General features: G+C 39.3%; 2 protein-coding genes across 4 annotated transcripts; one reads left to right on the top strand and one right to left on the bottom strand.

Annotated features, from left to right (window-relative positions):
* Positions 1 to 13680: 13680 nt before the first annotated feature.
* Positions 13681 to 42095, bottom strand: LOC128695645 (methionine aminopeptidase 1). Of its 3 annotated transcripts, none has more exons than XM_053786390.2 (9): positions 41938 to 42095; positions 40879 to 40930; positions 34497 to 34550; positions 34063 to 34238; positions 29273 to 29495; positions 27913 to 28044; positions 25216 to 25359; positions 18691 to 18756; positions 13681 to 14102 (listed from the first exon to the last, which is right to left on the bottom strand). In XM_053786390.2, the coding sequence occupies exons 1-9, from the start codon at positions 42055 to 42057 to the stop codon at positions 13942 to 13944; spliced, it is 1128 nt and encodes a 375-aa protein (XP_053642365.1). In that variant the 5' UTR covers positions 42058 to 42095; the 3' UTR covers positions 13681 to 13941. The 3 variants fall into 3 exon arrangements, with proteins under 3 accessions (XP_053642365.1, XP_053642364.1, XP_053642366.1); XM_053786389.2 differs by having other exon boundaries at positions 13802 to 14102; positions 34497 to 34649; XM_053786391.2 differs by lacking the exon at positions 25216 to 25359 and having other exon boundaries at positions 13802 to 14102; positions 34497 to 34649.
* Positions 42096 to 48929: 6834 nt separating this feature from the next.
* On the top strand, positions 48930 to 59127 carry LOC128695646 (uncharacterized). Its single transcript, XM_053786393.2, has 2 exons — positions 48930 to 48991; positions 50978 to 59127. The coding sequence occupies exons 1-2, from the start codon at positions 48989 to 48991 to the stop codon at positions 54602 to 54604; spliced, it is 3630 nt and encodes a 1209-aa protein (XP_053642368.2). The 5' UTR covers positions 48930 to 48988; the 3' UTR covers positions 54605 to 59127.
* The last annotated feature ends 12962 nt before the right edge of the window (positions 59128 to 72089 follow it).

The raw sequence follows: 72089 nt of genomic DNA, 5'->3' as shown, positions 1-72089 counted from the left end.
GTTAGGTAAGACACACATGCAACAGTTAGGTATCTTTGCATATGTGTCTTACCTAACAACTTGTCAGTATTTTATACCATTTTAATGTTCAATCTGTCAGACACTGCAACACAAGAGTATCTTGGTACAGACCTGCAATCAACTTCGACAACCTCTACTAGTGAGAACGGCTGGATTTAAGAGGGACCTGACCTCCCAACATCTGCGTTCTTACTTCTACTAGAGTCCTACGTCTCACCTCCTGGCGCTATATAAGGCTCCATCCTGTCACTTCAACTCCATATTGTTTCAGACTATGGAACGATGCTCTTCTCCAGACTGAGGGACTGACCACCTCAAAACTTTAAGGGTGATGGACTGATTACATCGTCTTCAAGTCTCTTCTGCTTCTATCAACTCTTCTGTACTCGACTGAAGAAGCCTACTGTGTAGGCGAAACGTTTCGAAATAAAGATACCTAACTGTTGCATATGTGTCTTACCTAACAACTTGTCGGTATTTTATACCATTTTAATGTTCACTCTTGAAGACTTCCACTCTTGTCCCAGCAGTTTCTTATATCTTCTGGTAAGATGTTGAATAATCTGAGACCACAGATTTTACATTGCCTCGCACACCTTAATCTCCACTTCCCTGAACAATACTCAAAATGAGCCAGCAAGCAATCTGAATAGTGTCATCAGTGGCACTATTTCTCAGTGCAGGTACTGCAGTGTACCAATGCCAGTGACGGATTCTGGATCCAAGGAATTAAACCTATCATGACAGCTCTTGATCCAAGGAATTGAACCTGTTATTTCCCTTGGACTGAACCTGTGTACCATTCCTCCAGGTGCTGTATGATCCCTAAGGGTCTAGCACTCCCCTTCCAGTTAATGCAAGAATAATGAGTTGCAAAAAAAATTGCTAAACCCATGTGGGTTATTCAGCAATGCATGGCAAACTGGCACTAGCATTAGGAGGCAGAAGTGTGGAGAGTGAGCCAAAATGCCAGAGCCATAAGTCATGGTGCAATGAGTCAGTTTCTATTAAGAAGTTATAAAAAACAGCATTAAAGGTGGGACTTTCCAGAAGGAAGGCAGCCAGAGAACACTGAAGAAGAGGTCACAGGAATGAAGTCTATGTGATTTTAGATATAAGGAAAAATGAATCAAAAGACACACAACTGTCAGCGTGATCTAACTATACGCAGGAGTGCTGGAGGTCTTATGAAAAGATGGCAAATTCAATTTAAAATACTTAACAAAATATATTGTACATAATGTATGTATGTATTTAACAGTTATTTGTATTATGTTTCAAACTATTAATCTAAAATGAGTTGACAAAATTTTTTGTATTACTTTTTTTTTTTCCAACGAACCGGCCGTAACTTTTATATGGAAGTTAACAAGTTTGACTAGAAGCAAGAAGCATTAGTCATTCTATTTTTACTATAGTTTTTAACTTGTTAATCAAATAAATCAGGTTAAATGAGGCACTTCTATGATTAATTCACATGAATATTTAAGCAAACTGTAAAACAAACTTTGAAATAACTCGCCCTTGACATGAAGATCATGCGAATATAAATAAAACAATTCAGTAATGGTAACTGACTAAACCTGATTTTAAATGTTCTCAGCGACTGATTTATGAAATAGAAATAATTGAGTTGTTCAAATTCTCTGTAGCTTCGACTCACTTCCATGATAATTCCAATTACTGTACTGTTTTTGCCTCCAAGGATATAATTATAATACAGTTACAGACTGTATTTAGAATTGCATACTGAATGAAAATGCATAAATGACGTGAAAATACGAATACAGTGTATCCTAAAATTATACAAGTTTAACTTCACATGGATTTCTTCCTAGACTGAAAACTGTATGACCCCTTTTGGGTTTACCACTTAATTTGATTATTATCTTCCAGGATTGAGAAGGCAACCTTAAAGCACTTAATGGTGATTACTGTAATTTTTATGTATAGTTCTGAATTGGAAAAATTAAGAAAAAAATTGGATGGCTAACCCTCCTTGTATTATTATTATTATAATCAAAAAGAAGCGCTAAGCCACAAGGACTATACAGCGCTGCAGGGCAGGAAGGAAGCGAGGGCATCAGGTGGCAAAAGGGAGATGGATGAGCAACAGGTTACGGATAACAGCGGGGCAGTGGATGGTGAAAGGGTAAAGGGCAGCAAGAGACTGAACCAGAAAGGGCTGAGGGGAGTGCGAAAAGTATCATCAGAGTTTGTGGAGTAAATCAGTCGTTGTCAAGAAGTCAATGAGAGAGTCAGGATTAAAGGAGGGTCCATCAGCAAGAAGGGAAGGTAAAGAGAGAGTAGGAGAACGAAGACGACGTTGGAGGTAAATTCTGCGTGCTCGTTGATAGAGAGGGCAGTCTAACAGAATGTGGCTAATCGATACTGGAACTTGACACTGCTCACAGAGAGGAACAGGGTGCCTCTCCATGAGATACCCATGAGTAAGACGAGTGTGGCCAATGCGAAGGCGGGAGAGAGTGGTCTCCCAACCTCGGCACTGATGACAAGAAGACGGCCAGTAACCTATGCTCGGTTTAATAGAATGAAGTTTGTTACCGAGCAGAGTTGACCAACGTTGTTGCCAACGGGTGCGAAGGTGGGTAGCTATTGCAGCAAAATAGTCCAGAAATGGAACACCTCGATAGGAAATTGGTAGGTCATATACTGCTGACCGCGCAGCAGTGTCTGCCTGTTCATTGCCCTGTACGTCGACATGACCAGGGACCCAACAAAAAACAATATCTTTATGTTTGGTAGAGATACGGCGTAGCCAAAGTTGGATACGGAGAACTAGGGGATGAGATGTATCAAATTTTCGTATAGCCTGTAGAGCACTAAGGGAGTCTGAGACTACTACAAATGATGACACAGGCATAGATGCGATACGAATAAGTGCTGCAAGAATGGCATACAGTTCAGCAGTAAAAATGCTAGCTGAAGATAGTAAATGCCCTCGTACGACGCTGTCCGGAAACACTGCTGCGAATCCGACGCCGTCTGAAGACTTAGAGCCATCTGTGTACACAGCGGTGGCATGAGAATGAGAGTGGAAGTGATCAAGAAAAAGAGAGCGGGAAGCCACCGTAGGCAGTTGAGCTTTCGAGCAAGGGAGTGAGAAAGAACAGACCCGAACAGCTGGAACTTCCCAGGGGGGTAGGGAAAAGTGAGATGCTACATGAACATATAAAGGTGGTAACTGAAGGGAAGACAAGAGTGAAAGTAGGCGAAGAGAAAAGGGACGGAGCAAACAGGGGCGGCGAACGAATAAAGAATGTCTACTAATATCGGTGACCATTCTATAAATGGAAGGATTGTGTAGATCGTGAGAGCGTACATAGTAACGAAGGCAATGGGCATCACGGCGATCAGACAAGGATGGAACATTTGCTTCTGTATAGAGGCTCTCAACAGGGGAAGAGCGAAAAGCACCAAGGCACAAACGTAAGCCTTGGTGATGGATAGAGTTAAGGCTAGAGAGAGTAGCAGGAGAGGCCGCGGAATAAATCTGGTCACCATAATCGAGTTTCGATAAAACGAGGGCTGAATGTAGGCGAAGCAGAGTTCGACGATCAGCTCCCCAGGAAAGATGAGCAAGGGTTTTAAGAAGGTTTAGCCGGCTGTGACAAGTTGCCTTCAGAGAGGTAATGTGAGGTTTCCAGGTTAACCGACGGTCAAAGAGAAGGCCTAGAAACCTGACTGTATCACGTTCGGGGATACGGGAGCCATAGAGATACAAAGGATGATCGGAGATAACAGAGCGTCTAGTGAAAGTAATTTGGTGAGTTTTGGTACTTGAAAATTTAAACCCATGTGTGGTGGCCCAAGTGGAAACACGGTCGACCGCATGCTGGAGAGAAACTGCAATAAGGTGACAGTCAGCGCCTGCACAAGCAATAGCGAAGTCATCAACATAGAGTGATGACCAAATATTGGGTGGAAGAACAGAGGCCAAATCATTTATAGCAAGGAGAAAAAGTGTTGTGCTTAGAACACATCCCTGAGGGACACCTTCAGCTTGGACGAAGTCCGGGGAAAGAACATTATTGACTCGAACACGGAAATGTCTGTCAGTTAAAAAGTTCTTAAGGAAGGATGGTAGATTGCCTCGGAGGCCTAAGGAATGGGCCTGGGCCAAAATATTATACCTCCAAGTTGTGTCATATGCCTTCTCAAGGTCAAAAAATATGGCAATAACTGAGTGATTATTCGCAAAGGCATTACGAACATACGTATCCAAGCGTAGTAAGGGGTCTATGGTAGAACGACCCTTACGAAAGCCATATTGACTAGCGGAGAGACTGTTGTGAGTCTCTAAATACCACATTAAACGTCGATTTACGAGGCGTTCCATCACTTTGCAAACTGCACTTGTAAGAGCGATGGGGCGATAGTGGGAGGCATCATGTCCTGTAGTACCCGGTTTGCGGAAAGGGAGAACAATGGCAGATTTCCACAGCTGGGGAAGAACTCCTTGTGCCCAAATAAGATTGAAGAGGTGTAAGAGGACTACAAGGGCTGACCGATGTAAATGTTGTAACATACGAATATGAATGTCATCAGGCCCAGCTGCCGATGATCGGCAAGCTGAGAGCGTTGCCTCCAGTTCTTGAAGTGTAAAAGGCACATTATACTGTTCTTCTCCGAGAGAAGAAAAGTCCAAGGGTACTAACTCTCTGGCAGACTTTGAGGAAAGAAACGAGGGGCATAGATGGAGCCCTCGGGAAATACGGACCAGATGTGTGCCAAGTTCAATGGCAACGTCGAGAGGGTTTGCTATATCAACACCAGTGACCCGTAGAACAGGAGCCGGGTCAGGAGAGTATTTACCACTCAATTTCCTCACTTTTTTCCAGACTGCACTCATAGAAGAAGCAGAGGTGATGGTGGAAACATAGTCTCGCCAACAAGTGCGTTTAGCTTCACGGATGACACGGCGAGCGATCGCACGCTTCTGCTTAAAATCAACAAGTCTCTCAGCGGTTCTATTGTACCGGTACCTGCCCCATGCAGCACGTTTCAAACGTACTGCACGAGCACAAGCAGGAGACCACCAAGGCACGCACTTCTGAGAATGCCTGCCTGAGGTTTGGGGTATAGAATGAGAAGCTGCGGTATAAACTGATGTCGAGAAGATGTGTAGGAGCTCATCAATGGAGGATGAAGAAGGAACCTCACTAAAAGCAGTGAGGTGTGAGTAAAGATCCCAATTTGCCCGATCAAATTGCCAGCGAGGGCTACGGGAAGGTGGTGAATAGGAAGGAGAAGTAAGAATGATCGGAAAATGATCGCTGTCATGTAAGTCTGGTAGAACAGACCAGGTGAAGTCTAGTGCAGTGGAGGAAGAGCAGACTGATAGATCGATGCAAGAGAGAGTATGAGTACGAGGATCAAAATGGGTGGGAGTACCCGTATTTAAAACATGGAGGGGGTGAGAGGCAAGAAAAGCCTCCAACTGAATGCCACGTGAGTCACAATGAGACCCCCCCCAGAGGAAATGGTGGGCATTAAAATCACCAAGTAACAGAAGTGGTGGTGGTAAGGATGAAACAAGAAAGGCAAAGTCTGGGATAGAAAATGCTCGAGAAGGAGAGAGATATAAAGAACATATTGTAAACCACTTATTCAAGTGGATACGGGCTGCAGTGTAATGCAGCGAGGTATGGACAAATAGTTGACAGTACGGAATATCATTGCGTAGAAGAAGGGCACTTTCATTAAAGGTCCCATCTGAGAAAGGATCCGAAGAATACAATAAATTATAGCCTGAGATAGGTTGGAAAACAGCCGAGTGTAATTTTGGTTCTTGTAAGCAAGCACCAACAGGGGAAAACCTGGAAAGCAACATCTGAAGCTCACCCCGATTACCCCTGAGGCCGCGGATATTCCACTGTAAATAGGCCATGATTGGCGATGAAGAAAATATCAGGAATCTGTAGGTAAAGGCACCTACGGACTAGAGGGGTTAGAAAAGTCAACGTGTGGTGGCATTGGAAGATGTTCAAGTAGCGAAGGAACGGAGCGTTGCGAAGAATGGGGTTGTGAAGATGGAGGAGAGGGAAGAGAAGGAACAGGAAGTGAATCAGTGTCCATTGAAGGTTTAGTCTCTGCAATATATTCTGAAATGGCTTCAAGTGTTTCTGAATTCAAAGATGTATGGGAAACCATATTGGAGATAGGAGGAGGAGGGTGAGTAAAGATTGGGACAGTAATGGACTGTACCAAAGTAGAGGGGGAGGGAAAAGTGTAAGGGACTGGAGATGAAGTGTGGGGGGGGACAGAAGAGGTAGAAACCTGGGAGGTGACAGAAGAGGGAGAAACTTGGGAGGGGACGGGGGTGGAAGGCATAGTACGAGGAGGAGGGTGAATCTCCACACTTGTAATAGAGCCAGAGAGAGGGGAAGAACTAGGTACAGAGACTGGAAAGGTAACGTGTGGAGGTGGAAGAAGGGAAGGAAGGGGCAAAGAAGATTTGAGCAATGTGGATTTTTTGGACTTCTGAGTAGAGGGGCGATTGGTATTAGGTGTCGTACGAGGTCTTGTCGATACTGGGGCTTGTGAGGAAGGACGCGAAGATGTGAGAACAGACTGAGTTGTAGTCGGGACGTCAGAGCCAAGGACAGCAAAAGGATTAGATGCCGTAATGGCTATGGGAGGGGTAACAACAGAGGAGGCTGCAGAAGATGGGACCCCAGAAGTGGGGGGATGTTTGGAAACACGAGAATAAGAAACACGGGGTAGTCTCCCTTGGAGGCGGAGATGAGTAACTGCCATAGCATAAGGGAGACCTTCTGCCTCTTTGAGGCAACGGATTTCACGTTCATTTAAGTAGACCTGGCAACGGCGGGAGTACGAAGGGTGAGCTTCATTACAATTAAGGCAAGATGGAGGTTGACTGCAAGATGTATTAGAATGGTTGTCGGCACCACAGACTGGGCATTCGGCCATAGATCTGCAATATTTCGCTGGGTGACCAAAACGCCAGCAATTTCTACATTGTTGCGGTGTAGGTATCACCTTTCGAACTTGTAACCGATGTCCCGCGACATATACAGAGGACGGGAGTTCTCGGCTGTCAAAAGTTAAACGAGCCACATTGCAAGGGTAACGTCTCCGCCCCCGGGCAGGAAGGACATAAGTGTCTACTTTGAGGATTGGGAGATCCTGGAGTTCCAGCTGTTCAAAAATGTCATTGCCACATGACTGGAAATTCTGTTGGACTATGGTATGGGGCAGAATGACAGTACCACTACAAGAATTGAGAGAAAGATGTTTTTCAATAGTGATAGGAGTAGTATCGATATTCGAAAGGAGAGAAAGATCATGAGCTTGGGTAGCATTCTGGACAGTGACGATGCGCGTACCGCTCTTGAGAGCGTGAAATGAAATATCTCTGCCAACATGACGCAGGAGCGCTTTGGCAATACTATGGTCAGAAAGGTAGGCAGAAGAAGAAGTTGGTCTTAAAGTAAAGAATTTAGTCCATTGTGTGGTCCGAAACTGAGCGTGGAGAGGGAGTGCTTGACGTGTCGGTCGTTTCCGAGTAGAATGGGAAGGTAACGACGGAGCATCATCAGGAGATTGACGTTGGCGTTTAGGAGTAGGACCGGAGTTGGTCCGGCATGAAATGGGTGGGCGATTCGAAAATTGCCGTACCGTAGAGGGAGAAGCCGGAAGCATAGTCAAAGGAGAGCGGAGTTCAGACAAATCGAAGGAGTCAGTCGAAGCCCCGGTACCTGAAGCGGGTGAGGAAACAGCACCAGCAAGAGGTACAGGGGCATCAGGAGTGTCCGAAGAGTGGTCTAAACACAAGGCAGGGTCAGAATGGGGTGCGGTATCAAGAAGGGGCCCGGGGGTAGTGGTTTCATGGACTAGGGCTGCCATGGTTAGGTTACTCCTTTGCTTTTTGTTTTTAAGAAAAAAAAAGAAAGAAGAAAAGAAAATAAAAACAAAAAAAAGAATAAAAAAAGGGGGGAGCGGGGAGGAATAGTTCCCAGGAGGAATGAAAGGGCCGGAAATCTCCCTCCGCGCCCAAGAGGACTCGACACCGCTAGTAGCGCAGATGCAGCATGGAACCCGTGCCATACCCTACCCTTCATGCCAGTAAACCAGCAATCCGGGATAGCAACCTCACATCTGCCGAGCTACCTCGGTGGACAAAAGAGAGGGCGGCCGGATATCCGCCACAAAGCATACCTCCTTCAGCCACCACCCCCGGAATCCGAAAGGTGGCTTCCAGAGATACACCCGTCGCCCAAAAGACACCCAAAGCTACTCCGGGATACCGGAGAGGGATCGGGACATCCCTAGGCAATCCAGATTCCACGGCAAACTACGCCACCGCCAAGAAACCTCAACGGAATGGGATCGACCCCGGTGTCCTTTCCCCTACCTAGGAACTAGCGCGCCTGTGGGAGAAATCACGAAGGCTAAAAAGAGGAAGGGCAAAAGGGAGGGGTGAGGAGGAGGAGGAGGAATGGAAAAAGGGGAGGATGGGGAGGATGGGATAGGGGAGGGGAGAATGGGGGGTAATTAGGTTCGGTCTGAGGAAGAAGACCGACAGGGCTAATTCCTCAGACCAAGAGCCTCTTCACCACGCCAAGGAGCCCCCCTTGAAGAGGTGCCTTCTTCCATCTCTCTTCCTTCTCCTCTGCAGCAAGATTCTGAGCTGCAATCTGTTGCTCTTCCTGCTAAAGCTCTTGCAGCTCCTCAGTGGTGAGCTCTTCGTTGTGGTCTTCCACCAACTCTTCCACATCCTCCAAACTCACATTCAACCCCATGGAACTCCCCAGTGCCACAATAGATTTAACAACAGACATAGGCTCATCAGGGTCAGCCCCAAACCCTTCAAAATCCCTCTTGTCGACACAATTTTCTCCAAGCAGAGTTCAAAGTCCTGGTAGTCACTCCCTCCCAAGCCGTACCTATAAAGGTTATGCAATGGAGAATGCTGAAGTGTTCTCTCCAAAAATCTCTTAGGGTCAAGCGAGTGGCTGAGGTCACATTCAAGCACCTTTGAAACACTGCTTTGGTGTAGAGTTTTTTAAAGTTTGCAATGGCCTGCTGGTCCATGGGCTGGAGGAGAGGAGTGGCATTCGGGGGCAAGAACTTTACAGTGATGAACCCAAACTCCTCGAAAATTAGGTCATCCAAGTTTGGAGGATGAGCAAGTGCATTGTCCATTACTAGGAGGCACTTGAGATCCAATTTCTTTTCCAAGAGGTAATTCTTCACACTAGGGCCAAACACTTCATTGAACCACTCGATGAAAATGTCCCTCGTGACCCATGCCTTACTATTAGATCTCCAAAACACACACAATTTACTCTTCATAACATTGTTTTTCCTGAACACTCTGGGATTTTCAGAATGGTACACTAGTAACGGCTTCACTTTGAAATCCCCACTAGCATTAGCACAGAACATGAGCGTCAGCCTGTCTTTCATAGGCTTGTGTCCTGGCAGTGCCTTTTCCTCCTGTGTAATGTAGGTCCTCTTTGGCATTTTCTTCCAAAAGAGGCCTGTTTCATCACAACTGAACACTTGTTTCGCCACACAGTGGCTTCATCAGTCCAATACAAAGAGGAAGGCGTAAGGAGAGGAGGAGAATGAGGTAATCAGTCCCTCAACCTGGAGTCGATGTGTTCAGTCCATCAATCTTGTAGAATGTACATTCTACAAGATTGATGGACTGAACACATCGACTCCAGGTTGAGGGACTGATTACCTCATTCTCCTCCTCTCCTTACGCCTTCCTCTTTGTATTGGACTGATGAAGCCACTGTGTGGCGAAACGTTTCCTGAATAAAGATTCCCATATGCTGCATAAGTGTCTCAATCTTCAACTGAACACTTGTTCAGGTTTCAGTCCTTCAGCCTCTATGTACTCCTTGAATTCATGCACATATTTTTCAGCCGCTTTGTGGTCCGAACTGGCAGCTTCACCATGCCTTACCACACTGTGTATGCCACCACGGTTCTTAAATCTCTCAAACCATCCTTTGCTGGCCTTAAATTCACTCACATCACCACTATTTGCAGGCAATTTCTTTACCAGATTGTCGTGCAACTGCCTAGCCTTTTCACAAATAATCAACGTAATAATACTATGTCCTGCTAATTGTTTCTCGTTTATCCACACCAATAATAACTTCTCAACCTCTTCGAGTACTGGTGATCTCATTTTTGTCAGCATATTTACCCCCTTTGCAACAACAGCATCCTTAATTTCCTTTTTCTTGGCCACGATGGAACATATGGTTGTATAGGGTTTGTTACACATCCTGGCCAGTTCGGCCACACTTACGCCACTTTCATATTATTCAATGATGTTTTTCTTAAATTCAATCGTATTTCTTTGGAGCCATGGTAGCTTATTTAGTACTTGCAAGCACTAAAATGAATGGAATATTATGAAATATTTCATAGGAGCAAGTGAGGGGACCTTTGCTCACTGGTAAACAATGCCACACTGGCTGGGTAGGGAGGCCGCCCTGGCTCACAGCGTGCGTACGTGTCCCGGACGAACTACTATCTGCGAATCAATCTACGATTAGCGAGCAAGTGTTTTTACAAAAATATCACTATGATTTCCGAAATTTACGACTCTCGAGCCCTACGATTATCGAGGGAATACTGTAATCCATTGCTTTTGGCACTTGTTTATTGTGTGTAACTGCTAAATAAGCCACCATGGGCCCAAAGAAAGCTTCTAGTGCCAGCCCCTTTGGTAAAGAATGTGAGAAACTTGATAGAATTCAAGAAAAAGTTTGTAGAAAAATAAAAGTGGTGGTAGAGGGTGGTAGTGGTAGTGATGATGGTAGAAGGTGCCTTCTTCAGTGATTCTACTGACTCCTCCTGTTGTTGTAGTTATATAGGGCTACTGAAAACACCGCCGTCTCTGCTGCTACCTTCACCACCACTATGTACGGCTTATGCTCTCAGTGGCCCTTATACACCCAACAACAGAAAACCTCTTGTGACATACCTAATGACTTATTTTATTCATTCTAGAGTATATGTTATGTTTCTACGTTATTACTATTGTTTATTATGTCATATTAGTTGAATTGTGATAGATAAATAAGCCATAGAGTTGATATTAGTGTCATATTTTCCAATAATAAACTCGCCTCCCTCCCCCCTCTGCCATACACCAACAAGAGTCTTCAATAAAGGTAAGTGTGATGTTAAATGTTCATTTATACATTTTATTAGTGTTTTATAATTATCTGTCATTCTTTTCTGCATGTAAATATATATTTAAGCTAGGGAAGTGGGCCTTGATAAGGACTTGGTACCTAGAATCCTTATGGAGGAGGATTCCCCTTCCAAACAATAACCTCTCTTCCCTCTTCCCTCCTCCATGTCTTCCAACCATCAACAACAGCCTTCAATACAGTTAAGTGTCATGTTGAATGTTCATTCTTATGTGCATGTAAATCTATCTTTAAGGTAAAAAAAAAATTTTTTTTTTTTGCTAATACTTCTGGGTGTCTAGGTAGTAGGTTGGTAGACAGCAGCTGCCCAGGGAGGTACTACCGTCCTGCCAAGTGAATATAAAATGAAAGCCTGTAATTGTTTTGCATGATGGTAGGATTGCTGTTGTTTTTTCTGTCTCATAAACATGCAAGGTTTCAGGTACGTCTTGCTACTTCTACTTACACTTAGGTCACACTACACATACATGTTTTTTTTTTTTTTCAACAAGTCGGCTGTCTCCCACCGAGGCAGGGTGACCCAAAAATGAAAGAAAATCCCCAAAAAGAAAATACTTTCATCATCATTCAACACTTCACCACACTCACACATTATCACTGTTTTTGCAGAGGTGCTCAGAATACAAGAGTTTAGAAGCATATACATATAAAGATACACAACATATCCCTCCAAACTGCCAATATCCCAAACCCCTCCTTTAAAGTGCAGGCATTGTACATCCCATTTCCAGGACTCAAGTCCAACTATAAGAAAATAACATACATGTACTAGCATATATATACACACCACTCTGGGTTTTATTCTATTTTCTTACTAGTTCTTGTTCTTGTTCATTTCCTCTTATCTCCATGGGGAAGTGGAACAGAATTCTTCCTCCGTGAGCTATGCGTGTTGTAAGAGGCAACTAAAATGCCATTAGCAACAGGCTAGTAACCCCTTCTCCTGTATATATTACTAAATGTGAAAGGAGAAACTTTTGTTTTTCCTCTTGGGCCACCCCGCCTCGGTGGGATACGGCCGGTGTGTTGAAAGAAAGACTTCTGGGTGTCTGGAACGGATTAATTGGATTTACATTATTTCTTATGGGGAAAATGGTTTCTGTTTTCGTCGATTTCCATTTTTGCTGATCGTTCTGGAACAGATTAAACACGAAAACTGAGGGTCCACTGTATATCTTTATATATGCTTCTAAACTGTTGTCTCTAGGTGCCTCTGCAAGGACAGTGATTATGTATGACTGAGGTGAAAGGGTTAAATGATGATGAAAGTATTTTCTTTCTTTTTGGGTCACCCTGCTTCGGTGGGAGACGGCCGACTTGTTGAATAAAAAAAAAAAAAAAAAAAAACATATACATATGTGCTGTAAAGACTATTGTATGTAAAAAAATTGTATGCACCCAAAACGTATATAAAAAACTTAATAAACTTACTCGAGCTTCCCCCAAGCTTTACTTGTGTTTGATGAAATTACCTTGTACTGTATACCTTCCAGAAAAAATGGACAGGACATTCCTACTCCGAGATTTTCACACTCATTCCTTTTTTTTTTTTTAGCACCTCCAGTATTACAAGTATTCCGTTTTAGTTCTATGGCTAATACTGTATATGGAGACATGACACGGTGATGAAAAGAGAGTGAACAAAAGTGTGTGTATATATGCATGGGTGTGAGATAGTGTGGGACCAAGCAAGTGTGGCAGGCTGCTGACAGCCAGCTGAGTTTCACCAGAAACTGTACACTCAACATGTTCTCCTGGTCACTTTTGATTTTCAGCTACTAAGTATGTGGTTCCTGATCAGTCTCTATCAAATAAGTGTGAACTCTCTATACATAGTCACCATACACAAAATATGATTGCATTCGGTTTAAAACTAAGAGAAAAATATGATGCTAACAATTCAACTTTAATAAACAATGTAAATACTCTATTAAATCTATGGGTCTTGACTAATCTCTACCAAACATACATGAGCGCTTGATACATGCATAAATGAGCATACACAGTATTTGGTTGAAAAACAGAAAAATAATTTTTTAATTCAATGACTGAAAGCAGAATAGATTTACAGTGAAAGCTGAAGATAGACACCTCTCAAGGGAGGTGTGCCTTAATGTCTATGAGGGGCTCTTGATCCAAAGAACTGGATTTACCCTCCCCTTCCTTGAATCAAACCTGAAAGCCTCCCATTCCACAGGCACTATGTGACCCCTGTGGATTTAGTCCTTTTCCCCTGATTATTAAAAAACTGAAGAAAGGGCACAAAACGTGAAAGGCAAAGTGACGAAAACATAGTAGGTGGGTACATGAAAGGTGAGTAATTACTATATTTAAAACAGAAATAGGCCCTTTAAAAATGAAGGAAAAGGAGATAGCACTGTACTTAAATGTGACTGAGATATAACTTAGATAGTCATTCAATGAAGGCAAAATATATCTTCATGAATATATTAGGTATACAGTATATATTTCATATGAGTGATCTCAGTAACAGCAATTCAGCAAATACAAATCATGTCCTAATCTACTGTGCACTTATACAAGCTTAAATGTCATGAAAAATATGAAATATAAAGTTATAAATATGTACACTTTTGGATTCCTCATATACAATGAACATATACAAACACCAATCAATCCAACAAGGTATTTCCTAGGATATATACTGGACAATTTACCTAAAGTTCTCCTTAACTTAATCCATGAAATAAGGTTGACCATTTCTGTCTCTGCGTTGAGTGAGAACTTCAACTCCAGTGTCGGTCACCAACAGTGTTTCTTCAAACTGGGCAGACAGTTTTCCATCTGCGGTTACAGCAGTCCAGTTATCTGGCCATTGCTCGTCTTTCCATGTACCTAGCATAACCAATAATTAAATATTTTACTATTTAATGCACACACCATACATGCAAGTACAGTGGTACCTCAAATTTTGGCCGAAATTTGTTCCAGAAGGCTGTTCAAACGCTGTTACCAAACGAATTTGTTCCCATAAGGAACAATGTAAATTAGATTAGTCTGTTTCAGACCCCCAAAAATACACTTACAAAAGCACTTACAAAAATACACCTACATAACTGTTCAAGATGGGAGCTGTTCAAAATTTAAGGTACCACTGTACTGTATATCACACTGTACCATCCAACAAATTACAAAAGCATTACAAATAATACAACAGGCAATTTTATGCATAGAGAATCATAAAAAAGTTACAGTAAAAGGCAGACTGAGCAAGACAGTATATTTAAATTTAAAATTGGCAGTCTGGAGGGACATCTAAACTGTCATATCTGAGCGCTACTGCAAAGACAGGGATTATGTATGAGTGGTGGTGAAAGTGTTGAATGATGTTGAAACTTTTTTTCTTTCTTTCTGGGTCACCCTGCCTCAGTGGGAAAATGTGTTAAAAAATATATGTATGGGAAGTACAGGGTCTGCACTCTGAAGGAGGGGTGTTAATGTTGCAGTTTTACAACTGTAGTGTAGGCATACCTATGGCAAGACAGTGATGGAGTGAATGATGATGAATTTTTTTTGTTTTTTTTTTTTTTGGGGGGGGGGGGTCACTCTGCCTTGGTGGGAAACAGCCAATGTGTTAATAAAAAATTTTTTATGTATGTATTTATTTGTAGATGAATGGTTCAGAGAACCGACAGGTTGATAAATTAGACACATGTGCAACTCTTGGGTATCTTTATTGAGGAAACGTTTCGCCACACAGTGGCTTCATCAGTCCATACGTAGGAGAAACTTGAAGAACAGGAGGAGAATGAGGTAATCAGTCCCTCAACCTTGAGTCGATGTGTTCAGTCCATCAATCTTGAATAGAATACGGCATATCAGCGGAGAAGCAGCTTATAAACCGTATGGCAGGAGAGGTGCAGCAGACATAGGACGTGTCACATTTGTTCAATGTGGAAGTAGGTCGTGCCAAAGAATTAGGCAAGCGTCTGACAAGCGTCTGACAGAAGTTGCAGTGTCTGACAGACACTGCAACTTCTTGGGATCTTAATACTTAGGAATTCTTCGCTTGCCTAATTCTTTGGCACGACCTACTTCCACATTGAACAAATGTGACACGTCCTATGTCTGCTGCACCTCTCCTGCCGTACGGTTTATAAGCTGCTTCTCCGCTGATATGCCGTATTCTATTCAAGATTGATGGACTGAACACATCGACTCAAGGTTGAGGGACTGATTACCTCATTCTCCTCCTGTTCTTCAAGTTTCTCCTACGTATGGACTGATGAAGCCACTGTGTGGCAAAACGTTTCCTCAATAAAGATACCCAAGAGTTGCACATGTGTCTAATTTATCAACATGTATTTATTTATATACGCGCACACACACACACAGCCTGTTACCGGTTTTAAAACAGGCTGTCAGAATAAGATCAAGTCCAGTTACCCCTTGAATTGATAGAAATATAATAGTGTTTTGGGATCACAGGTGAATGATGATAAACCAACAAAATAAATTTGAGATCTTTAATATAAAACGTGTCTAGGTGGACATCATTAAAGTAAAGAAATTTAATATAGTTCAGGATACAAGCTCCTACACTTCTCATGGATATTACTTCTGTAAACATTAATTGCAATATTAAATTGTACAAATAGTACTAAAGTGCTGAGTGCACATTTCGTACCAGTACAACTCGAGTACCATCTGGTATGTAGCTATGATGAGTTCTACTCAGATGATAAATATAACAATGTACAAGTGTGTGTGTATGTACTCAACAGTGCTCGTTATGTCTCAATAAGACTAGACTCGACTTAAGACTTCAACAATGACTGTCTAAATGTCCTCAAATACATACTCTATCTTCTTGACCAACAAGGCACTCTAAACAGCTTGCTCGAACAATATGACAAACCATTCGTCAAACAACAATAATGTACAAATCAGCAATACAGCTTCAGGAACATGGAGACAAAATAACAACCCTAACTAGGGACCATCAGCAGATCCTCCATAAAAGGCATAAAACTCCCTTAAAACTGAATCTTAGTTCAGCATAACTAAATTCCCGACTACGACAGTGCATAGATGCCACAACAAAGTAAGTCAGAAGCTTTAGCTTTGGACCAGGGATGAATTGAGTGTTTCCGCGACACACAATCTCGGCAAAACGTCAAAAAATCACTAAGTCTGAACAATGCTCTGTGAACAGAGTTAGAGTTACTAGAAGTATGTTTCGACTCGCCAACAAAATCATACTCAACCAAAAACAGAGTCTTAATCACAAACAAACAGCCAGAGAAGTGAGATCTGGTGAGGTGTGCTTCTCAGGCAAGAAACAGATCTAGACACACTCAATGAGGTAGGGAGAGCAGTCCCCAACCTCAGGTGCGATCACGTGATTAGCCAGTGCTACTCCAGTGATGTCGGCAGGTAAACAAGCAGGTAGATAAGCAGTTTGCAAGTGCGGACAGTCAGTCACAACTCTCCAACAGCAAGCACAGAGAAGGTTATATGTAACATCCTACCTACATACATAGCTAATATACAGTGGTACCTCGAGTTTCGAACAGCTCCCAATTATGTAAGTGTGTTTTTGTAAGTGCTTTAGTAAGTGTACTTTTGGGGGTCTGAAATGGACTAATCTAATTTACATTATTCCTTATGGGAACAAATTCTTTTGGTATCAGCACTCGAAGAGCCTCCTGGAACGAATTAAGTTCATAACTCGAGGTACCACTGTTTTTATTAACACATCGGCCGATTTCCACCAAGGCAGGATGGCCCGAAAAAGAAAAACTTTCATCATCGTTTACTCCATCACTGTCTTGCCAGAGGGGTACTTTACACTACAGTTATAAAACTGCAACATTAACACCCCTCAAATAATTAGATAAAGCAAGATATTTTCATTTTAGCTATTAATGACAATACTGGCAATATAAAACTATATGAAAAGGTAATATACAATTAAATATACATTATAGACATTATATACATTGTGTCTCAATCAGGCTATACAACACGCACACACAAACACACACAAGCGCCTTTGACAACTGGTAACAACACACACAAGCCTCAGGGACAATTACGCATTGGTGATTTCGCCGATTTTGAGCCCTATTTTCAGCCAATTCCGTTGTTCAAATCCACCAAACTCATAGCTATTTCTTTAGAACTCCATTTGTTCTATCGACTGAGTACAAGAAACCGCCCATTTACCGACTTAAACTACCCAATAAAGTTAGTCAGAATTTGGCAATTTGGCCAATTTCATGCAAATTAAAAAATATGTCAATTTCAAAATAGGGTCCAGAATGAACAATGCAGACATTCCTGGCACTAAAATAACATTTACTCTGTTCATTAGTCACGTCTTCAGGCCCCTGTTATAAAATTATAATACTCTTGCTTTCTATTTTGAATTTTTTTCACATTTTTAAAAAAAAATAGAAGATTTATTGTTATGCAGACTACTGCAATATTGTAATAATTGTATAAATAACGCTAACCCATTCATGACTGCGTATTAGAGTGGCTAGCTGGACATTTATTGGACAATGACATCATTTGTTTACTCTTGAACATCGGCAAAAACCAAACATTTCTGCCAATTTGAGCTCCATTTCAAGACCCTTTTCATGGTAAAACCAATCAAAATCACTTCTATTTCTATAATATGTTTTCCATTCTATTAAATGAGACCAAGAAAACAAGAATACAACCATAAATACTATACGAAAATACACCTCAAAGAGGGTGTTTTAATCCAAAAACATGGTAGGAGTTTTTTTTTCTCATTATGCACTGCATGCTGCAGAATTTTTTTATACTGTGCACACTGACCACACAGACCCATTCTCTCACATGTGGGCCTACCAGCTTTCTCCTGCTTGATTTGAAGCCGCTAGAATTTTTGAATACATACACGTCAAACACACTGGCTCGTAAGATGTATATATACGACCAAAACTGTCAAAGGGTTAAATGTTTAATTGGCTGTGTGGGCAGTGAACAATTACTGCTACTGTTCCAGCTCTGATCTATCTCCTTCCTTGAATGGAGTCACCAACACCAAACAGTACTGTAAGCAAGAGACATTTGCATTTTTTGTGTTCTCTGAATAGTAGGTTAACTACTCTAATAGGATTCATACAAGCAGGCACATTTCTATACACCATAGGGAGGCTAGCATGGGCTCCACTGTGACCACAAATGCAGGTGTGGGATTCATTTATGACAACATGCATTTGTGACCACAGTGCAGCCCATGTAAATGTCCCTATAGAGTACAGCAACATACCTAGTTGAATGAATCCTATTACAGCCAGCTAGTCAAGGGGTTAACACACTGGCCTGCAAGTTTTAAGACTCACCTGCTAATGGGTTGGAGCCCAACTCATCCTCTGATTTCCTCCATCATAGCTACATTCATGTGTGAAAATTTGGAAAGAAAAAAAAAAAATAAATTGCTTACCTTCCGAGATCATTGGTTCAATTGTGAATGTATGTCCGGGCTTCATAACACCAACTGCCTTGTTTTCTGAAAAAATAGTAATATAATAATAGTAATAATAAATAAATCAGTGCCTACACACAGAAGGAGGGATGGAGATATTTGCAATCTGGACAGGCATCTGAACTATAGTATCAGCGCACCTCTGGCATGACAGCAATTAACATGAGTGATGATGAAAGCATTTCTTCTTTTCCAGGCCATGCTACCTCGGTGAGACATGTTTGGTGTTACAAAATATAGATACATACGTACACTGTGTGTGTGTGTGTTAGTTACCATTTTGTCCTAGGCACATGTCGATTAGACACTAGGCCTGTTGTATATTAGTGCTTGTATGTGTGCATGTGTGTGCATGTGTGTGTGCATGTGTGTGCGTGTGTGTGTGTAATTGTTTTACATGATGGTAGGATTGCTGGTGTCTTTTGTCTGTCTCATAAATATGCAAGATTACAGGGACGTCTTGCTACTTCTACTTACACTTAGGTCACACTACACATACATGTACATGTTTATTTATACACACTCATCTGAGTTTTCTTTGATTTTATCTTAATAGTTCTTGGTCTAATTACTTTTCCTTTTATATCCATGGGGAAATGGAATAAGAATCTTTCCTCCATAAGCCATGCGTGTTGTAAAAGTCAACTAAAATGCCGAGAACAATGGGATAGTAACCCCTTTTCCTGTAATAATTACTAAAAAGAATAAGAAGAAAATTGTCAAAGTGGGAAGTCTGAATGTGTGTGGATGTTGTGCAAATGATAAGAAAGAGATGATTGTGGATGTTATGAATAAGAAGCTGGATGTCCTGGCTTTAAGTGAAACAAAGCTGAAGGGGGTGGGAGAGTTTCAGTGGAAAGGAATAAATGGGATTAAGCCAGGGGTTTCAAACAGAGCTAAAGAAGGAGTAGCAATAATGTTGAAGGATAAGTTATGACAGGAAAAGAGGGACTACAAATGTATTACTTCAAGGATTATGTGGAGTAAAATAAAGGTTGGATGTGAAAAGTGGGTTATAGTAAGCGTATATGCACCTGGAGAAGAGAAAAGTGTAGAGGAGAGAGAGAGAGATTTTGGGAAATGTTGAGTGAATGCGTGGGGAGTTTTGAACCAAGTGTGAGAGTTATGGTGGTTGGGGATTTCAATGCTAAAGTGGGAAAAAATGTTGTGGAGGGAGTAGTAGGTAAATTTGGGGAGCCAGAGGTAAATGAAAATGGGGAGCCTTTAATTGAGCTATGTGCAGAAAGAGGTTTGGTAATAAGTAATACATATTTTATGAAGAGGAGGATAAATAAATATACAAGGTATGATATAGCACGTAACGAAACTAGTTTGTTTGATTATGTATTGGTGGATGTATTGATGTATTGGTTGATGGGTAGGCTCCAGGATGTACATGTTTATAGAGGGGCAACTGATATATCGGATCATTATTTAGTTGTAGCTACAGTTAGAGTAAGAGGTAGATGGGAAAAGAGGAAAATGGCAACAACATGCAAGAGGGAGGCGAAAGTGTATAAACTAAGGGAGGAGGAAGTTCGGGCGAGATATAAGCAACTATTGGCAGAAAGGTGGGCTGGTGCAAGTATGAGCAGTGGGGGGGTTGAAGAGGGTTGGAATAGTTTTAAAAATGCAGTATTAGAATGTGGGGCAGAAGTCTGTGGTTATAGGAGAGTGGGTGCAGGAGGAATGAGGAGAGATTGGTGGAATGATGAAGTAAAGGGTGTAATAAAAGAGAAAAAGTTAGCTTATGAGAGGTTTTTACAAAGCAGAAGTGTTATAAGAAGAGTAGAGTACATGTATATGGAGAGTAAAAGAAAGGTGAAGAGAGTGGTGAAAGAGTGCAAAAGGAGAGCAGATGATAGAGTGGGAGAGGCACTGTCAAGAAATTTTAATGAAAATAAGAAAAAAATTTGGAGTTAAACAAGTTAAGAAAGCCTAGAGAACAAATGGATTTGTCAGTTAAAAACAGAGTAGGGGAGTTAGTAGATATGGAGATGGAGGTTTTGGGTAGATGGCGAGAATATTTTGAGGAACTTTTAAATGTCGACGAAGAAAGGGAAGTGGTAATTTCATGCACTGGCCAGGGAGGTATACCATCTTTTAGGAGTGAAGAAGAACAGGATGTGAGTGTGGGGGAGGTGCACGAGGCATTACATAGAATGAAAGGGGATAAAGCAGCTGGAACTGATGGGATCATGACAGAAATGTTAAAAGCATGGGGGGATATAGTGTTGGAGTGGTTGGTATTTTTGTTTAATAAATGTATGAAAGAGGGGAAGGTACCTAGGGATTGGCAGAGCATGCATAGTCCCTTTATATAAAGGGAAGGGGGACAAAAGAGATATGCAGGATTGCGGATGAGAAAGGAGGTTTCAGAGTGGTTAGGGGATGTGTAGATCAAGTGTTTACATTGAGGCATATACATGTATGTGAACAGTATTTAGATAAAGGTAGGGAAGTTTTTATTGCATTTATGGATTTAGAAAAGGCATATGATAGAGTGGATAGGGGAGCAATGTGGCAGATGTTGCAAGTATATGGAATAGGTGGTAAGTTACTAAATGCTGTAAAGAGTTTTTATGAGGATAGTGAGGCTCAGGTTAGGGTGTGTAGAAGAGAGGGAGACTACTTCCCGGTAAAAGTAGGTCTTAGACAGGGATGTGTAATGTCACCATGGTTGTTTAATATATTTATAGATGGGGTTGTAAAAGAAGAAAATGCTAGGGCGTTCGGGTGAGGGGTGGGATTAAATTATGGGGAATCAAATACAAAATGGGAATTGACACAGTTGCTTTTTGCTGATGATACTGTGCTCATGGGAGATTCTAAAGAAAAATTGCAAAGGTTAGTGGATGAGTTTGGGAGTGTGTCTAAAGGTAGAAAGTTGAAAGTGAACATAGAAAAGAGTAAGGTGATGAGGGTATCAAATGATTTAGATAAAGAAAAACTGGATATCAAATTGGGGAGGAGGAGTATGGAAGAAGTGAATGTTTTCAGATATTTGGGAGTTGACGTGTCGGCAGATGGATTTATGAAGGATGAGGTTAATCATAGAATTGATGAGGGGAAAAAGGTGAGTGGTGCGTTGAGGTATATGTGGAGACAAAAAACGTTATCTATGGAGGCAAAGAAGGGAATGTATAAATGTATAGTAGTACCAACACTCTTATATAGGTGTGAAGCTTGGGTTGTGAATGCAGGAGCGAGGAGGCGGTTGGAGGCAGTGGAGATGTCCTGTCTAAGTGCAATGTGTGGTGTAAATATTATGCAGAAAATTCGGAGTGTGGAAATTAGGAGAAGGTGTGGAGTTAATAAAAGTATTAGTCAGAGGGCTGAAGAGGGGTTGTTGAGGTGGTTTGGTCATTTAGAGAGAATGGATCAAAGTAGAATGACATGGAGAGCATTTAAATCTGAGGGGAAGGAAGGCGAGGTAGGGGTCGTCCTCAAAAAGGTTGGAGGGAGGGGGTAAAGGAGGTTTTGTGGGAGAGGGGCTTGGACTTCCAGCAAGCGTGCGTGAGCGTGTTAGATAGGAGTGAATGGAGACGAATGGTATTTGGGACCTGACAATCTGTTGGAGAGCAGGGTAATATTTAGTGAAGGGATTCAGGGAAACCGGCTAGTTTTATATAGCCGGACTTGAGTCCTGGAAATGGGAAGTACAATACCTGCACTCTAAAGGAGGGGTTCGGGATATTAGCAGTTTGGAGGGATATGTTGTGTATCTTTATAGGTATATGCTTCTAAGCTGTTGTGTTCTGAGCACCTCTGCAAAAACAGTGATTATGTGTGAGTGAGGTGAAAGTGTTGAATGATGATGAAAGTATTTTCTTTTTGGGGATTTTCTTTCTTTTTTTTTTGGGTCACCCTGCCTCGGTGGGAGACGGCTTACTTATTTAAAAAAAAAAAAAAAAAAAAACTCATGCAGACTACTGCATTATTGTAAAACTGGTATAAATAATATCACTGCACTAGTGAAAGAATATTAGACCCCCAGTTGACGTGTATTGGACGTGTGGGATGATTTTCTCACTCCTGAACATTGGTAAATATCAAACATTTCTGCTACTTTGAGCTCAATTTCAAGGTCGTTTTCATCATGAAACTAATCAAAATCATCTCTATTTCTATAATATGTTTTCCATTTTATCACATGAGACCATGAAAACGAGAATACAACGATGAATACTATATGAAAATACACCTCAAATTCGGAGTTTTAATCCAAAAAAACGGTCTAGTTTTTTTTTTCTCATTATGCAATGCGTGCTGCAGGATTTTTTTTATGTGGTGCACACTGACCACACAGACCCATTCTCTGACATGTGGGCCTACCAGCTTTCTCCTGCTTGATTTGAAGCCGCTAGAATTTATGTGTATTAATAGGTCCGAAACACTGGCTCATAAGACGTATATCTATGACCAAAACATTCAAAGGGTTAAATCACTATTACATACCTTTATTGAAGACTCTTGTTGGGAGAGGGAGAGTGTAGACAGGACAAAATGCTTAAATATGACGAGCTAATATCAACTCTATGGCTTATTTATCTATCACAATTCATCTAATACGACAAAATAAACAATATTAACATAGAAACGTGATATATACTCTAGAATGAATAAAAATGTCATTACATATGTCACAAGTGATGGTGGTGTGTTGTTGTTGGATTTATAAGGGCCACTGAGAGCATAAGCCGTACATACATTAGTGGTAGGGTGGCGGCAGTAGAGACCACTACCACTATTCACACAAACAATGTACGTAATTTCTAAATAAGAAATATTTACACTTTAATTTATAAATGAGAAATATTTACACTTTGTAAATAAGAAATGTTTACACTTACCTTGGAGGAGATGCTGGCAGAGGGCAGCATATGTTGTCAGTGCCCTATATACCTCAAACAACAATGGAGAAGTTAAGTTTCATGTCATTTTTCTATTGCTTAATCGCTTAACTTACTTGTTAAACTGTTACTGCTACACTTTATCGCTGGCTGGCGATATAGCCTTTATTGGCTCCTGCTGCTTTTGTATCGTACACATTTTAGAATCACTGAATTGCTGAAGAAGGCACATTCTCCCCTCCCTTCTCCTCTTCCACTTTGGTACTTTGCTACGAGTTCTTTCTTGAATTGTAACACGTTTCTCACCTTCTTTACCATAGGGCTGGCACTAGAAGCTTTCTTTAGGCTCATGGTGGCTTATTTAGCAGTTGCGGATGGTGGAGCCCACTCTCAGATACATTCCGTATGACCGATGAATCACGAGGCAAATGACTAACCGCGAGGCTATATTTTGACAAAAAACGTTACGAAAGGCGAAATTTACGAAGAGTGAGACTTACGAAACTTGAGGGCCCACTGTATATACATGTATATACGTATACACTTTTTTTCAAAAAGTTGACCATCTCCCACCGAGGCAGGGTGACCCAAAAAGAAAGAAAATCCCCAAAAAGAAAATACTTTCATCATTCAACACTTTCACCTCACTCATATGTAATCCCTGTCTTTGCAGAGGTGCTCAGATACATATATAAAAAATATATTTTTTTTAACACTGGCTGTCTTCCATTCACTCATCACACTCTTGCCAAGAGGTGTGCAGACACTACAGTTCAGATGCTCCTCTGAATTGCAAGTATCCATACCCCTCTTTCAAAGTAAAGACACTGTACTTCTTACTTCCAAGACTTTAGTCTGGCTAACTTGCCTTCATTCTAACCTAACATGCCTGCATGCATAAGCCTAATGGATGTTCAAACACCTAGCACCTTGTTCCAACCCTTCCAGGAATGACCAACAAAGTATTTGAACCTGTGTCTCTCACTCTCCATGTGAGCAGAGTCACTTACATAATGATTAAGCTATTCAGCCAGAACCATGTAAGCTATTTCATTTTGCCCTCCTTATATAATGTTCATAAGAGATACCTAAATGCTTAACAATCCACAACAAGCAGATTAAGCACCGTGTACTGGACTCTCTGTTCACGTGGAGAGTGAGACAGATAGGTTTGAATCCTCTGCCAGTTGAAGATAAATGTTCATTCAAACTGTTAAGCATTCTTTTGCTGAGTTAAGAATTAAAGTACTGTACTTGAATTATTTACCTCGATTAATGCAAAACATTGAACAGAAGACAGTTTTATCTTGGTCCCTGTCACTTTAGGTACTTATCTAATCACTGAGCCAAAAATGAACAGCATTTCTCCGAAGCTACAAAAATACAATTACATACAATATATCCACTACAATTTTTTTTTTCAACATGTCGGCCATCAACCCCTGGTTCAGCATCCAAAAAATTAATACAATAAGTAAAATAAGCAATTTCATACATGAAATTTGTATTATTACTTAGCAGGTATTATTACAGTACATACATTAAAAAAACAAAATGCTCAACCCTAAGTGGTCACACAGCTCCACAGTTGGAAAAAGAAAAGAACTTATAATATCTCATTATAACTTACTAGCATAGTGTGGAACAGATGGTGCAGTATGAAACAATTGATGAATACCATGGCCACAGTAGGAACGCACTACAGAGAAACCCTGGGAGTGAGCATGCTTCTGGATTAATGATCCCACTTCCCGGTACTTGACACCAGGCTTAACTGCAAACCGAAAAATATGTTCTTGCTGCATAATTAGTACAACAACAACAATAATAATACTACTACTCCATGGGAAAGTGGAGAAGAATCCTTCCTTTGTAAGCCACATGTCATAAGAGGTGACTAAACTACTGGGAGCAAGGGGCTAGTAACTCCTTTCTCGTATATAAATTACTAAATCTTTCTTTCTTTCTTTCAACACACCGGCCGTATCCCACCGAGGCGGGGTGGCCCAAAAGGAAAAACGAAAGTTTCTCCTTTTACATTTAGTAATATATACAGGAGAAGAGGTTACTAGCCCCTTGCTCCCGGCATTTTAGTCGCCTCTTACAACACGCATGGCTTACGGAGGAAGAATTCTGTTCCACTTCCCCATGGAGATAAGAGGAAATAAACAAGAATAAGAACTAGAAAGAAAATAGAAGAAAACCCAGAGGGGTGTGTATATATGTGCTTGTACATGTATGTGTAGTGGGACCTAAGTGTAAGTAGAAGTAGCAAGACGTACCTGAAAACTTGCATGTTCATGAGACAGAAAAAAGGACACCAGCAATCCTACCATCATGTAAAACAATTACAGGCTTTCGTTTTACACTCACTTGGCAGGACGGTAGTACCTCCCTGGGCGGTTGCTGTCTACCAACCTACTACCTACAAAATTACTAAATGTAAAAAGAAAAACTTTCATTTTTTTTTTTTGGGTCACCCTGCCTTAGTGAGATATGGCTGGTTTGTTAAAAAAAATATAATAATAATTCATATTTTTAATATAATGGTTATGTTTCACTAAAATATGGTAACACCAAGAAGGAAAGTCATTTACCATCACTCATTCAGCAGCTGTCCTGCCAGAGTGCATCACAGATATTACAATTCAAACAACCCTCAGAATCACATCATCTCCACCAAGGATAATGAGTAGAGGTCCTGAACTTCTCGCCTCCAGACCTCAAGTCTTGCTACTAAACACTACTAGTTACTATTACTATATTACTAATACTATTATTACTACTACTAACATAAGTGCTGTAGCTTTACAACCTATATCCTTCCCAAAAGGTGCACACTTATCCTAGCAATTGCCTACACTTTTTTTTTTTTAAAACATTGGTGTTATGGGTATGGCCATACCTGTTATATTTCATAATAGGATGTGCTCCTTTTTATTATAATATATATGTTAATCTCCATGGGGAAGTGGAACAGAATTCTTCCTCCGTAAGCCATGCGTGTTGTAAGAGGCAACTAAAATGCCGGAAGCAAGGGGCTAGTAACCCCTTCTCCTGTATATATTACTAAATGTAAAAGGAGAAGCTTTCGTTTTTCCTTTTGGGCCACCCCGCCTCAGTGGGATATGGCCGGTGTGTTGAAAGAAAGAAAGAAGATACAGTGGACCCCCGCTTAACGATCACCTCCTAATGTGACCAATTATGTAAGCGTATTTATATAAGTGCGTTTGTACGTGTATGTTTGGGGGTCTGAAATGGACTAATCTACTTCACAATATTCCTTATGGGAACAAATTCGGTCAGTACTAGCACCTGAACATACTTCTGGAATGAAAAAATATCATTAATCGGGGGTCCACTGTATATGTTAATGCTAATATTGTATTATATTATGTTTTGTTAGTCTATATTAAGTGTTTTCATGTAGTGGGAAACTACTAGTTGGAGCGCCAGTTACTAGTTTAGGTACTGACGTCTCCCTCAGTCACGTGACCACCCTGACGTTGGCTTACCACTCGGTGGTACCGTCAGTAGGTTCACAGCACTTGCTCCGAGTGGTTCTACAACACTCGCACTGACTAGCACTCTCACTTCTAGCCCAATCTGATTACTAAGAGTTCTCTGGTCATATACATATCCCTTGCACAGGATTACCGATAAATCCTTGTCTGGATAATTACTTCCTGCAACAGATTGATTGCCTAACTCTAGTACTGGGAATTGTTTTGCCAGTAAACTTTTGTCGTAACAATAGCTGTACATGTATAATAGTATCTTTTATGTATAAAGGAAAAAGATAAGTAATTTTGTTGCTCTATTTTTCATAAATATGTGAAGATACTACGCAAGTTTTATTGTTATTAAAGACAGATTTTATTTGCGTTTTGGCCATCCTATAGAAAGAAAGTTAACAAAGAAAGTTTGCTTAAAAAGGCTATATTGGCTGCACTAAAACCTTGTTGCTATGGAGTTCACCCTAGACAATAGCCAACCTAGCAACTGATCCCCATCAAGGATCAGTAGCCCAGTGTTATACACTCCATATCATAACATTGGCCATTTCCCACCTAGGCAGGGGTCACCCGAAAAAGAAGAAACACTTTCATCATCCTCACTCCATCACTGTCTTGCCAGAGGCGTGCCACTAGTACAGTTCAAAAACTGTAGTATTGGCATATCTCCATCCCTCCTTCAGAGTGTAGGCACTGTACTTCCCACCTCCAAGACTTGAGTCCTGGAGATGGGAAAATATGTAAGAATGGCTACTCATTCATTCAAATATCACTAATATAAAATCTTGTAAAAAAAAAAAGTGTATAGTTACCAATTTCAATAGACTTCTGAAGGCATTCCCAGGTGGTCTTGACAAGGTTTTTTGCTATACTACTGACCTCACCAATAAATAAAGTTTCATTCAAGTCACCATGGAAATTGCGATGGTATACTGTAACATCAACTGTGAAGGAAAATGTTTTAAACAGAAATTATTATTAATGCCACTTTTTTTTTGATAAAGCATAATATATATATAGTACAGACCACAAGTTGCAATACAGTGGCTAGAACAATTCACAACTAACCCAAAAACTGAAGAAGAAACTAGATGATATGAATATTGTCTGGTCATTCCTGGACTATTATCAATTTGCAAGTGACTCTATAATGGTTCAGCAGGGATAGAAAATTACTTTAGAATCATCTCTAATTGGTGGGATAGTTGTGCAACACATGGTAAACTTAATAGCAGGTAAGAAAACTGAATCTTCTTTGGACATTTACTGAAGTACATTCAACATTTTGGTGAAAACTCAATTACTACCATCACTGAAACATTGACTGTACTTCAGTAAATTTCCTAAGAAGCTCCATGACTTTCCTACCTGCTATGAATCATAGTATACTTCCAGCTCAATCTTCTTTACATATAGTAAACCCAAATGCTAGGGAAGACAATCTATCAAACCACCTTTACCCTAAAAATACATCAGGTCTGTCAGCCATTTGTCATCTTCCAGTTGTAAACATGACCTCTATTTTCCTATCATTTCAATCACTCAAGTAACTTATTTAAGACGTTGCTGGTTGATAACCACCTCACTACACACCAGAAAGAAGCAACACTATCAAACTGACCTCATTCTTGTCTGAAACCAATTTGAATGGATGAAATTACTAATTTAAAAACAAATAGCTGTACTTTAATCCTAAAACAGTATACAGGGATGGGCTGAATAAGATGTATTTGAAGACCTGTTCTGTGCAGTGCTTTCATATTTATCTCTGGAGGGGTACCAAGGTCAGAGGTGGAGGAATAACTACAATATACTATACAAACATTGTTCCACAAGCCACCCCCTATAAGTGTATTTTTGTCATATTAACCACACCACGTATATACTTAACTAAACATTATGAATATAATCTACTATGATAAATATAACTAAAGTTGTACCTTCTTCATTATTATTTTTATAACATTACAGTTAAAAACTCATAACTTAAGCAGCATTATAACAATGCATTTAATGGCTAGAAAAATTTGCTACATTATGACAGAGAAACCCGTCTAATTACAAAGCTCTATAGTAAGAAGAGAGAACCATACCAATTTGAAAACAATTCAGCAAGCACTGTTAAAATTTAAACATGATGTAAGCAATACTGCAGGACAGTAAGATACTTACTATTACATATATCCCCATTTTGTAGCGGCCTCATATCTGGGATGCCATGACATATAACTTCATTGACTGAAGTGCAGCAGGACTTGGGAAAACCATGGTAGTTCAAGGGTGAAGGGTAGCACTCTCGTTCAATAGCAGCTTCATGTACAACACGATCAATCTCATCTGTAGCCACACCAATATCTGCTACTTTCACTCCTTCATCCAAAACTTCTCGAGCTAACTGCAAGAAAAAATATCCAAAACTTTTGTGATTTTTTGATGACTTTATGGTTACTACTTCACAAAAATTTTGCATTTCCATTTATATTTCTGTGAACAGAAGAAGACACTGCTGAAACAAACATTTGCTGGTGGAGATCATGATCACTATTATAATTATTCTACTTATGGAGGGAGCACTGAACCCACGGGGAGCCACACAGCCTCTCGGGAAATAAGAGACATTCAGGTTCGATTCAGGTAATGGGAGGGCAAGTCCAAGGAATTGGATCAAGAGCCCCTCACTTGTATCAAAGAGACTCTCTTGAGGGGTGATGTGATCACTACATAATCATCTTTAAATAACATAAAAAGGGCACAATACCGTGACTGGAACGATACATAAATAACCCGCACGTACAAGAGAGGAGCTTACGACGACGTTTCGGTCTGACTTGGACCATTTACAAAGTCACACTAACAAGAAGTAGAGCAGGACGGGTATATATAGGCAGGAAGAGGTGGTGGTGGTAGTAGTAGTATAGTAGTAGTAGTAGTAGTAGTAGTAGTAGTAGTAGTAGTAGTAGTAGTAGTAGTAGTAGTAGTAGTAGTAGTAGTAGTAGTGGTCGTAGTAGTAGTACATGTAGTAGTAGTAGTAGTAGTAGTGGTCGTAGTAGTAGTAGTAGTTGTAGTAGTAGTAGTGGTCGCAGTAGTAGTAGTGGTTGTAGTAGTAGTAGTGGTCGTAGTAGTAGTAGTGGTTGTAGTAGTAGTGGTCGTAGTAGTAGTAGTGGTCGTAGTAGTAGTGATCGTAGTAGTAGTGGTCGTAGTAGTAGTAGTGGTCGTAGTAGTAGTAGTGGTCGTAGTAGTAGTAGTGGTCGTAGTAGTAGTAGTGGTCTAGTAGTAGTGGTCGTAGTAGTAGTAGTAGTGGTGGTCGTAGTAGTAGTAGTGGTCGTAGTAGTAGTAGTGGTCGTAGTAGTAGTAGTGGTCATAGTAGTAGTGGTGGTCATAGTAGTAGTGGTGGTCGTAGTAGTAGTGATGGTCGTAGTAGTAGTGATGGTCGTAGTAGTAGTGGTCATAGTAGTAGTAGTAGTGGTCGTAGTAGTAGTGGTCATAGTAGTAGTAGTAGTGGTCGTAGTAGTAGTGGTCGTAGTAGTAGTGGTCGTAGTAGTAGTGGTCGTAGTAGTAGTGGTCGTAGTAGTAGTGGTCATAGTAGTAGTAGTAGTGGTCATAGTAGTAGTAGTGGTCATAGTAGTAGTAGTAGTAGTCACAGTAGTAGTAGTAGTGGTCATAGTAGTAGTAGTGGTGGTGGTGGTCGTAGTGGTGGTGGTCGTAGTAGTGGTGGTCGTAGTAGTAGTGGTGGTCGTAGTAGTAGTGGTGGTCGTAGTAGTAGTAGTAGTGATGGTGGTCGTAGTAGTAGTAGTAGTAGTGATGGTGGTCGTAGTAGTACAGTGGACCCCCGGTTAACGATATTTTTTCACTCCAGAAGTATGTTCAGGTGCCAGTACTGACCGAATTTGTTCCCATAAGGAATATTGTGAAGTAGATTAGTCCATTTCAGACCCCCAAACATACACGTACAAACGCACTTACATAAATACACTTACATAATTGGTCGCATTCGGAGGTGATCGTTATGCGGGGGTCCACTGTAGTAGTAGTAGTGGCGGAGATGGAAGGAAGTAATGGGGAAGTAAGGAGGAGGAACCAGTCAAATACAAAGAAAGGGGAGCACTGCCAGGGAGCTAGGTGCTCACAGAGAGAGAGCAAGAACACAGAGTTGGGGAGAGGGGAAAATAATGAAATAAATAATGAAGGAACAGAAACAAGACAGAAGAAAGACAACCCAGAAGAGGAAAAAAGGAAAGAGGAAAAAGAAGAAAAAGGAGGAATCAGGTTAAGTCATGGGTGTTCTGAAGTTTGGAGCATTTTACAATGTAGTGGGCCCCACAGAGACGAAGCCAGGACTCTGTAGATGCCTTCCTCTCCCACTACATTGTAAAATGCTCCAAACTTCAGAACACCCGTGACTTAACCTGATTCCTCCTTTTTCTTCTTCTCCCTCTTCCCCTTTCCTCTTTCCTTTTTTCTCTTCTGGGTTGTCTTTCTTTCTTCTGTCTTGTGTTTCTGTTCCTTCATTATTTATTTCATTATTTTCCCCTCTCCCCACTTCTGTGTTCTTGCTCTCTCTCTCTGTGAGCACCTAGCTCCCTGGCAGTGCTCCCCTTTCTTTGTATTTGACTGGCTCCTCCTCCTTACTTCCCCATTACTTCTTCCTTCCATCTCTGCCACTACTACTACCACTTCTACTACTACTACTACTACTACTACCACTACCTCTTCCTGCCTATATATACCTGTCCTGCTCTACTTCTCGTTAGTGTGACTTTGTAAATGGTCCAAGTCAGACCGAAACATCGTTGTAAGCTCCTCTCTTCTATGTGTGGGTTATTTGTGTGATCATCTTTAACCTTAAACATCTACAGACTGGTAGTCAATGAGCTCAAAGGCTTTTTCTTAAAATCTGCAAGAACAGAATATTGTTTCTACCTTCATGTACTTTACACTGCACAAATGCTGCTTTATGAACTAAAGAATTAAACTATTTCTAACAAAATGAAGGACAAATTTGCAAGGGAAAAGTGTTTACACCCAAACTGAACAGCAAAGTAAAATGATGGGATGTAGTGTATATATCAAGGAATGACTGTACAATATTCAAAACCTTTAAACATAATGGTAATACAGGAAGTTTTGTGGGAGAGGGGCTTGGACTTCCAGCAAGCGTGCATGAGCGTGTCAGATAGGAGTGAATGGAGACGAATGGTATTTGGGACCTGACGAGCTGTTGGAGTGTGAGCAGGGTAATATTTAGTGAAGGGATTCAAGGAAACCGGTTATTTTTATATAGCCGGACTTGAGTCCTGGAAATGGGAAGTACAATGCCTGCACTTTAAAGGAGGGATTTGGGATATTGGCAGTTTGGAGGGATACGTTGTGTATCTTTATACGTATATGCTTCTAAACTGTTGTATTCTGAGCACCTCTGCAAAAACAGTGATTTTGTGTGAGTGAGGTGAAAGTGTTGAATGATGATGAAAGTATTTTCTTTTTGGGGATTTTCTTTCTTTTTTGGGTCACCTTGCCTCGGGGGGAGACAGCGGACTTGTTGGAAAAAAAAAAAAAAAAAGTAGCACTGTATATACATGTACAGTGGACCCTCGACTAACGCTATTAATCCGTTCCTGAGAGCTCATCGTTAGTCAAAATAATCGTTAGTCAAGTTAATTTTCCCCATAAGAAATAATGGAAATCAAATTAATCCGTGCAAGACACCCAAAAGTATTGAAAAAAAAAATTTTTAACACATGAAATATTAATTTTAATACACACAAACTGAAGAAGACATGCACAGTTACATGACACTTACCTTTATTGAAGATCTGGTGATGATTGATGGGATGGGAAGAGGGGAGTGTTGATGGTCTTAGTGTTTAGAAGGGGAATCCCCTTCCATTAGGACTTGAGGTGGCAAGTCCTTTTTCGGGGTTACTTCCCTTCTTTTAATGCCACTAGGACCAGCTTGAGAGTCACTGGACCTCTGTCACACAACATATCTGCCCATAGAGGCCTGTACCTCCCGTTCCTTTATGACATTCCTAACGTGTTTCACAACATTGTCAGTGTCACCATTAAACACTTGTTCAGGTTTCAGTCCTTCACTGTCTATGTACTCCTTGAATTCCTGCACATATTTTTCAGCTGCTTTTTGGTCCAAACTGGCAGCCTCACCATGCCTTACCACACTATGTATGCCACTACGATTCTTAAATCTCTCAAACCAACCTTTGCTGGCCTTAAATTCACTCACATCACCACTAGTTGCTGGCATTTTTCTAATTAAATCGTCATGTAACTTCCTAGCCTTTTCACATATGATCGCTTGAGAGATGCTATCTCCTGCTATCTGTTTTTCATTTATCCATACCAATAACGTCTCTCAACATCTATCACTTGCGATCTCAGTTTCGAAAACATAGTTGCACCTTTGGCAAGAACAGCTTCCTTGATTGCCGTTTTCTTGGCCACAATAGTAGCGATGGTTGATTGGGGTTTTGTGTACAGCCTGGCCAGCTCGGAGACATGCACTCCACTTTCATACTTAGCAATGATCCCTTTCTTCATATCCATAGTAATTCTCACCCTTTTTGCTGTAGGATTGGCACTAGAAGCTTTCTTGGGGCCCATGGTGACTTATTTTGCAGGTGCAATCACTAAAAAGGCTGTGATAATATGAAATGTTCCGATTGTATGCTTGGAAGCGACCACGGTGGCTGGCTGGCTTGTAAACACTGGCCAGAAGTGGACGCGTTTCAGACGGAAGGAATAGTGTTGGTCGAGTTTTTTAGCGCTAATCGAGGCAAAATTTTTGCGATAAAATGTATCGCTAGTCAGATTTATCGTTAATCGATGCCATCGCTGGTCGAGGGTCCACTGTATACCAATTTACAAAATTCAATTAAACTGCAAGTGAAGAAAATTAAGAAGAGCACATGATCTAAAAATCAAAGAATGAAAATAAATCTACATACCTTGCAAGCCACTCTCATTCCCTCTTTCTCTTCATCTGAAAGGCACTTAATATTTGCAGCTCCTCGTACTTTTTGCTCTGAATGTGGGAATCCATTAGGGTCATCCGCATAGTCCGGTCTGCCTATGGAAGGAGGAACCTCTTTCTTGGTGGTTTGTGGATATGGACGTAAACTACCTATTGAGAAAGAGTAACACTTCATATACCTGCTTGGTTTCCATATACACTGTAGACAAAAAAAAAAAAAAAAAAAAAAAAAAAAAAAAAAAAAAAAAAAAAAAAAAAAAAAAAAAAAAAATCCAAATTTCAAGGGGAAGGTAACTCTACAATGACCAAATAACATATGAGAATTCATCTTATTTACACATTAACATAAGAAAGGATGAAAAAATTACTTTAAAAAACTATGCAGATGTTCAAAATTCTTTCACTTACCAGAAAACGCGTAGTATGGCCAAGGGTTGTATGGCGTGCTCGAATCACTGATGCCTGAAATATTCTTAAACTGAGTAACTGCTCTCTTAAAATATGCATATCCAGGAAAATACTGCAAGTACTGATCTAGTTGTTCAGAGAACCATGGTGACCCTGTGTCAGCAAAACGATGTTAGTTGAATTCTAGTTTGGCAGATTATAGAAAACTACAATATGATGCAATACAGTGGACCCCCGCATAACGATATTAATCCGTTCCTGAGAGCTCATTTTTACGCGAAATTATCGTTATGCGAATGAATTTTCCCCATAAGAAATAATGGAAATCAAATTAATCTGTGCAAGACACCCCAAAATATGATTTTTTTTTTTACCACATGAAATATTAATTTTAATACACACAAACTGAAAAAGACATGCACAGTTACATGACACTTACCTTTATTGAAGATCTGGTGATGATTGATGGGATGGGAGGAGGAGAGTGTCTTAGTGTTTAGAAGGGGAATCCCCTTCCATTAAGACTTGAGGTGTCAAGTCCTTTTCCGGGGTTACTTCCCTTCTTCTTTTAATGCCACTAGGACCAGCTTCAGTCACTGGACTTCTGTCGCACAACATATCTGTCCACAGAGGCCTGTACCTCCCGTTCCTTTATGACTTTCCTAAAGTGGTTCACAACACTGTTAGTGTAATAGTCACCAGCACGGCTTGCAATAGCTGTGTTAGGGTGATTGTCATCAAAAAAGGTTTGCACTTTAAGCCACATTGCACACATTTCCTTAATCTTTGAAGTAGGCAACTTCTTCAATTTCTCTCTCCCCTCCTCCAAAGCAGTTTCCTCAGGTGTGGCCTCATGCTGATGAAGATGATCTAGCAGCTCATCAGTGGTTAGTTCTTCATTGTCCTCCTCCACCAACTCTTCCACATCATCCCCACTAACCTCCAATCCCAAGGACTTTCCCAATGCCACAATGGATTCCTCAACTGGCATAGGATTCCCAGGGTTAGCCTCAAACCCTTCAAAATCCCTTTGGTCTACACATTCTGGCCACAGTTTCTTCCAAGCAGAGTTCAAGGTCCTCTTAGTCACTCCCTCCCAAGCCTTACCTATAAGGTTTACACAATTGAGGATATTAAAGTGCTCTCTCCAAAACTCTCTTAGAGTCAATTGAGTTTCTGAGGTCACTACAAAGCACCTTTCAAACAGAGCTTTTGTGTACAGTTTTTTGAAGTTTGCAATAACCTGCTGGTCCATGGGCTGCAGGAGAGGAGTGGTATTAGGAGGCAAAAACTTCACCTTAATGAAGCTCATGTCCCCACAAAGTCACTCTGCCACGTCTGTAGGATGACCAGGGGCATTGTCTAACACCAGGAGGCACTTAACCCTTTCAGGGTCCAAGGCCCAAATCTGGAGTCACGCACCAGTGTCCAAGAATTTAAAAAAAAAAATTTGTTATTTTTCTTATGAAATCGTAGAGAATCTTTTTGTGAAGGTAATAAAACGAAAAGTACGAAATTTGGTGGAAAATTGACGAAATTATGCTCTCGCGAATTTTGATGTGTCAGAGACATTTACGAATCGGCGATTTTGCCGACTTTGACTCCCATTTTAGGCCAATTACATTATTCCAATCAACCAAATTCTTAGCTATTTCACTAGTATTACTTCTATTCTATCGATTGAGCACAAGAAATCACCAAGTCAACTGTTTCAACTACAAAATAAAGTGATCGGAAATTGTTAATTTGGCCAATTTAACACAAAGTTCAAAATATTCCAATTTCAAAATAGGGTCCAGAATAAACAATGTAGGCATTCCTGGCACTAAACTAACGTTTCCTCTGTTCATTAGTTATGTTTTGAGGCTTTACAAATAAATTCCATTTTGATTTTTTATTCACATAATGAATTTTTATTCACACCAAAAAATAGAAGATTTACTGTTATGCAATACTGTAATAATTGTATAAATATCATCACCATATTTGTGAATGTATATTAGACCCACCAGCTGACGTGTATTAGACGTGTGAGGTCGTTTGTTTACTCTTGAATATCGGCAAAAATTTAACATTTCCGCTACTTTGAGCTCAGTTTCAAGCCATTTCCAGTGCTAAAACCAATCAAAATCATCTCTATTTCTGTAATATGTCTTCCATTCTATCAAATGAGACCAAGAAATCGCAAATACAACTATAAAAAACATACGAAAGAACACTGCAAAGTTGCTGTTTTAATCGAAAAATCATGATTTAAGTTTTTTTCTCTCATTATACACAGTGTGCTGCAGGATCTGTTTTATGTGGTGCACACATACCACATAGATGTATTCTCTCATATCTAGGCCCAAATGTACCACTCACAGTTTATCAGAGTGAGCTGAGCTCATGGCGTAATCTACGGTTTGGACCCTGAACGTAAAGCCGTAGATCTACGGGACGGACCCTGAAAGGGTTAAGGTCTAATTTCTTTTCAGTTAGGTAATTTTTCACATTGGGGGCAAATGCTTGGTGTAACCAGTCATAGAAAAAGTCCCTAGTGACCCATGCCTTACTGTTTGCCCTCCACAGCACACACAAATTAGCCTTGAGGATATTCTTTTGCCTGAACGCTCTGGGAGTTTCAGAGTGATACACTAATAAAGGCTTCACTTTGCAATCACCACTAGTATTGGAACACATGAGAAGAGTAAGCCTGTCTTTCATAGGCTTATGTCCTGGGAGTGCCTTTACCTCCTGAGTAATGTAGGTCCTGCTTGGCATTTTCTTCCAAAACAGGCCTGTTTCATCACAATTAAACACCTGTTCAGGTTTCAGTCTTTCACTGTCTATGTACTCCTTGAATTCCTGCACATATTTTTCAGCTGCTTTGTGGTCCGAACTGGCAGCCTCACCATGCCTTATCACACTATATATGCCACTACGCTTCTTAAATCTCTCAAACCAACCTTTGCTGGCCTTAAATTCACTCACATCATCACTAGTTGCAGGCATTTTTTTAATTAAATCCTCATGCAACTTCCTAGCCTTTTCACTTATGATCACTTGAGAGATACTATCTCCTGCTATCTGTTTTTCATTTATCCACACCAATAAGAGTCTCTCAACATCATCTATCACTTGCGATCTCTGTTTCGAAAACACAGTTGAACCTTTGGCAAGAACAGCTTCCATGATTGCCGTTTTCTTGGACACAATAGTAGCGATGGTTGATTGGGGTTTACTATACAACCTGGCCAGCTCGGAGACACGCACTCCACTTTCATACTTAGCAATGATCTTTCTTCATCTCTATAGTAATTCTCACCCTTATTCCTGTAGGGTTGGCACTACAAGCTTTCTTGGGGCCCATGGTCACTTATTTTGCAGATAAAATCACCAAAAACACTGTAATAATACGAAATGTTCCGATTGTATGCTTGGATGTTACCGCGGAGGCTGGCTGGTAAACAATGCCACCGGCGGAACATGTGAGGCTGGCTCAGGCCGCACATTAGACGCGACTCGAACGAATAGCGTTGAGCGGGTTTTTTAGCGGTATGCGAGGCAAAATCTTAGCGATAAAATGTATCGGTATGCGGATTTAACGTTATGTGATGCCAACGGTATGCGGGGGTCCACTGTACTGGCATTTTTAATTAAAAAGTCATCAAACAAAATGCATGCAACCAACTGCTATAGTGACACTGAGGAATTAAATGCCATCACCTCTCAGTGAGAAGAAATTTAAATGATTAGCATGAATGTAAAAATAATAAAAAGAAAAGTACATTGGTACAACAAAGACAATTTCTTTCTATGAGACTAATGAATTGTTACTAGTAAAATATATAAAGTTTGACATTAACTAACCTAAGGCAGAGAATGGCAAGAGAATGATACAAGTGCAGTGAAAGAGCTACAACGGCAGATACATGAAGAATAATGGAGACAAAACTGTGGGTAGCTGTACATAATGTATACTGCTGAATAAATGTATATGCAAAGCTGAACAAATCTGAAGAAAGTAGATCTACTAGGGGGGTTAACTACCAAACAGAGGAAAAAGATCCTGTGGTGTGGCATATTTTCCCCCTTAAATTTATTGTGTTCCATGCAATCTTTCTTCCATGCAAATACAAAATTTGGCACAAAATCTCAATCATGTTATATTGAAAACATGTTGTTAAGATGAGTTATTTTTCAGGAGTCTACTGTACTAAATCTAAAAGACGAATAAGAGACAGAATCAGCCAAGGTGGAAGAATGTACCATACTTGTGCAAATTTTAACTGATAAAGGCACTGAGAACATGAAAAGAACTTAGCATATACACAATACGTAGAAGCAAACCAACCATATTTTAGATAAGTATTCTAGCATACTGTATATTACATACAGTAGACTGAAAATGGATTTTAAGCACTTGGTACCTTTTCTGTATTATACAGAAAAGTTTCATAAATAGTTATTGTAATTCAATATTGTATTGACATGCAATTCAAGTTATTTTAACTATTATGTTAGTGGAAAGCACTAAATCCTCTGGGTCAATCTGCAATGCTAAGATGAGGTGGAAGATAGAAATAAAAAATTAAGGTGCACAGGGCACAAAGGCAATAGGAGTGAATTAATGTAGGTAGTTGCAGGGACAATTCCCAACCATCTTTATAAAATCAGCACATTTCTCTGAGACACATGATGGAGCACAATTGACAGTTGATTCCTTCTATTCTACTTTAATCATGCAAGAAAAGCAACATATTTTAGGCTTATCTAACAAAATAGGTACTCTCAAATATTACTATTGCACAATTTTTAACTCGACTACAAATACGTCTTGGAATTTGTACCACCAACTGATGTATAATTCTAGCCAACAGAAAACCTTGTCAGTTGAACTCTCTCTCTCTCTCTCTCTCCCTGCAGCATTAAGTACACGACTACAAAAAAAACAAGCAGTTACAAGAAATTTCTCATCAATGTTCAACAAATGTCTACACATTTCTGCAAAAATTACATAATTGTCAAGAATCCTACCCACACATCCTATTTTCCCAGTGTAAATCACTCATTCTCACTAACTCACTGAACCAAGAAAAGTGCTTTTGGGTCTGTTCCTTAACCCATACAATTGGTACAGAATGCATAGTTACAATAAAACAAGTCAAGCCAAATACTGTAAATCTTTGACTTAATGGACCTCAATTTAACAAACTTTAGAAATATGGGACAAAAATTTGCTGAGTAAACTGACTCAGAAACGATGGATAAAGTCTACTGGTTACAGATCTGCCCATTACTGTCCATTAAATCAAAATTCAAATTCAAATTCAAATTATACTGTTTTTACTTTAGTTTATAAAAGACATGTACATAGCTTTTTCCAGTACACAGGCAAGAAATGCTTAGATTTAGGACATTTTAATTAACAATCATGAAATATAAAAAAAATTCTGAAGTAATATTCCCAAAGAAAAGACAGAGCAAATAGGTCTTTATTATGATGTTACAAAATTCTTTACAAATCAGAAAATATTTGGCCAAAAAGACCCTTACAACACACTGAAGTAATGGTTGATCTTTAACATATAGTGAGTAACTTGGTAAATTAAGTCTTTTGTACAGAACAATACTGTGTGATTACTACAAAAATACTACTTATTGCCTGATCAAATTGAGGTGACAATGTAAGAAACAAAGACATGCAGGTCTCCATACACCTTCTGCCTATATTCACCTATGCATACATACAGTACCTAGGAGTTGGTGGAAGACAACATGTGCAAATTATTTAAGACAGTACGAAACATTTCAGTCTTGATACCCTATTCATTCCTAGGATGGCAATCCAGTGCAGAAGCTACAGTGAGCTCTCATCAACAGCTATTCTATTCTATTTTTGCACATACAATTGAAAAACTGCATAAAAAATTGAATAGCATGTACAATGAATGTATGTATTTTTCAGGGGCTATTCAATTTTGAATGCACTTTTTCCATGCACATTTACAAAAAATAGCACTATAGAGAGGATCTTTGTAAGAGACAAGAAAGTTTACTAAATTATACCTAAATTCAATTATCTGTATCAACACAATCCCCTGGCTCATCCATTTGCACCTAAACACTATCAAGAATACTGTAATGTGTATTTAAATTATTCACTGCACATTCAGCATACCCAAACAATCTCTATACAAATTCATCAGCACACTAATACAGTATATACTTATCAAACATAAATGTTTTCAGATATTCATTTGTCTGCATATACTAATTCTATTCACAAATATAAGATAAGCATTAATGTAATGATGTAAGTTTACAATATGCAGAAGCAGACAATATATTAAGCACAGACAAATTTAGTTGGTGTAAAAAAAAAACAAGATATACTTACTAGGCTTTTTATGACGCAATTTATGTGACTCCCAATAACCTTTGAAGCAATTCTGAAAAATAAACAAATAACCTGTAAAATCTACATTAATATTATTACAATACAGTACCCTGATAAACCACACCACGGGCGGGTGGCTGACGCGACGGTCTGGAGTTTTGAGACTCAGTTCCCTGATAACATAACAAAGTGAAAATATTATGATGAAACCACTATTAATCAAGACCAGAACCTTAATATGACACTAGAGTCTTAGTTTGACTAAAATACTCTTCATGACCACGGGCTTTAATAAATGAATGAAATAAAATGTCCTCTACATGTAACAATTATGAATGCTTAAAAAAATAAAATTGGATTGAAAATATATCAAATAAATCTGGTTCTTCTAGGTTATATACCAGATTACAATTTACTACCAATGAATGCATGTACATGTATGATACATGTATGAGCGTATGTATGATGTGTGTATGAACTATGTATGCATGAATGGATGTACATATGAATTTGTTCAGATATTATTATTATTATTATTATTATTATTATTATTATAGGGAAGTGCTAAACCCACGGGGTCACACCGCACCTGGGAATGGAAGGCAATCAGATTCGATCCAAGGGGTGAAAAAGTCCAATTCCTTGGATCAAGAGCCCTCCCTAAGCAGCATCAAGGAACCTCCCATGAGGAACATATAACAATGTGTTTCATGCAATGATACATAAATTCATAACCTGTAAACCACATGTAACGAGCCACCGTAAATTATAAAATTACTATTAAATGACCCGAGTGGAAATAAGTCACTTTGATCTTTTGGGGGGTTTATTATGGGTAATTTACACTATGTATAATAACTGTACTTATGTGTACCTGTATCTAAATAAACTAATGAAGAAAAAATGTGAGGATGATGCAAGCACCACAACCGCTAAACTACACACTCCTAATTATTATTATTATAATCAAATTATTATTATAATCAAAAAGAAGCGCTAAGCCACAAGGGCTATACAGCGCTGCTACACACTCCTAAATAGGATCAAAATCCGCCTCACCTGTGAGCAGAAGAATGATCCTTGTATGTTTAATTTGATGCAGGTTGGACATTGCAGCTTAGCCTCGGCATTACAGCCTGGAGTTTCACAACAGTGTGCAGCAACCCCGTTGGCAGACATCTTTGTTGACGTACTGAACTCAGTGAATAACTAACCTAAACCTTCTTCAAATCCATTACTTAAAAAAAAAAAAAATGACGGAAAGATATGCTTCATTTACATTAAATACAGCAGATACTTTTGCATTTTACTACTTCTATGGTGCTTGCTTTAGACACATGATAAACTCGAAGGGTGTTCTTTACCAATCGGTTTCAAGTTTTCAACACGTGTGCGGTAACGAGGGCTAAATTCTTAGCCCTCGTTACCGGGCCCTAAAGGGCCCATGGACTGGGCCCTTTAGGGCCCAGTCCATGGACCCATTATGCACCTCTGTAATCTGTAAATCCCTTCGTAACTTGTCATGATTGTGACCAAATCTACCTGGAGTTCATTACCTTTGTAAGTAGTTCATCTATCATAACTTTGGGGTCCAGTTCCTGGACCCATTATGTACTTCTGTAATCTTTTGACTACCACCCACAGGACGGGTATGGGGTGTGCATAATAAACATATTAAACTAAAAACTATAACCAAAGTTACTGAACCTATTTTCATTCTGGAATGGTTTAGATAACTTCCAAAATCCTCAGCGGTGCATTATTATTATTATTATAATCAAGGAGGGAAGCGCTAAACCCGGAGGATTATACAGCGCCTGGGGGGATGTGGAAGGCATTCAGGCTTAATTCAGGGAACTGGAGCACAGATCCAATTCCCTAAATCAAGAGCCCCTCGCCAACATCAAGGAACCTTCCTTGAGGGGCCTCAGCGGTGCAGCTTCAGACACTCAAGGTGACAAAAACATTCAAACCAATGATGGAGAGTCAAATTCAGATGTGTAAATGTAAATTTGATCATGACCATTTTATGAGTACAAAGTGTAAGTTTTATTCACGTTAAATGACATTTAAAAACAATTCAGTTTACCTCTTTCCAGTATTTATTTATTTATTTATTTATTTATTTATTAACAATTTGAGCACACATACAGAGGTACAAAAAAATACAGATAAGAGCAGCATGCCAAAGCCACTTACACTATGCATAGCATTACGGGCTGGCTTAAAATTAACTTAAGATTAACTAAGCAATGATGAAATCAGTGATAAAACATTATTGTAAACAGATTACTATAAAGCACAAATGAGTATTACAAAGACAGGTTATATGGTTGCATGCATTGTTGTACATTCAGTAGAATGGAGTATTCTGTTAGGTAGTGTATTTAAAAAATAATAAAGTTAGATTGGGTTTTAGGTTTAACATTTATGTGATATAATTGTGAGAAACATTTAAGATATACAATTTATAAGGTTCAGTTATTCAGTATTTATTTGGTTTTGGGTGAGTAAGTGATCTTTGAGAAGAGACTTGAATTTATAAACAGGTAGTGTTTCTTTTATATTTACAGGTAATGAATTCCAGATTTTAGGGCCTTTTATGTGCATTGAGTTTTTGCATAGTGTGAGATGGACACGAGGAACATCAAAGAGTGATCTGTGCCTTGTGTTATGGTCATGTGTTCTGTTGAGGTTGGCAAGGAGATGTTTGAGGGGAGGGTTAATATCAGAGTTAAGTGTTCTATGTATGTAATAGGTGCAGTAATAAGTATGGATGTTTTGTATGGTGAGTAGGTTTAGTGTATTGAATGTTGGTGGAGTGTGCTGCCTGTAGTGAGAATTTGTTATCATTCTAACTGCAGCCTTTTGTTGGGTAATTAGTGGTCTGAGATGGTTAATTGTTGTTGAGCCCCATGCACAAATTCCATAGGTGAGATAGGGGTAAATAAGAGAGTGATAAAGGGCCAGGAGGGCTGACTGTGGAACATAGTACCGTATCTTCGATAGTATGCCTACAGTCTTGGAAATTTTCTTAGAAATTTGTTGTATATGTGTATGAAATTTGAGTCTATTATCAAGGTGGATTCCTAAGAATTTTCCCTCTGTTAGCTTTGTGATAGGTGATCTGTTTATCATTATGTTAAGAGGGACATCTGTAGCTCTGTTACCAAACTGAATGAAGTAGGTTTTGTCAATGTTTAGTGTAAGTTTGTTAGTCCTCATCCAGGTAGATATTTTCTGTAATTCGGTGTTTACAGTATTGGCTAGCGTGACTGGGCTTAGTATTTAATGACTGATTCATCTTAGGACCAGGATAGTACCCATTAAGTTTAATTTGCATGCAGGAAAATAAAAATAGTTACAAAAAACTAGATTCTGAATCCGTGCCATAACTGGAGAATGACTATCCTGATCGGCTTCAAATTATCATCACTTACCTGGAGAGGGTTTCGGGGGTCAATGCCTCCGCGGCCGGTCTGAGACCAGGCCTCATGGTGGATCAGGGTCTGATCAACCAGGCTGTTACTGCTGGCTGCACGCAAGCTGACGTACGAACCACAGCCCGGTTGGTCAGGAACTGACTTTAGGTGCCTGTTCAGTGCCTTCTTGATAGTCATGGGTCTATTGGTAATCCCCCTTATGTATGCTGGGAGGCAATTGAACAGTCTTGGGCCCTGGATACTTATTGTGTTGTCTCTCGGTGTACTCGTGGCACCCCTGCTTTTCATCGGGGGAATGTTGCATCTCCTGCCGAGTCTTTTGCTTTCATATGTTTACCTGGAGAGAGTTCCGGGGGTCAACGCCCCCGCGGCCCGGTCTGTGACCAGGCCTCCTGGTGGATCAGAGCCTGATCAACCAGGCTGTTGCTGCTGGCTGCACGCAAACCAACGTACGAGTGATTTTCGTGTGCAAGTTTGGTACCAATCCCTCCAGGACCTTCCAAGTGTATATTAGCATGTATCTCTCTCGCCTGCGTTCGAGGGAATACAGATCAAGGACCTTCAACCGTTCCCAGTAGTTTGGTGCCTTATTGCACTTATGTGTGCCGTGAAAGTTCTTTGTACACACTCCAGGTCTGCAATGTCGCCAGCCTTGAAGGGGGCCGTTAGTGTACAGCAGTATTCCAGCCTAGAGAGCACAAGCGATTTGAAGAGAATCATCATGGGCTTGGCGTCCCTAGTTTTGAAGGTTCTCATTATCCATCCTATCATTTTCCTAGTGGATGAGGTAGATACATTGTTGTGGTCTTTGAAGGCGAGATCCTCTGACATTATCACTCCCAGGTCCTTCACATTACTTTTCCGCTCTATTGTATGGTTAGAATTTATGGTATACCCTGACACATTTTTAGTTTCTTCAAGTTTTCCATATCTGAGTAGTTGAAATTTCTCCTCGTTGAACTTCATATTGTTTTGAGTGGCCCATTCGAAGATTTGGTTGATGTCCGCTTGGAGTCTCGCAGTGTCTTCGATGGAGGTCACTGCCATGGTGATCCGGGTGTCATCCGCAAAGAAATGAGGATGAAGAATCGAATGGGAGCGAGTACTGTGCCATGTGGAACAGAGCTTTTTACCATGGCTGCCTGGGACTTTACTCTTTGTGTTCTATTTGTCAGGAAGTTGTAGATCCATCTACCAACTTTTCCCGTTATTCCTTTATCCCGCATTTTGTGTGCTATTACACCATGGTCGCACTTGTCGAAAGATTTTGCAAAGTTTGTGTATACTACATCTGTATTTTGTTTATCCTCTACAGCATCCAGGACCTTGTCATAGTGGTCCAGTAGCTGGGACAGGCAGGAGCGACCTGTTCTAAACCCGTGTTGCCCTGGGTTGTGTAACTGATGGGTATCTAGGTGGTTGGTTATCTTGCTTCTTAGAACCATCTCAAAGATTTTTATAATATGGAATGTTAGTGCTATCGGTCTGTAGTTTTTTGCAATTGTTTTACTGCCACCTTTGTGGAGTGGGGCTATGTCTGTTGTTTTTAGTGTGTGTGGGATGACCCCTGTGTCCATGCTACCTCTCCATAAAATGCTGAAGGCACGCGATAGGGACTTCTTGCAGTTCTTGATGAACACGGAGTTCCATGAGTCTGGACCTGGGGCACAGTGCATGGGCATGTCAATAATTGCCTCTTCAAAATCTTGTGGAGTTATAATAATATTCGAGAGCTTTGGGATGACGAAATTTTGGGTTTCGTTCGTAAAGAATTCATTTGGATTGTCGATCCACTGGTGTGGTTTCCTGAACACTAGGTTCACGCTGTCACTATAATAATAATAATAATAATAATAATAATAATAATAATAATAATAATAATAATAATAATAATAATTTTTATTTTTACCTGATACATGGTTGTACAAAGGAATATAATAGTTGGTGTACATGCCAAAAGTCCTTTGTATGCAGAGCATTTAGGGCAAACTTAAAATGATCTTAAGATTAATAAGGCAATAACAGTTCATATGGTCATTAGATGAGTTACAATGAGTACAAGAGGATGGAGTATTCTATTAGTTAATGCTATATGCCTTTAATAAATCTAGTAGAGCAGTTCAGTATAGAATAAGTACAGTTTTGATATAGTTTATAAAAAAGTACAGTAATACAATTTAGAACAAGTTAAAGTAATTTACATAAGTATTACAATTATAAATCCTAATTTGCCGATTTTATTGAATAAATAGTGATATTCAACTGCCTACCATCATACATAAAGAGGATTACGAACATCCAACATCCCCCAATGAAAAGCAGGGGCGCCACGAGTACACTAAAGACAACACAGTAAGTGTCTGGGGCCCAAGACTATTCATGTGCCTCCCAGCATACTTAAGGGGAATTTCCAATAGACTCCTGGCTGTCTTCAAGAAGGCGCTGGACAGATACTTAAAGTACCTGACCAGCCGGGCTGTGGTTCATACGTCGGTTTGCGTGAGGCTAGCAGTAACAGCCTGGTCCACCACAAGGCCTGGTCATGGACCGGACTGCGGGGGCGTTGACCCTCAGAACACCCTTCAGATATTCATTTTTTTTTTTATAACTAAAGAATGCTTCTTTTGAGTGGCTGTCCCGTAACTGGCTTACCAGCGCTCTCAACTCACACATTGAAGTCCGGGTGGAAATATTAGAACATGTTACTTGGAGTATACCTGGAGAGGGTTTCTGAGGTCAACAACCCCACGGCCCAGTTTGTGACCAGGCCTCATGGTGAATCAGGGCCTGATCAACCAGGCTGTTACTTTAAAATGGTATAAAATACCGACAGGTTGTTAGGTAAGACACATATGCAACAGTTAGGTATCTTTATTTTGAAACGTTTCGCCTACACAGTAGGCTTCTTCAGTCGAGTACAGAAAAGTTGATAGAAGCAGAAGATACTTGAAGACGATGTAATCAGTCCATCACCCTTAAAGTTTTGAGGTGGTCAGTCCCTCAGTCTGGAGAGCATTGTTCCATAGAATGAAACAATATGGAGAAGCCTACTGTGTAGGCGAAACGTTTCAAAATAAAGATACCTAACTGTTGCATATGTGTCTTACCTAACAGGCTGTTACTGTTGGCCGCACGTAAACCGCCGTACGAACCACAGCCCGGCTGATCAGGTACTGACTTTAGGTGCCTGTCCAAAGTCTTCTTGAAGACAGCCAAGGATCTATGGGTAATCCCCCTTATGTATGCTGGGAGGCAGTTGAACAGTCATGGGCCCTTGACACTTATTGTGTTGTCCTTAGTGTACTTGTGGCGCCCCTGCTTTTCATTGGGGGATGTTGCTGTCCATGTTTACCTATCAGTAAAACAGATATCTGGGTGTTAGTCGACTAGCATGGGTCGCATCCTGGAGACATATTGACCTAATGCTCTGCATAACAAGGGGCTTCCTACATAGTAGTATGTCATTGATGTCAGCTAGGACTGTACATATAGAAATAAAGATTATTATTATTATAGTCAATATGTAAGCTGGGGTGTTAGTTGACTGTTGTGGGTCGCATCCTAGATAGAGCTGGGCTTTAAATAAGCTGAGGCAGGATAACTCTTAGCCTGCAAAACTGATGTGCACAAAAAACATCTTTTGATGCTAGATTGTACTCACCAGTATGTGGTTGCAGAGGTCGAGTTTCATCTCCTGCCCCCTACCTCTCAACCTGCCGCTTGCCAGATTCACTCCTAGCCTTGTGGGCCCCATTCTTAAAACTCTTTAAAGTCTGCCCCGACCACTTCCATGTCGAGGTCATTCCACTTTCTGACCAACCTAAGACTGAAGAAATACTCTTTAACATCTTTTGAACATTATTATTATAATAGAAAATCACCTGCAGGAGACTTATAGGATATTATCTAAATTATTACCTGCAAGTAATTTGTGAGAGGTAAATGGGACTTAGTCACAGTAGGTCACTGAACTGAAACTCCTTCGACTGCCCACTTCTTTATTACTCTCACAAAAAGCTATACCTGATATTAAATTAATAATTATAATACTAATGCCAGCTACTCTGGTAATTAAAATTGTGTGGACTGCATAGGATTAGGCTTGCTGGGTAAACAAAATATAACTGGCATTAGCACTTACTATTTAATTACTGGAAGACACTTAATGCTCATGGAACACACCCTAACACTACCCTAGCAGGTAGGATTTACAATGGCCTGTGCAAAAACTACTGTACATTATGGATAAGTGCCACTTAGCTAAGGTATGTTGTTGTGAAGGATTCGTTGAAGTCCTTTACTTTTCTGTCCTCCACACACAATTTTTGAGGTCCAATAAATTTCCTGTCCCAATTCTTTAGCAGGGGACAACGTATAATGCCAGACAAAGTGACTTTTTCCCAATGGGTTTAGACCAGACAATTGATAAAATTTTATTTCCCGTAAAGGTTGTGAATATACTGAAATGCTGAATTATTACCTCAAGTTTGTTGTTTACTTGATGTGTTCCATGGAACCAACACCATTAAATTCTTTTATCAATCATAGTATGCGCTAGTTACATTGATGGTTGGAAGTGTTCAATGCTTGGTTCATTCCCTGGAGGTGTTCACTGCCTTAACACCAATATCAACACGCCAACAGTTGCCGCCGCTTGGGCTTACTACATGGTTATTATTTATGCTAAATTACCAAGTAATTGATGTTTTAAAGACTGTGTAAGGCCATTATTCCTATTTATTAAGATTCTAAAATACAATTAGCAGTAATTAACGTGTAAAGTGTGTAGTGGGAGGCGATAATGACCATGTTATTCAGCCGCATGAATATGTGCTTGTGAAGCTCACGGCTGGAGTGGAGATTTTATTCGGATTATTAACCCAGGTAAACCCAGTTAAACCATTATGTCTGGCTTAGTTCCACTGGGGTCCTTTGGGGGTCCCTTCCCAAGGACACGACCCAAAACAATCTACCAACATCCAGGTACTTAGTTAATTCTTAGGTGAGTAGGGGCAACAGGTCCCCTTCAAGTGAGGAGGCTTGATGCTAGTGAAGGGCTCTTGATCTATGGAATTAGAGCTACTCCTCCACTTCCTATGATCAGAACTGATTGTCTCCGAGTCTCACTTCCTCAGGTGCTGTGTGACTCCTTTGGGAAATGGAAATAAGTCACTTTGTCTTTACTTTTTTGGTTTATCCTGGTGGGTAATTTGCACTGTGTATGATAATTGTACTTATATGTACTTGTGCCTAAATAAACTTGCTTACATTTCCCTCATTATAATAATAATACATTAATTCTTAATAATGATGATAATATAATTATTAATAATATTTAATAATAATATTCCTAATTCCTTATTAATAATTACAATTATTATATTATTATTAGCAATTATTATTATTATTATTATTATTATTATTATTTATATTAGTTTATTTTTTATTATTATATTTATTTTATTTATTATTATTATTATTATAATTATATTAGCTTATTTTATTTATTTATTATTATAATTATATTAGTTTATTTTATTTATTATTATTATTATTATTATTATTATTATTATTATTATTATTATTATTATTATTATTATTAAACACAGGCAATAGGTGGGAGGAAACATGACCAACATTTCCACTTGTGCCTAGATTGAATACAAGTTCTTCAGGTGTGAGCCAGCGATGTTACCACCTGAACCTTCAACTCAGTGGAAGGACCTTGGTATATGTGGAAGTGGGTTTCTTTCCTTGCATTTATTACCCCTGTTCACTTAGCAGTAAGTAGGTGCCTGGGTACTCGCCTATTTGTACTCACCAGTTTGTGGTTGTAAGGGTTGAGTCTCAGTTCCTGACCCTACATCTCTGGTTGCTACTAGGTTCACTCTCTTATGGCTGTGTGAACCCTATCATAACTATTTTTAAAGTATAATTGCATATCTGTAATTCCTTATTTGTACCTACAGGAGCTGAGCTATGCTCATGGTGTTCCATCTTCAATAATTTGTTCATTTGTTATCCCGTAAACGGTCCAAATGTATATATACGTTTTTTCAACATTTGAAAGTATGTAAAAAAAGTAGATTTTTTTTTTTTTTACATTTGAAAATGTGTAAAAAAACTTTGATCTACTTTTTTTTTTGCTATATTTGAAAATATGTAAAAAAGACGTAGATCTACTTTTGGAGCACTACACATGTGAACATAGATCTGCCTGGACCGCTTACAGGTTAATTTCAGTAATTTTGTATTTTGTGATAACATCATTTATAGTATTGGGTTCATCACCACACATTTGTCATGCCAAGACTTGCAGCATTATATTTTGCCAACAATAATTGTATTCACTGAACTATACACAGAGGCAGATGTTCAATGTGGATGAGTGTTAATTGACCTTTGTATTGTGTTTTTTAGATTTAAGGTTGAATCTTTTCCTCTGCAAAATGTTCCCTTTTTACTGCTGTCTCTCTGTCATACTCTGAACTCTTGAAAGGACTCCAAACATTGTTTTTAAGGTATGCCTCTACTACATTTTTAGCACAATTTGTTCTTTAGCTTCCAATGTTATATTTGTGTCTTGTAGATTTTCTTAACTTCCAGATAAGGCATTTACAAATTCATACTCTATATCTTTCATTTTCATTTTTCAGATAACTTTTCATCAGCACTCTTGGAAAAAAAAATCATTACCTGCAAGTTTTGCGTTAACATCATTATTGTGTCCTCCAAGAAAATATGTTGCATTTTTATATGGACATTTACTAGCCAGAAGTGTAAAAATGTCTTCTTTGGAATATGGCCATAACAACAAAGATGATGAAAACTCTGTATGTGAGATAATGAATGTGAGTGAAGATTCAGGAACCGAAGTGAAAGATAGGGAGGAACATGATGGAGGCTATTTTGAAGCTATAATGGAACATAATACTGAGGAAAGTGATGAATCCATAGATTCATTTGTGAGAAGAACTGCAAAGGAGAATGAAGAGCGTATCAGAAGTGAGAAGAGACAAGAAGAGACAAAAGAATCTTTGGTTATTGATGCATGTGTGTATGGCTCTGAAGACAGTAGCTGTAATACAAATGAGGACATAGTAAAAGACCTTAAAGTAACACACACTGCAAGTGGAGTGATGTTTGGAAACTTAGGCGTAGGATTAAAATTGAATGAGTCAGATAAAGGTGAAAAGGATGTCATGGCAAGTGGTGATGATTTGATTGCAGATGAAGAAAATGATGATGTGACAAGTGAAGAAATTGATGGTGGAGCTATGGCAGGAAAGAAAAATGAAAATGCACTGGAAGGCAGAGAAATAGATGATGTAGTGGCAGGCGAAGAGATGGATGATGTAGTGGCAGGCGAAGAAATGGATGATGATGGAAGTGAAGAATCAGATGATATGGCAGGTGAAGAAACAGAAGATGATGGAGTAGAAGGCGAAGAAACAGATGATGGTGTGGCAGGTGAGGAAACAGATGATATGATGGCAGGCGAAGAAACGGATGATGATAGGATGGCAAGTGAAGGAATGAAAGATGAGGCTGTACCTGGTGAGGAAATGGATTATGTAGATGCCAGTGAGGAAGCAGAAGGTAATGTATTGGCAGGTGAAGACACTGATGATGATGCCACATTTGAAGAAAATGAAGATATTGCAAGTGAAAGAAAAGAAATTGTAACAGATAAAGAAAATCTAGATATAGCAGGTGAAGAAATGGAAGATATGTTTGATGATGTCAAAGAAGATATGGAAAGTAAAGAAAAAGAGTATGTGTTAGAAACAATGAAAGATGTGACAGATCATGCAAAGGAATATGAGGTAGAAGACAATATGTTATATGGTGAAAATGACAATGTGGCAAGGAAAGAAAAGGAAGATGCATCAGGTGGAGTCAAAGATAAAACAGCCTGTGAAGAACTAGACGATGACTTGACAGGTGAAGATAAGGAAGACAGTGCGTTAGCTGACAAAAAAGATGTGACAAGTAATAGAAAAGAAGATGTGGCAGGTACAGTAATGGAAGAGAGAACAGGTGAAGACAAAGTTAATGCAACTTGTGAAGAATTAGATGATTCAGCCAGTGAAGAAAAGGAAGATGATTCAGCAGGTGAAGAAAAGGAAGATGATTCAGCAGGTGAAGAAAAGGAAGATGATTCAGCAGGTGAAGAAAAGGAAGATGATTCAGCAGGTGAAGAAAAGGAAGATGATTCAGCAGGTGAAGAAAAGGAAGGTAATTCAGCAGCTGGAGAAAAGGAAGGTGATTCACTAGGTGAAGAAAAGGAAGATGATATGTTAGTTGATAAAGATGGGACAAGTAAAGAAAAAGATGTGACAAATGAAAGAAAGGAATGTGAGGTAAATGATATGGTTTATAATGAAAATGATATAACGACTAAAGCAAAAGATGAGACAAATGATGTAAAGAAGGAGAATCAACATATGGCAGATGATGACAAAAAGGATCATATAACAGACAAAGAAGTGACAAACAAAAGGGAAGATATGATAGATACTGATAAAAAAGTCTTGGCAAGTAGCAAAATTGAAGATATGGTTGGTAACATAAAGGGAATTGTGACACAAGATGAGGAGGAGGAGGATGTGATAGAAGAGGAGGAGGATGTAGAAGAGGAGGAAGATGTAGAAGAGGAAGAGGATGTGGTAGATGAGGAGGATGTGGTAGACGAGGAGGATGTGGTAGACGAAGAGGATGTGGTAGAAGAGGAGGATGTTGTAGAAGAGGAGGATGTAATGGAAGATGAGGAGGAGGAGGATGCAGCAGAAGAGGATATGGCTGAAGAGGAGTTGGATGTGGCAGCTGAAAGGATGGCAGGTAAAGAAGAGGATGATGATGTGGTTGAAGAAAAGAAAGTTCGAAAAGAAGAAAAGCAGGATGTGGTTACAGTAGTAGGTGAAAAAAATGAAGGTGGCATTATGAAAACTGAAAGAAGAAATGATATTATGAAAGACGGAGGCAGTGATGCAAAAGCAAGTGAAAGCTTGGGAGATAATATAGCATGTGATGATGATGTGATGGCACCTGAAGGAGAATATGATGTAATGGTATGTGGAGATGATTATAATGATGAGACGGTAGATGATGATGATATGATGGAGAACACAGATGCAAAACAGGTTTCTTCAACAAGTGGGAACACAAGGCCATTGCTAGATACCTTTCCATACAGTAAACATGAAGATAACAAACAAAATGTACCTGATGATCATGAAGGAAAAAAAGAGGTCAAGGTTGAACAGAGTGGAAGTCAGGTAAAAGCTGGTGAGGCATGTGCAATTGGCCATAGGCTCCAGCCTGAAGTTCATGGTGAAATTACCAAAAGTGAAGATAAACAGAGAGAAAGAAATAATGGCAGTGTAGATAAAAAATTACAAGATGACATTAAAAACACTGATCTGAAGTGTATTGCAGTTAAAGTGACAACCACAAAGAGTGAGCGCAAAGATGCTGATGCCATAGCTTGTCAGACCATATTAACTAAAGAGAATCTAAGACACAGTGATACAACAGGTGTTGATGACAATGGGAAATCCATACACAATGACAGAGTCAACATTTTGGGTGCCAAGAAGATAATCGTCACAACCTCAAACATTGCCAGAATTGTAGCTGAAGATCATCAAAATTATACACAAAATGTGTTCTTGATAAGTAAGGCAGCAGATACAAAGAGCGAGGAAAGGAAAACAGTGGAATGCAATAATGAAATAGGGAAAAATAAATCAAAGACAGGCAAGATAAGTAATGACAGTGATGCAGGTGAGAAAATTTTGGGCTTCTCGAGTACCTTAAAAGGATCTGTTAAAGAGGAGAGTGAAAGAGTTGCACAGACAAGTGAAGATGAAGTGGTTAATGCTCAGACCTTAAACAAAAATGAAGTTATCTGTACAAATGAGTGCAAAAAAGGCTTAGAAAAAGATGAGCAGATAAATGCAGGTAAGAGTTTGAAAAGGTGTGCTAAGACCCAGATTCATATCAGTCAGGAAAGTGAAAGTGACGATGAGATGCAAGAGAAACTTGATGCTAGTGAGGCAGCAAGTGGTGACTTTGTTATGAAGACAGTGTCGAACGTAGAAAGGGTTAAACGAAAACTTGAGGAAATTATGGAAGCATCAAAAGTTGAAGAGGATGCTGTGATAGAGGAACTTCATAAAATGAAAAAGGAAAAAACTGAAATATTAAACAAAATATCTTCAGAAATGGAGAAACTGAAAACTATTTTGACCAGAGGGAAGGTTGAGAATGAGGAAAAATAACAAACCTAAAGGAAACAGAAAATAATGTAAAAAGAAATTAGTACTACTAGAAAGTTCAAATGATATAATAATACATATTCTGTGTAGCAAAGACTGAAGCTTTTTTTCATTAATCAGTGTCTACCAGTAAGATGTTATCTTTGTCTTAAAAAATGAAAATCAGATTTTTATATACACTACAGCAGTTCATTATTACATAAATAGTTTTGCACATGAAAATATATTTATACATGTATTTTGATTTGCAAAACTGAAAAGTATTTTGGAAGACCTTATAGTTTTCCAGTTGTACAGTATATCAATAACATTTATATGAAGCCCTGATGTATAGAAGGTACATTCTTCCCTAAGAAAGTTAAAAAGGACTTGAACCATGAGAATCTTGTATTATTTCTTCCTTAACCCCTTCAGGGTCCAAGGCCAAAATCTGAATTGTTATTTTTTCTTATGAAATGGTAAAGAATCTTTTTGTGAAGGTAATAAAACAAAAAGTATGAAATTTGATGGAAAATTGACGAAATTATGCTCTCGCGAATTTTGATGTGTCAGCGATATTTACAAATCGGCGATTTTGCCGACTTTGACTCCCATTTTAGGCCAATTACATTATTCCAGTCGACCAAATTCTTAGCTATTTCACTAGTATTACTTCTATTCTATCGATTGAGCACAAGAAATCACCAAGTCAGCTGTTTCAACTACAAAATAAAGTGATCGGAAATTGGTAATTTGGCCAATTTAACACAAAGTTCAAAATATTCCAATTTCAAAATAGGGTCCAGAATAAACTATGTAGGTATTCCTGGCACTAAACTAACATCTCCTCTGTTCATTAGTTACGTTTTGAGGCTTTACAAATAAATTCAATTTTTATTTTTTATTCACATAATGAATTTTTATTCACACCAAAAAATAGAAGATTTACTGTTATGCAATATTGTAATAATTGTAGAAATATCACCACATTTGTGAATGTATATTAGACCCACCAGCTGGCGTGTATTAGACGTGTGAGGTCGTTTGTTTACTCTTGAACAATGGCAAAAATTGAACATTTCTGCTACTTTGAGCTCAGTTTCAAGCCATTTCCAGTGCTAAAACCAATCAAAATCATCTCTATTTCTGTAATAAGTCCTCCATTTTATCAAATGAGACCAAGAAATTGCAAATACAACTATAAAAAACATACGAAAAAACACTGCAAAGTCGCTGTTTTAATAAAAAATCATGGTCTCAGTTTTTTTCCTCTCATTATACACAGTGTGCTGCAGGATTTGTTTTATGTGGTGCACACATACCACATAGATGTATTCTCTCATATCTAGGCCCAAATGTACCACTCACAGTTTATCAGAGTGAGCTGAGCTCATGGCGTAGATCTACGATTTGGACCCTGAACGTAAAGCCGTAGATCTATGGGACGGACCCTGAAAGGGTTAATTAACCTTGTATACAGTGGAACCTCGGTATTCAAATGCTTTGTTTGGTAAAAAAATCACTTGGTAATTGACTGTTTGCTTGGTACTCAACCAAACAAATGTGACCTGCCAGAACTTGAAACTATTTTGTGTTTCTTCATATTTTTTGGTATTTTTTAATATTTGTATAAATAACTCACCATGAGGCCTAAGAAGATTAGTGATAACAGCCAACAAAAAAGAAAATTGGTTGGGAAAAATTTGTTTGGTACTTGAACTGATCGGCACTCAAACAGCCTTCTGTAACGAGTTAAGTTCAAGTGCCGAGGTTCTGCTGTGTATCTATGAAAGTATAATTAAAATAATAACTCGGCAAAGGTAATAAATTTTCAAATTTGACAGATGTAACACTTTCTTTTGTGAATATAAAAAAACATTAATAGTACTTTTGGTACATTTTTCTAGTGTCCAGCTCTAGTGCTGCGTTTTATGGTAAACGGGGGAAATAACGCAAGATATGTGTGAGTTCAAGTTAATCATTTTGTATGAACTCTTAAAAGTCATTGAATTTTTGCACATTTGTGTTTGAGACAAAGTAATAAGGGCTCTGGGGAAAGAAACAAGAAGAAACCTTTAATTGCTGTAATGTATGTCTTAATAAATACATTAGATATACATAGCTTTCTTGTTTTTTTGCACACAAATTGTCTTAAGCATAATTAATTGTTGGCTCCACAGTGATTGTATACTGATATAAAAATATAAATACACTTAAGACATTTGTATGCACCATTAAATGGTGCATAAATACACTTAAGACATATAAATTCACTCAAGACATATTTATACACTTAAGACATTTTTATGCACCATTAAATGACACTCTTGATTTAAGGGCTAATTATAAAAGCATGTTTATTTTAGGAAAGTGTGTATGATATGTACAGTTAAACTTGCAGTAACTGAAAGATGGGAAAGGAATAGGTACAGCACTTTCATGTACATTATTTTATGTTGTGTTTTTATGCAGCTTAGGTGATTTTGTATGTTTTTTAACAGATTCCTGGTAGTCATGAGATATTTTTTAAGTTAATGTAATAGTACAGTATAAGAAAATTTTAGCCATTAATTAAAAACTATTTGAATAACAAAATTATAATGAACATCCAGTACTGTAGCTGATTAAATAAAGGGGATGTAAAAAATAAGGCTAATGACTGGAGAGAATTGCAATATGTGTATAACATTATTTTGCTAGTATGGAGCAAATGGAATGTTACAAATAAAAGAAGTCATAGTAGAAATCTTGGAAGAAAGATGCACAAGAAAGTGTAATAAATGAGTTTCATACTTAATATATAAGTGGAGCAAAGAGTAATATGTTTTGCCATTGTTGAAAAAAAATTTTCTTTGTATTAAATAGAGTAACTGATTTGTAAGCGCACATTTAAAAAAATGCCGGTTGACTTTTTGTGTAACAGGTTTCAGCTAGGAGATGGACTTGCATGAAATTAAAGATGAGAAAAGTAAGATTGTGGTTGCAGGAGTAAAAGAAAGAGTAAGTGAAATGATGAACAGAAACATATAGTAATACTGTACAATATAGTACCAACAAATAAAAATGTGCAATAAATTGTTGAAAAATTCTTAATTTCTTCAGTGCAAAAAATTAGGAATTTATGCAGTAGAGGTATTGATGTGGTGTAGGTTACAAATGCTATACTGTATTAAATTGGACACCTGTACTCTGCATTTACTTAGCTGAGACATGTGATGTTTAATAATTATTGTTTGTAAAAAACAGGTGATGAACACATAATACCTTGCATTTACAAAGTAGACTTGTGATTTAGATATAAATAATGTTTTGTAAACAGCAGGTGACATGTACAGCATTGTACCAATACCTTGCGTTTACTCAGTACAAGACATGATGTGAAACTGTAATGATTTATGAACAATAAGTGGTTTTGTAGGAACTTTTTTGCGTCCAGTACTGCCCATAAGAGAAGGATGAGAGAATGCACTGGTGGAGTATTAGTGTAACAAATGTATTTTTACAGCTTGTATACATACAAATGTGAATAAATGTGATGATTAGTCTTGCAAAAATTTATGCTAATTCTCCAACACAAGTTGATGGCTTCATCCAGCTAAAATGTATTTAAATTTTTTACAAGTTTCTATATAATGTTTAGCATTAGAAAGGCTACAGGTTTTCTGTAAGAGATGACATCTTTTTGATTGCCATCTCAATATGTAACACATGAAAGCAAAAGTAAATTAACCTGTATGTCATCTATTCTGTGTATTTTATATATTTGTTGTTTTCCTAATATGTAGTTGCAGAATAAGGCACTGAATGAATAAATTCTTTTCCGAGATAATCACTCTGATAAGTGCAACATATTTCATTTAAAAAATGTACAGTGTCTGCTTGACCAAAAATTAAGGTTCACTGATTTGGCAGAAGGGAAGTAGTTTCACATTTCTCCTTTAGTTCTTTCTTCTCTCACATCAATGTTGTGGCATTATTTTCTGTAGCTGCCAAATGATTAAGGTTTCATACTATTCTTTCAGGAATTACTTTTTTGCTTATTTAATTTCATGTATATGTAGCTACAGATGTCAAGGTGGGTGTATTTAAGGCATATGATATATAAATGGAGTACAGTAACTTGATTTATGAAGATGACTTCTTTTGGCAGAGAGAAAGAGAAAGAGAGTCTGATGATAATATGATGATAATTTATTTCCCAAGAAGATACTGTATAGTTACAATAGTAGGTTAATGGTGTTTATTTCTTACAAGAAAACTCTGTAGTTACGTATATTACTTCAGACAGTCTTAAGGTAGGAGTAATACTAAGAATATAAAAATAAAAAAAAATATCTTGGAGATATATATATAAATGTGGTACACACTAAATATATAAAATTACGTAATACTGTATTGTAATGCTACGAATTTTAGTGAAAGACATTCAATTAAAATTTAATGCTAAAATTGAAGTTTGCTTCAAGAGGATTAAAAAGCAAATAAGGATATACTGCAGTGATGTAATAATAGTTGGAAATATGATTAAATTTTAAAAAATGAAAGAATATGGTATAATTTATAACTTGGATAAAGAAGTTTAATGGCAATTTATGGTGTTATGGTACTCTAAAAAATTAAGCACACAATTATTTTAGTTTTTATTTCAGTTCATTGTTAATGTTTTTAATTCATCTGGCAAATTACTCTATGTTTTTGGCTCTTATTTACAGTAAGTTTCTATGAAGGTTCAGGTTAACATGAGGAGTATTAAAGAGGTATTTATTTCAAGTGTGATATGTACTGGTGGGTTGTGTTGCAGTTTTCCAGAAGAATCTTAGTTCAGCATTAGCATTACAGTATTGTGTTTTCAAGATGTAGAATAGTAGTATGTTTGGCATAAATATTTACAGTAGTCAGTTTAGAGATTTAAATAAGGGCAGAGTTTCTGATGGTTCTGATAAATGCCTTTTGTTGTGTGATAATTATTTGAAGTGTATAACTGAGGTGGAACCCCTAACATAAATTCTATGGGTTGGTTATGGGTAAATTAGTAGTAGTGTTAGTAGTATATGTTGACGAACATAATAGTCTTGGATAGTATATTTACAGTTTAGGTATTTTTTTTATGCAAGTTAGACACGAGTATTAAATTTTATTTTCTATGAGCAGACTTTTTTTTTTTTTTTTTTTTTTTTCAACAAGTAGGCCGTCTCCCACCGAGGCAGGGTGACCCAAAAAAGAAAGAAAATCCCCAAAAAGAAAATACTTTCATCATCATTCAACACTTTCACCACACTCGCACATTATCACTGTTTTTGCAGAGGTGCTCAGAATACAACAGTCTAGAAGCATACACATATAAAGATACACAACATATCCCTCCAAACTGCCAATATCCCAAACCCCTCCTTTAAAGTGCAGGCATTGTACTTCCCATTTCCAGGACTCAAGTCCGACTATATGAAAATAACCGGTTTCCCTGAATCCCTTCACTAAATATTACCCTGCTCACACTCCAACAGATCGTCAGGTCCCAAGTACCATTCGTCTCCATTCACTCCTATCTAACACGCTCACGCACGCTTGCTGGAAATCCAAGCCCCTTACCCACAAAACCTCCTTTACCCCCTCTCTCCAACCCTTTCGAGGACGACCCCTACCCCGCCTTCCTTCCCCTATAGATTTATATGCTTTCCATGTCATTCTACTGTGATCCATTCTCTCTAAATGACCAAACCACCTCAACAACCCCTCTTCTGCCCTCTGACTAATACTTTTATTAACTCCACACCTTCTCCTAATTTCCACACTCCGAATTTTTTGCATAATATTTACACCACACATTGCCCTTAGACAGGACATCTCCGCTGCCTCCAACCGTCTCCTTGCTGCTGCATTTACCACCCAAGCTTCACACCCATATAAGAGTGTTGGTACTACTATACTTTCATACATTCCCTTCTTTGCCTCCATAGATAACGTTTTTTGACTCCACATATACCTCAACGCACCACTCACCTTTTTTCCCTCATCAATTCTATGATTAACCTCATCCTTCATAAATCCATCCGCCGACACGTCAACTCCCAAGTATCTGAAAACATTCACTTCTTCCATACTCCTCCTCCCCAATTTGATATCCAATTTTTCTTTATCTAAATCATTTGACACCCTCATCACCTTACTCTTTTCTATGTTCACTTTCAACTTTCTACCTTTACACACATTCCCAAACTCATCCACTAACCTTTGCAATTTTTCTTTAGAATCTCCCATAAGCACAGTATCATCAGCAAAAAGTAACTGTGTCAATTCCCATTTTGAATTTGATTCCCCATAATTTAATCCCACCCCTCTCCCAAACACCCTAGCATTTACTTCCTTTACAACCCCATCTATAAATATATTAAACAACCATGGTGACATTACACATCCCTGTCTAAGACCTACTTTTACCGGGAAGTAGTCTCCCTCTCTTCTACACACCCTAACCTGAGCCTCACTATCCTCATAAAAACTCTTTACAGCATTTAATAACTTACCACCTATTCCATATACTTGCAACATCTGCCACATTGCTCCTCTATCCACTCTATCATATGCCTTTTCTAAATCCATAAATGCAATAAAAACCTCCCTATCTTTATCTAAATACTGTTCACATATATGCTTCAATGTAAACACCTGATCTACACATCCCCTACCCACTCTAAAACCTCCTTGCTCATCCGCAATCCTACATTCTGTCTTACCTCTAATTCTTTCAATTATAACCCTACCGTACACTTTTCCTGGTATACTCAGTAAGCTTATTCCTCTGTAATTTTTACAGTCTCTTTTGTCCCCTTTCCCTTTATATAAAGGGACTATACATGCTCTCTGCCAATCCCTAGGTACCTTCCCCTCTTTCATACATACTTTGACAATTTTCTTCTTCTTATTCTTTTTAGTAATCTTTACAGGAAAAGGGGTTACTAGCCCATTGTTCCCGGCATTTTAGTTGACTTTTACAACACGCATGGCTTACGGAGGAAAGATTCTTATTCCACTTCCCCATGGATATAAAAGGAAAATTAATAAGACCAAGAACTATTAAGATAAAATCAAAGAAAACTCAGATGAGTGTGTATAAATAAATGTGTACATGTATGTGTAGTGTGACCTAAGTGTAAGTAGAAGTAGCAAGACATGCCTGTAATCTTGCATATTTATGAGACAGACAAAAGACATCAGCAATCCTACCATCATGTAAAACAATCACAGGCTTCGTTTTACACTCACTTGGTAGGACGGTAGTACCTCCCTGGGTGGTTGCTGTCTACCAACCTACTACTATATGAGCAGACATTAGATATAAATTTATTAATCTGCAGGCAGACCTAAGAACTTGCCCTCATTTATGTAGGATAATGTAGTGAGAGTTTACTGATGTGTATAAAGATGGCTCAAAGTGAATGTATCAAACTACTCAGCATATTATTGGTACAGTAGTGATTTTTTAACTTGAGTCATTTCCTGCTAAGGCAGGGTGACCTTAATTCTGGCTACCTTTCCAGAATTATTATAATAATAATCATGGGGAGCGCTAAACCCATATGATTATACAGCGCATTGGGGTGGGGGATGGAAGGTATTCAGGCTCAATTCAGGGAACCGGAGCACAGATTCAATTCCCTAGATCAAGAGCCCCTCACCAGCATCAAGGAAACTCCCTTGAGGGGACCTTTCCAGAAGGGCATAAAACAGTATCAGGGGTCTCCTTTGTGGGAAGTGCCCTGATACTAGTGAAGGGCTCTTGATCCAAGAAATGATTGATGTTTTCCCTTCATTTACTCAAATGTAATTACCTCATATTCCCTAGGCATGTATGACCCCTATGGGTTTAATGCTTTCTCAGTACAGTAATATTCGGGCCCATTGTTGACCCACCAAACCTCAATTCAACTTTTCAAATACGTGTACAGGCACTGTACCTCTCAGATAGGTCTGGCTAACTGGTTTTCCTAAAACCCTTCTTAACATTATACCTGTATTACGTTACACTCCAACAGCAAGCCACATCCAGCAAACCACTTGCCTTACACATGTACTGTGCCTGCTGAAAGTTAAAGTTCTTACTTTTCATCCCTTTTGTGGGTGCCCCTTACCACTTCTATCCATCTCAGCTTTATACAACCTTTTCATGAACTTAGAACTAGTTTTAAGACCTTTCAGTCTCCCACGGGAAGGCCCCTATAATATTTTCAATGGTGACCCATCACCTTGATTGTTGACAGAGTTGATGATCCTAGTTAGTAACTAACAAACTATTTTCACTCAAACCATAGTTGCATTTATGGCCATCTTTCCTTTAATGTTGTTATGGGAAATTAGTGTCCAGCACCTTTGTTGTGCTGATAGTTAAACATTTTTAATTACATAATCATTTGATAACAGTGCCTTTACATACATAGTGGGAAGATAATGGTCTACATTGTGGCAATGTTTGGGCTCCCTCAAGGTGGCCATGATGTACTGAGGCCAAGCTAAGCATTACCTTGTGTATTTGCTGTGTACAGTGACCCATATACTTCTTATTTCTGCTTGCTTCAGAAGTTGAGCCTGCCTGTGCAGCTGCAGCCCTTGGATGGGTGATGCACTGCCCCCATCCAGGGAGAGCTAAACCCTTAGGGATCATACAGCTCCTGGGGTATTGGGAAGCAATTACATTCAATCCACGGAAGAGGATAGGTTCAGTTCCTTGGATCAAGAGCCCCTCACTAGCATTAAGACATTTCTCCTGAGGGGTGGGGATATTGTAGAGCTCAAACTGGAGTTTGGTGTCATGCATTATTCATTATTGTCTGGTGGTGTAGTATAATTGGCTAATGCAAAGTGAGCATCAGAGGGCAGGAAATCTTTTGGTCCTAGAGCTGCCACATAGTCTTCTGTTGGTCATTTGCATATATGTTTGTATATCTCTTAGCTTTAGGGGCTTGCATTGTTGGCCATGATGGGTAGAGATATGGGGAACTGAAGTTTAAATTATAATTTTTTATGAATATTGTTTGATTCCTGCACACTGTCTCTGACTACGACTTTGGTTTCTCCTAACTTGTGAAGATGATTTGCAGCTTATCCTTATGATGCTCGACAGTATTTCTCTTGCTCATTTCCTTGTTGCTGTATGACCCCTGCAGGTTTACCACTCCATGGATGTATTAATGTAATAATATACAATCAAGATAACTTTTGATCCTGTATCTGATACTTCTCACCACCCTTCTCACTGTGATTATAAGAAGTCTCAGTGCTGGCTTACATTACCTATGTATGAGGTGTATGACCTACATACCTGGTCAGAAATGTTTACACTTCATTTAATTATTATTATAATCAAAAAGAAGCGCTAAGCCACAAGGGCTATACAGCGCTGCAGGGTAGGGAAGGAAGTGAGGTATTGGATGGCAGAAGGGAGGAAGGATGATTAGTAGGTTACAGAAAACAGCGGGGCAGGGGATAGTACGGGGGTAGAGGGTAGCAAGAGATTTAAGTAGAAAGGGCTGAAGGGATCAGAATTTGTGAAGTAAGTCAGTTGTTGTCAAAAAGTCAATGAGAGAGTCCGGATGACACTTCATTTAAGTGAAGCTTTGGGTGTGCTACGTAATTTTAAAGTAAGCAAAGTCATCCTGGCAGTGGCTGGCTCAAACTTTCCATATTCAACACCACGTGGTATGCAGAGGCGTCGCTAGAGTTGGTGTCACCCGGGGTGGAATCATTGGTGTTACCCCATGAAATCCAAGGGCGGGGGGATAGGGGTAGTAAACTCCAGTTACGTCACTGCTGCATGACCAGTGACTAATGTTTAGCAATGAGAATGTTTAAAGGCCATAAACCAAACCTTATTAATGATAAAATAAATAATCGTAGTAATACATATACAGTGGTCCCTCAATAATCGTCCAGCCTGAAAGTCGTCCATTTCGGAAATAGTCCTGTTTTTTCGTCAAAATATTGACTCGGAAATGGTCTGGTAACTCGCTAATAGTCCTTCGTCCCGGAGGCGTACTCACAGTCTGAGCCGCCTCCAGCCGCCTCGGCCTTTCCTTCCCAGCCAGTGTGCCATTGTTTACCAGTGAGCGACGGTCCCCTCACGTGCTCCAGCGAAATATTTCATATTTCATTTATTTTAGTGCTTGCAAGTTATTTAAGTGCTAAATAAGCTACCATGGGTCCAAAGAAAGCTCCTAGTGCCAAGCCTTTGGTAAAGAAGGTGAGAAATACGATTGAATTTAAGAAAAACATGCTCTTCCCCTGTTGAGAGCCTCTATACAGAAGCAAATGTTCCATCCTTGTCTGATCGCCGTGATGCCCATTGCCTTCGTTACTATGTACGCTCTCACGATCTACACAATCCTTCCATTTATAGAATGGTCACCGATATTAGTAGACATTCTTTATTCGTTCGCCGCCCCTGTTTGCTCCGTCCCTTTTCTCTTCGCCTACTTTCACTCTTGTCTTCCCTTCAGTTACCACCTTTATATGTTCATGTAGCATCTCACTTTTCCCTACCCCCCTGGGAAGTTCCAGCTGTTCGGGTCTGTTCTTTCTCACTCCCTTGCTCGAAAGCTCAACTGCCTACGGTGGCTTCCCGCTCTCTTTTTCTTGATCACTTCCACTCTCATTCTCATGCCACCGCTGTGTACACAGATGGCTCTAAGTCTTCAGACGGCGTCGGATTCGCAGCAGTGTTTCCGGACAGCGTCGTACGAGGGCATTTACTATCTTCAGCTAGCATTTTTACTGCTGAACTGTATGCCATTCTTGCAGCACTTATTCGTATCGCATCTATGCCTGTGTCATCATTTGTAGTAGTCTCAGACTCCCTTAGTGCTCTACAGGCTATACGAAAATTTGATACATCTCATCCCCTAGTTCTCCGTATCCAACTTTGGCTACGCCGTATCTCTACCAAACATAAAGATATTGTTTTTTGTTGGGTCCCTGGTCATGTCGACGTACAGGGCAATGAACAGGCAGACACTGCTGCGCGGTCAGCAGTATATGACCTACCAATTTCCTATCGAGGTGTTCCATTTCTAGACTATTTTGCTGCAATAGCTACCCACCTTCGCACCCGTTGGCAACAACGTTGGTCAACTCTGCTCGGTAACAAACTTCATTCTATTAAACCGAGCATAGGTTACTGGCCGTCTTCTTGTCATCAGTGCCGAGGTTGGGAGACCACTCTCTCCCGCCTTCGCATTGGCCACACTCGTCTTACTCATGGGTATCTCATGGAGAGGCACCCTGTTCCTCTCTGTGAGCAGTGTCAAGTTCCAGTATCGATTAGCCACATTCTGTTAGACTGCCCTCTCTATCAACGAGCACGCAGAATTTACCTCCAACGTCGTCTTCGTTCTCCTACTCTCTCTTTACCTTCCCTTCTTGCTGATGGACCCTCCTTTAATCCTGACTCTCTCATTGACTTCTTGACAACGACTGATTTACTCCACAAACTCTGATGATACTTTTCACACTCCCCTCAGCCCTTTCTGGTTCAGTCTCTTGCTGCCCTTTACCCTTTCACCATCCACTGCCCCGCTGTTATCCGTAACCTGTTGCTCATCCATCTCCCTTTTGCCACCTGATGCCCTCGCTTCCTTCCTGCCCTGCAGCGCTGTATAGTCCTTGTGGCTTAGCGCTTCTTTTTGATTATAATAATAATTAAGAAAAACATAATTGAACAATATGATAGTGGTGTACGTGTGGGCGAACTGGCCAGGATGTATAACAAATCCCGTACATCATAGCCAAGAAAAAGGAAATCATGGATGCTGTTGTTGCAAAGGGGGTATATATGCTGACAAAAATGAGATCACCAGTACTCAAAGATGTTGAGAAGTTGTTATTGGTGTGGATAAATGAGAAACAATTAGCAGAAGATAGTCTTATGACGTCGCTTATTTGTGAAAAGGCTAGGCAGTTGCATGACGATTTGGTAAAGAAATTGCCTGCAACTAGTGATGATGTGAGTGAATTTAAGGCCAGCAAAGGCTGGTTTGAGAGATGTAAGAAGCGTACTGGCATACACAGTGTGGTAAGGCATGGTGAGGCTGCCAGTTTGGACCACAAGGCGGCTGAAAAATATGTGCATGAATTCCAGGAGTACACAGAGGCTGAAGGACTGAAACCTGAACAAGTGTTCAATTGTGATGAAACAGGCCTCTTTTGGAAGAAAATGCCAAAGAGGACCTACATTACTCAGGAAGAAAAGGCGCTGCCAGGACACAAGCCTATGAAAGACAGGCTGACGCTCATGTTCTGTGCTAATGCTAGTGGGGATTTCAAAGTGAAGCCATTACTAGTGTACCATTCTGAAAATCCCAGAGTGTTCAGGAAAAACAATGTTATGAAGAGTAAATTGTGTGTGTTTTGGAAATTTAATAGTAAGGCATGGGTCACGAGGGAAATTTTTGTACAGTGGTTCAATGAAGTGTTTGGCCCTAGTGTGAAGAATTACCTCCTGGAAAAGAAATTGGATCTCAAGTGCCTCCTAGTAATGAACAGTGCACCTGCTCATCCTCCAAACTTGGATGACCTAATTCTGAAGGAGTTTGGGTTCATCACAGTAAAGTTCTTGCCCCTGAATACAACTCCTCTCCTCCAGCCCATGGACCAGCAGGTCATTGCAAGCTTTAAAAAACTCTACACCAAAGCAATGTTTGAAAGGTGCTTGAATGTGACCTCAGACACTCACTTGACCCTACGAGATTTTTGGAAAGAACATTTCAGTATTCTCCATTGCATAAACCTTATAGGTAAGGCTTGGGAGGGAGTGACTACCAGGACTTTGAACAATGCTTGGAGAAAATTGTGGCCAGATTGTGTCCACAAGAGGGATTTTGAAGGGTTTGGGGCTGACCCTGATGAGCCTATGTCAGTTGTTAAATCCATTGTGGCACTGGGGACTTCCATGGGGTTGGATGTGAGTTTGGAGGATGTGGAAGAGTTGGTGGAGGACCACAACGAAGAGCTAACCACTGAGGAGCTGCAAGAGCTTCAGCAGGAACAGCAACAGATCGCAGCTCAGAATCTTGCTGCAGAGGAGGAGGAAGGTGCCTTCTTCAGAATTTAAGGAGATTTTTGAAATGTGGGGTAGGATGGAAAGATTTATGGAGAAACATCACCCAGAGAAGGATGTTGCAAGCCATATCGGCAACTTGTACAGTGACAGAGTCTTGGCCCATTTTAGGGAAGTTTTAAAGAGATGCCAGAAACAGAGCTCTCTGGACAGTTTTTTTTTGTGAGACAGGACTCCAGTGACTCTCAAGGTGGTCCTAGTGGCATTAAGAAACAGAGAAGAGAAGTAACCCCAGAAAAGCAATTGGTACCCGAGGTGTTGATGGAAGGGGATTCCCCTTCCAAACAGTAATTCATCCAATCAGTCTCCTTCTCCAGTCTTCCATACACAAAGAAGAATCGCCAATAAAGGTAAGTGTTATTCTGTTAATGTTTAATTCATCATGTGCCACTGTTTATGTATTATATCTATATTTCATGTAAAAAAAAATTTTTGTTTTAATACTTCTGGGTGTCAGGAACGGATTAATGGAATTTACATTATTTCTTATGGGGAAAATTGATTCGTAAATCGTCCATTTCGATAATAGTCCCACTTCCAGGAACGGATTATGGACGATTATTGAGGGACCACTGTATTGAGGAAATATAAACTCAAATACCACTTTGAATATAGGCAACAGCTCCTACCTTTATTCATCATCAACAATGAAAAAAAAAAACTTGAAATATAAAGAAAAACACTAGTTTTGATTTAACCTTGAGTACAGGTAACATCTCAAAGAATCTGATATTTCATTTCCTTGCCTTCAATCCTACAAAATCATCTATCACATCAAAATCAATGATTTTCCCTATATAGGCCTATTTGTACTATGTAATCCTATAATAGGCTATATAGAAATTAAGAATTTTTCTCTTAGGTTGCTGCAGCATAGTTTTGGTCATTAGTATTACCTTCTTTAGAGGCTCTCTGGTGTCACCCGGGGCAGCCCGCCCCCCCTGCCCCCCCTTACGATGCCTCTGGTGGTAGTGTAGTGTTGGTTAATGATTATCCTCCTTCATTTGTGTTTGATCTGCAGGTGTGTTGCCCCTGTAGTGGCAGTCTACTGTAGCACTGTACTTTCCACAAACTAGTTATGTCAGGCTGTGATCCCTCTCACAATAGATGCCATATCTCTTACTACAGTAGTTCCACTTGCAGATTGGTGAAACATATAGTTAACAGTTGACTAGAGTGGTACAGTATTTGGCAACCCACAGCTATCTTATCTTCACATCAATTTGGATAGAGACCATTTCTCTATTGATTCTCTACTCTGGCTTGATCTGTACATTCATGATGCCTTTGCCAAAGGTTGTGTTGTAGTAGTAATGTTTTGACTTGGAAAAGGCTTATGACACTACATGGCAGACACACATTATCCAGGTCCATTATTTTGGACTACAAGATCGGGCTTCCCTTTTTTTTCAAGGCCTTTGTGACAATAGCACTATAGTATCTTGATCAATATGTACAAAATCTGGTGATCCAGACTGTACAAGCAGAAGGTATTCCACAAGGGTGTTCTTAGCACACCTTTGTTTTATTAACTGTTAATGGTCTATTATTATTATTACATATAATCATGGGGGAGCACTAAACCTGTAGGATTATACAGCACTTGTGGGGGAGGATGGAAGGCATTCAGGCTCAGTTCAATTCCCTAGATCAAGAGCTTAAAACTACAGAACCTTGGAAAATTTTAGTCCTTTCTATATGTGGATGATTTTGCCATTGCTTATGATGGCATAGACTTTAAACAAGTATCAACCTCCACACAGAGTGCAATTGACTGTATGTCCAGCTGAGCTACATCATTTGGGCTCAGATTCTTAGTATGCAAAACAGATTTGATCATAGCAGTACGTAGTGATTTTGTCTTTTGCCATGTCTCTGGTAGTTCTGGTCTTCAGGGCAATAAAATTGCAGACTCCTCTGCACATTCCATGGTTCATGAACTGTTGCTTTCAGGGATATGCCCTTCTCGGACTATATTTTACTTTTGTCTCGGAGCATCTGGGATTGATGACTACATCTTTGGTCTGGGTTAAGAGAACAAACTGTTATTTATTAAACCACTGTTGAGTTTGTGGTCTATTTCTTTTCATCACTGACATTGTTTTAATGTCACCTTTGCACCATTTATAACATTTCTGGTATATTTTTAAATGTTTATACAGTAGTGTACTGTATATTGTAATAAACAGAATAGAGAAAATCAACTCTAATATACATTATTTAGGTATGTATACTGGTCAAAGAGGCCATTGTAAGTCCGAGTTGTTGGTAAACGAGTACGTTGCTAAGTGAGGAGAGGCTGTAATAATAATAATAATAATAATAATAATAATAATAATAATAATAATAATATTCATTTAATTGTCTTACTTACCAAGGAGCATATAGACCTTGTTCCCAATCTCTCCTTCACTCTAGGTCTCCTCAAAGGAGGTTCCTTGATGCTGGTGAGGGGGCTCTTGATCTCAGGAATTGGACATGTGTTCCAATTCCTTGAATTGAGCCTAAATGCCTTCTATTTCCCAGTTGTTGTATGACCTTGACAGGTTTAGTGCTTATGAATTTCATTCATTCTAGGTGGTAAAAAGACAATGCAGTGAGGTAAGTAAGTAAGTAAGTAAGTTTATTCAGGTATACACAAATACAGTTACATAGAATTATCATACATAGCAGCATATGTGTAGAGAACCTAGGATAACCCAAAAAAGTCAGACAGAGTGACTTATTTCCATTGGGGTCCTTTTACCTTATTATTATAATATAAAGGTTATAATATTTTCTTATTATTCTACAATGAAGATAACATCTTATTATCATACTAAAAAGACTATCTACTACACGAGGGTCATTAAGACTATCTACCATACGAGGGTCATTACTAGGAATAAGGTAAAATTTACACATATGTTAGCTAAAAAATAGAAAATCATTCCCCTCCCTTTCTGTAGCTACATTCATCAGACACCTTTTGGCAGTCTTCTTGAACTGGTTCATGCTATGACTGACTTTGACATGTGTGGGCAGTCTGTTCCATTCCTTTATTGCCGTACAATAAAAGGTGTTTGAAGCCTGGCCAATGACTGTGGGTACTACAAAGTTGTGCTCTCTCCCCCTTGTACTATGATTGCTTTGGTTCCCAACCTTGACAAAATTGACAGCAAGATATTCTGGACATTGTTTGTGAGCAATTTTATAAACATGATTTAGGTTCAGTTGTTTTACTCTGTCTTCAACATTCAGCATATCCAACTGCTGTAATTCATCCTGGCCTACATGTTCTCTTGGTCCCAGCCCCAGGATGAATCTTACGATTTTGTTCTGGGTGATTTGCAGTCTATCTTTCAGTTTTTTTGTCAAGGCAGAGTACCAAGAAGAGCAAGCGTAATCCATATGGCATTGTATAAGGGCTAGACATAGGGTCCTGCGAGCCTCAGTAGGTAGACACTGTGCTTGTCTATACAGGAACTTCAGTCTGGCATTCGCTTTCTTTACTACACTGTTCCCTATCAATTCTCCTGACATGCATGGGTCAAAGGGGATTCCCAAATATTTTGTTGTCTACTAACCATTTGCTGCAGGACTCCAGTTCCAGTGTTAAAACATTAGCAATATCTTGTGGGTCTTTACCTGACACTAACAGAGCACTGTCATCTGCATACAGTAGGAGTTTGCACTTGACACTGATAGGCATATCATTAACATAACATAAGAATAATAAGGGACCCAGAATACTACCTTGGGGAACTCCACAAGTTATCGGCAGGGGTTCTGATTCTGTTTTGTTGATTTTGACTATTTGTCTCCTGTTGCTAAGGTAGGACTTAAACCAGTCTACAGAACCTATACCGATAGCTTGAAGTTTATTACATAATATATTGTGGTTGACAGTATCGAAGGCCTTTTGCAGGTCTAAGGTTACCATACCTATGAGGTTCCCCTTTGACATTTCAGTTCTCAGGTAATCCATCAGATTAATAAGGGAGGTGTCGGTTGAGTAGGATCTTCTAAAGCCCGATTGATAGCTATGGAGAATGTTGTTGTCACTAAGGTACTTAACTACTTGAGAATACACTGCCCTCTCTAGAATTTTAGATATTATACTGAGTATACTAACAGGCCTATAGTTGCTTACATCAGACCTACTATTTTTCTTGAAGATAGGAGTAACTCTGGCCTCCTTGAACCCCTCCGGTATGGTATTAGTGGTGATTGATAGATTTATTATGTGAGCAATAGGGATTGACAGTTCAGAAGCACCATCTTTTAGGAACTTAGACGGGATGTTATCAGGGCCTGTGCTCTTAGTTGGGTTTAACCTGCTTAGTTCTTTTTGAATAAAGTCATGAGATACACTTACTAGTTGACAACTGTTTGGGGTTACCCCTTTATTGGGTGTTCTTAGGT

The sequence above is a fragment of the Cherax quadricarinatus genome, chromosome 42 (genome assembly GCF_038502225.1).
Source record: "Cherax quadricarinatus isolate ZL_2023a chromosome 42, ASM3850222v1, whole genome shotgun sequence".
Classification (NCBI taxonomy): Eukaryota; Metazoa; Arthropoda; class Malacostraca; order Decapoda; family Parastacidae; genus Cherax; species Cherax quadricarinatus.
Note: the sequence above shows the minus strand (reverse complement) of the source record. Positions and strands in the feature narration are given on the sequence as shown.

Coding starts and splice junctions, on each gene's coding strand:
- LOC128695645 (XM_053786389.2), bottom strand. CDS start 42,057: ATGTCTGCCAACGGGGTTGCTGCACACTGTTGTGAAACTCCAGGCTGT. Junction 28,045..29,272: donor AAATGGGGATATATGTAATA/GTAAGTATCTTA, acceptor TTTCCTTCACAG/TTGATGTTACAGTATACCAT. Junction 18,757..25,215: donor ATCTGTTCCACACTATGCTA/GTAAGTTATAAT, acceptor CTATTTTTTCAG/AAAACAAGGCAGTTGGTGTT.